The sequence below is a fragment of the Meleagris gallopavo genome, chromosome 21 (genome assembly GCF_000146605.3).
Source record: "Meleagris gallopavo isolate NT-WF06-2002-E0010 breed Aviagen turkey brand Nicholas breeding stock chromosome 21, Turkey_5.1, whole genome shotgun sequence".
NCBI lineage: Eukaryota > Metazoa > Chordata > Aves > Galliformes > Phasianidae > Meleagris > Meleagris gallopavo.
The window spans coordinates 5851358-5907914 of NC_015031.2; the positions used below are offsets into that span (position 1 = coordinate 5851358).

At 44.3% G+C, this 56557-nt stretch overlaps 1 long non-coding RNA gene across 2 annotated transcripts; it reads right to left on the minus strand.

Annotated features, from left to right (window-relative positions):
* Nucleotides 1-15307: 15307 nt before the first annotated feature.
* LOC109370657 lies at nucleotides 15308-41355 on the minus strand. 2 transcript variants are annotated; one of them, XR_002120970.1, is made up of 4 exons: nucleotides 41110-41342; nucleotides 37892-38016; nucleotides 31886-32181; nucleotides 15308-15452 (listed from the first exon to the last, which is right to left on the minus strand). It is a non-coding gene; the product is annotated as an uncharacterized LOC109370657 (long non-coding RNA). The 2 variants fall into 2 exon arrangements; XR_002120969.2 differs by lacking the exon at nucleotides 15308-15452 and having other exon boundaries at nucleotides 30459-32181; nucleotides 41110-41355.
* Nucleotides 41356-56557: the final 15202 nt, after the last annotated feature.

Below are 56557 nucleotides of genomic sequence, written 5' to 3' on the forward strand. Positions count from 1 at the left end.
TTTTTGTTTTTAAACAAAGACAGGGTACAAGTTTTATTTACATCTCTGCTTGATACACAGACTCTGGTCAGACACAGAAGCAGAAAAACCAAACATGTGGTTAGTGCTGTCCAGGCCATGGACTATCACAGAATGCTTAGAGTTGGAAGGGACTTTTAAAGGTCATCTAATCCAACTCCCCTGCAATGAACAGGACATCTACAGCTAGATCAGGTTACCCAAAACATGATTATAGAGGTCTAACTTGATTACATAGGACTTCTGGCAGAAGACCCACAAAGCCTGACTCATATACCTATATTTGAACTACTTTCCCCACAACTTGTTTAGAGATTCTTCATCCTTCCCAAGGGATTATCTGTAAACAGAGGTTATCTAACAGTTCCTTGTATGCTGCAGGTGGACCTCTGTATCCAGATGGCAGAAGGCTCTGAAGAAGCAGATTGTCAGAGCTAGTACAGACTGCAGAACAAATCTTAGTGGGACTCCCTTTCTTCAGCCAGGTCACAGAACGACACTTAACAATGAAATTCTAGAACCAGTCAAATTAAGTTGTATCTTAGGCTGTCATGAGTAAAAGCCAAGTAGTGAATGTTAGGTTTTATTGAATTATTTCTCCTACTGCATCCGTTGCATGCACACATCCTGCTGATATGTGGGAGTGATGAAGGAAATTAAAAGAAAAGCAATTTCCCTGCAAGGCAGGTTTTCCTATACTCAACAAGCTACATGCTCATCATACTGAGCTTTAATTAACCAGGATGTTTTAGTCAGAAAAAATAAGCTACCATGCCATTAAAAGCCATGTTGATGTTCACATATATTCTTCTCCTTATTTTATATTCAGCAGTAGGATAGCAGAGATAGAAGCATGCATGCAATTCCCTCGAGCCTTCAGCTTCCTTCAGAAAGTTAAGGCTGTGATGAGTCATAAGCAGGCAGTTAGAACAAAACAGAGATGCTATATTTCAAAAAACAAGAGTTTAACCCTTGAACTTTTCAAGCAATCTTGTCACAACACACAAGCAGAGTGAAGACCCTCAATCCGCTCATAGCTGCACACCAGGGCTTGGCCCACCCCGTCTGCTCACTCAGGAGCTCAATGCCGACCTCCAGCTGCCCCACAACCTCAACCTACTTCTCTGTTAAAGGCAGAAGTTGCTGATGCTCGCATTCCTCCTCTCCTTCCAGAGCAGTGAGTGCTGGGACCCGCAAAAGGAGACATCTGCAGATCCACCACTGCAGCCTTGCAAGGTTCATCGTGCCCATGAGCCATATTCCCCAGGTGCTCTGATGCTGATCCTCCAGCCACTGAAGCTAAAATCCCCCCAGACAACAGGCAGTAGAGACATAAGGTCACATTCCCTACCAAACTGACCTGACCCGAAGCCTGCACAAGGCATAAGCACAAAGCCACAAATAATTTTGGCCAGGCCCAGCCTGAAGACACGAGCAGCAATCACCCCTTCACCCCCTGCCATAGCAGAGGTCCTGGAAAACTCTTATATGGAGGGAGGAGAGAATCTCTCTAGGGAAAGACACTGGCTGGTATCTCTGCTTGCAATCTGCTTACCTCATGTTCACTTGAGCTCTTCTAGAGAGGGGGAAAGAAAGAAAGAAAAAAGGAAAGAAAAAACAGTAAAGGTAAACTTCCCAGCACAGAGGACAAAACAATAGGAGAAAAAATGGCTTTGCTTCCTGGAAACTGGCTGCAAAACAAAACCTCTAAAGCAACAGTAAAAATCACGAACATTATCACCAGCCCTTATGCAACTCAGCCATTCTGAGTTGCTTTATTAATTTTTCATTAAACTCGTTTCGACTGAAACCTATTATTCACTGCTAAGACCAAGCTACTACTCTACTACAGCAACATTAACCTCCATAAAATAATTAAAGGATGGGTTTTCAGCAAGAGACCTTGTGTGTCACCTCTTTGGAGCTTAATGTGTCTTTCAATGGCCTTGAATATAATGAGATGTTCAAATATAGAAAGTTGAGTTACTGCATTTTCCACTGTGACATCTATGCAGCCAGAAAGATCCAACTCCTCAACTGTGTTACTTATCATTTACTTCTGACCCTGGGTAGTTGAGAGCAATCTTTAAGGAAGCTATCCTTTTAGTCTGCTTTTTATATTAGCCTTTAATTACTCTAACAAAATTGCAGATGTACAAATTAAAGGACCATAAGTCAGCTCTTCTCCTTTGAACCACAACATCTCACAGGAAGGCATTTTTAGCCTTCTTCATACTCAAATGAGAAGAGATCCTTGTCCCAGCACTGTCCTTTTCTCCTTGTAACATCTCTTTATTTTCAATTAACTGCTCTAAGCTCACAAGTTTTTCCTATTGCAATACTTGATCCACCACCTGACCACCACAGTCCAGGTTCTCAAGCAGTAACATAGTGTTTACTTTCTTACAGCAACTCACACAAGCGCTCAAGTTATACCAGGAAATGCACCATTTCTTTGCCTTGGGCACGAGCACTGTTAACAGACCCACAGTTTCAGCTCCGCTGTCTGTAAGAGCAGCAAAGAAACGAATGCTGGCTCACATGGCATCGAGCACTCCCATAACTGAAAAGAGATACAATTTCAGTGCATTATTAAAATGAAATGTTTTATGCAACAGTTAAGACTGCATGATAAGCCCACAGACCATTAAATGAAATCAATCCTAATTAATGCTACCTCATTCCATGGAGCCACCGCTCCCCCACCATTCCTGCCGAGCTCCATCCCTCAGTCTGGGCCATCTCTCGGACCGCAGCCCAGCACTGCACTTCCTGAGAAGCAGAGGGGCACAGAGGCAGCGTGGGACAGAGCTGTGGGACAGCTGCTGGCAGAAGGCTGGCACACGAGGTGTTTTAAAGCTAAGGGACGTGCTGATGGAACGCATCATGCCTGCTTGTTCCTGCCCACTGCCCTGCGTGGCGGTGGGTGGTGACAGAGATAGGGAGCGTAGCTGCAAGCCTGTGAGAGGATGCCTCACACCCTGGGGCCTCTGCACAACTCCGCTCCTACTGAGAGAATTTGTCTAGAAGCTCCATTGCCGGGAGCAGGCAGGGATGGAGGGCGCAGCAACGCCTGGCTGAGTGGCGCCCAGCTCCTCCTCTCCTGGCCTTGGCCACAGCTCCTTCGAGTCCTGCCCTGCTCAGAGCAGGGCCCGGCCACCCGCTGCCTTCCGGCATCACCAAGCACAGAGCGCTGACACTCCCAGGCCAGCAGCACTGGGTCATCACACGCTCCTAAGATCACTGAAAAGGAGAACGATTTCCTTGCGTGGACCACAGTGGAGAGATCTTTAAGGTCAGTTCTACATCAGCAGAGCGTGTTGGGAGAAATACCGCGTAATTGGAGCGCTTCCTGCAGACCTGCAGTGACTGGATTACAAGCAATTATCATAAAACCGCTGCAGAGGTAGAACAAACGATTGTAGCCTTTGGTTCTTTAAGATATGTTGAAAGCCTGCATTAACCTGTAATGCTTCTAAAATAAAGCACTTAGCGCTGCCTTAGCAAAATTATACAGCTCATTTCATAGAAGAAAATTCATGTCGCAGCAGATAAGCAGCACAGATAGAAAAATGATTTAAAAGAAATACCTTGCTAATGACAAGAAATTTTTTTGACGAGCGGCCTTATAAAGGAGCAGTCTGAAGTAAAACTGCATCCTTCATGAAGCATCAAATACACTGGAAAATAAACCAAATCTTCCATGCTGCCATGCCCTATTAAAATGATGTTCTGGAAAATTGTTGGCAGGTAGACGCAGAGGGCTGCAGGCACTGCCGGCACCCACCGCCAGGAAGGCACCACAGGGGGGGTTGGCTTCGCCTCTCCCCACACGGAGGAGCCCCAGGGAGCACAGGGCTGGGACCCCCCCACAGGGCCCCACCTCCACGCCTGCCCAAAACAATAGTTTTGTTAAACTATTATGCAGAACGTTTGTTTTCTTCAGAACTGTATTTCTTCTGCAGCCATTCATTTCAGTGGATTCCACTGCGCCTGTTCTATACCTCTCTTCATTCCAGCAGAGACTGAATTAAGCTTTGAAGTTTAGTGGGAAATCCTATTGGTGTAAGGCTTCAACTCTATCTCCTGAATTCTGGGGGATTAAAGAAGGGAAAGTGCGAGAGAAAAGAAACCACTCTTCTCTTTGTTTTCTGCAGCTTGATCCTGAAATGACTGACTTTGAGAATAAACTTAATGCACGACTTTATGCATTATTCATATATTCTAAAGCATGTAAATAGAGTTTTCAAAGGTTAATTAAAACTCCTTTCCTACGCAGGTCACGATTACTTAGTATTTTGACACAATACCTTCCATCATTAATATTAAATAGCACAGAGGAGAAAAAGAGACCTAAAATGAGCACGTGCTCTTCTCAAACATACATCTCCCAGAGATCCGGCAGCCTACAAACACACCACAGGTTTTCCAGAAAGAAGGGGACTTCACATAAAGTCACATCGCTGCCAGGCTGCCATTGATTAAGTACGTAGTCTGTCAGAATTTCTACTTGCAGGGATTTTCCTAGCATAGCAACACTCCAAGGGGTCAAACAGGAGTAGTATTTTAGTTCTCAAGAATAATGACGTACAAGGTAACTGCACACCTACTTTCCTTCCCAGCCTAGATACTTCACGTAGCCAGATGCACAGGACTTGCTTTGCCCCCACAGCTTTTCAGAGTGGCCTCCCTCCATAGCTTCTACCTTGAGGCTGCAAGAGCCAGCTTCTGCCTGCAGCAGGACCGGACCCAGCACCTCCAGCAGTGCTGAGCAGAGCACTGTGGCTGGCTGCACTCACTGAGGGCAGCCTGCTTTGCCTGCAGGGAGTTACTTATCCCAGAGCCTGCTCTTCTCCTGTAAGCCTCTCATCTTTAAGCCAAAGGTCCCTGTAGCAACTCACATAGCAGAAAACACCTTGGAGCATTAGCGGTGCGACATGCTGGGAGGAAGATTCTGTAAAGGTCCCTGCTTGTAATCGCCTTGGCTAGAAGAGTTCTCTGGGAGATTACATAAAATTAAAATTAAGCATGACTAATTTTCAGCTTCCACTGTGAAATTTAATGGGCATTTTCTAATTCATTCTATCTACAGCAGCTTGGATCTCACCAGCTGTCTCTGATATGTGTAAAAGAAAACCATGCCAAGTACGTAAGAGAGAGGGCAACAACTTGCTAGTAAAATCTCACCAACCTGCATCCTGTTTGATGAACACTGAACACAAGAGCGTTTCCTGCTGCATGCAGGCAAGCCAGTAGCAAGAAGAGAAGCAGGGTAGTAACAGTGGGCTGCACGACTTACCAGGTCCCTACAGACCCTGACACGGGTGGGGCAGTTCCCAATACTGAATATGCTTCTACAATAGAGAAAAAAGCCAGTAGATTCTCACAGAAACTAAAATAAGTTGCTTTCTCAAAAGGGATTGCAACAAATGAACCAAAGAGAAATTAACCCCAAATAACTCATCAGGATAATTCAGTCTTTTTCACACCTTGATATACAAATTCAAAACTATTCTCAACACATAACACCCTGCAAACTCTATGCTCTTTAGTCAAAATACCATATTACCCACCACTACTGTGACTAAATTTCCTTACCAGAAGTAGAAACAGGCCTGGGCTTTAAGGAAACATTCATTTCTTCCTACGTCCATTCAGAAAGGAGAAGGACGAGGAGTTCTGCATTTGACAACTATTTACTAGTGGTGAGCAAGATTAATTCTAATTGTTAGGGACAGAAATCCCACGAGGCTATCCATGGCAGCACTTTGGTAGCGCTGGATATTCCCCTGACTTCCAGGTTATTATCGAGTGCTGTGTTAAGGCCATCACTGAGCTTTGTGTTGATGCAGCACCTCAAGCTAATCGTATTGCTAAAGAATGCTGATCCATCCCATGGCCCGGAGCTGCAAATACTGAGGAGGCACCACAGGAAACCTCATCTCCAAGAAGCTTTTACAAGAAGCAGTTTGATTGTGGAACGCTTGAACTAGAGCAACCAGAACAGTTACTGCAAGTTGGATCTGTTCTGCAACAGATGTGAAGAACTGCTGCCCAAAGAACAGCAAAGGCAACCGATCCTGCCTGCCCTATGACCAGCTCCATATCCTTCCAGGGAAGCAGGAAGGGGAAGATGAATAATTCTGCATGGTATTCTCTGGGATGCATGAGAAAGATCGTTGGCTTACACCATAACCCAGCACCAGTGCACTTCTGCCAAGTCAGAAGAACCGAAATGCTTCATTTTGTCACACTGAGATATACTGAGCATAAATACAGCAAAGAGGAAATTGCAGTCATTGGCAAATATGCAAATTACCTTTTATCAATCCATGCAGAGGGGAATTTCAGAACAACTTGTTTCCACAACATTTTATGAAAACCAATATTGGATTTGTACTTAATCAACTTCCAAAAATAACACAGGCCTACATCAGTGCTGAGAAATACACTGAAAAGTTACACAGTATCAGAAAATAAAAATTTGGCTGATCCCAGAAATAGAAGCATAATAAAACCTGTTGTTTTTTTTTTTTTTTAAAAAGTAATGAAAAATGAGACTGGCTTTTGTTTAACTAATCTAAGAATTAAAATAAAGATTAGCTGTCAGTTGCAAGCATCAACAAACACATTATACTAATTAAGGGCTTATTACATTATTTTTCTGCTAGAATGCAATATTGATTATAAATCCTTGGAATGGAACAAACCGAATATTTGAGCAAATTCTGTAACAACTGTTTTCTTACAAATGCAGCCACTACTGCTCAAGCCAAAGGGGATCTGTGGGTGAGCTCCAGGTGCAGGCAGGCCCGGCGCTGCCAGCAGCCCAGCCACCCCCTGGCACTGCGGCTCCAATCGGCGACTCCTGCACGTGGAGCAGCAGCGAGCTGAGCCGGGTCAAGGGACCGTGCACAGATAACAGCAGCACCCAGAGATCCGCTCTTATGTTTCTGGGTTCCACAGCCACAACTTGGAGCCGAGGCCCTGGAGCTCTGCATTTATAACTCAATAAGGCACTTTCCAACCAGCTCGCTGAAAGCCGCACCAAGCAAAAGAAGTAAATTCCACTTGTTTTGCAGCATGTGGCAGGAAACCTCTCCATGCCAATCCTGGACAACTCTCCTGTGCCACAGCAGTTGATTCGGGCTGTCTGTCCAGGAGGATCAGCACTGCTGACAGCACAGAGCAGCATCCCTCTCCCAGCGGGTCTGGCTCCAGGTCCTAAAGCAGTCAATGCACTTTAAATTAAGGACAGTAGTACACACATCTATAAATAATTTTCAGTGCAGCAGCAACACACAAAACTCAGAAGGCAGCTAAAGCATTTGATAGTGCCTACATCTCAAAACATTCCTATTTTCTTTAGTTTCAGTTTCTGCATTATTTATGCCGATTTAAAATCCTACTACATTTACCAACCCTCATTACAGGCTTTTAAATTAAGCAAGTACCTGTAAGGGGGAAATAGATGGAAATTAATAGAACAATACTACCAAGCACTAGATGGATTGGCCTGTTCCACCTGAGCTATGCTTGAAATACACGTGTACTTTTAAGCACACCCCAAAGACCTTAGGAGTGAATTTTTTGGATCCAGTCCCACAGCAGGCACACACACTGCCTCCCAGCTTCAGCCTAGCAGCTGCACACACACCCAATCTCACAGCAGGGTCCTGCAGGGTCGCAGCCCCACCGTGCTGTGTGCAGCGAGGGCACGGCGCCATGCTGCAATAAGGGCTGCAGCGCGACCGCCCCTGTGCAGCCACGGGTTACAGAAGGCACCAGGGAAAAGAGGGAACCTGAGGAGGGATTGCAAGAAGAGGCAGTCAAAGGGTGCCAAAGAACCTGCTTTCAAGTTACAGAAACAGACATCAATGCACACAATTGAAAGCCCGGCCACCAGGTCACATCCACAAAGCTGAAATTCCAGCTGAGTTTACAACAAACAGCTCTGCTGTGTTACTGTGTACTTGTTCTTATAAGAAGTCACAAAAAGAGAGCAAGCAGGTTTTTAGTAATTTGTCTCAACGTAGGCTTTAGACTCTCAATTTATCTCTGTCGTTGCCAACATTTAGCTTGATCTGTTGCTCTGTATCTTTCTTACTGCTAAAAATCCGAAAAGGAACTAATATACATAAAGAACCAAATTTCAATTAATGCAGGCTCTTAATAATTTTTCCAGCACATAAGAAATATTATAACTTGCTGCTTTCTCATTGCTAAGCCTCTGGAGAAAACGCTTCTACGTATTTATTTTTTAAACCAGTCAATATTCATCACCCAGCATGGCTGTGTCAATGCCATGAAGGCTTGCAAGCACTACCTGTACTTTTTACCTTCCCAGAAGTAAATATTTCAATTAAAACGAGATGCAATTTAAATGTTAGCATAAGGTTTCCAAGCAGATTTTGAAGAAGAACATCCATCATCAACCAGACAAACACATTTCACATTCCTTCAGCGCAACACTACTGACATGGCCAACACCAGGATACACATGAAAAATGCAGATTTTCCTCTACACCAAAGGAGGAGAAAACAACACCTCTAGAACACCTATGAGGTACGCTGCGTTCCTGGCAGTGCTGGGGCAGCGCCGGCTCCAGGAGGGCAGCAAAGAGCTCAGAATGCGGACGCAGAACGAAGCCTCCCAGCTGGGGGGCACTCAGCAGCCAGAAACACCTGGCAGCATAGGCAGCACCAGCAAGACGTACTTTTATCAGGTTTTTAAGCACTGATTCTTATTTTTATATTTATTTTTACAAACCCGTTAGAAAGTTTGTTATGCTCTCCTTCCGAATCTTAACATCTGCTCTGGTCAAAGGCTTTCCCAGAACCAAGATCCAAATGAGTGAGGATGCTTTACTTACCAGGTGGAGGCTTGATAAACCTGTAGGAGCTGGCAGTCCTGCAGCTGCTGATCGTTCCTATCCAGCCAGGGACCCCTCCATCACCAGCTGCCCTTAGGCAAGCTGACAAAGCATAGCAGAAGCCCCTCTATGATCCCTCCACACCAGGGCCCAGCACTGCTTTCCCTCAGCAGCACAGCAGCAGTGAGCAGGGCAGAGCCAGGCCTACTGAGAGGAGGGGATCAGCCCACCCCCTCCTCACCTGCTCCTAACTACTGACTGGGAACAGGTGAGGGGCTTCTGAGACACAGCTGGGATCTCTCTAAACTAATTTGGTTAACACTGGTGAGAAAGAGAAGAGTAAGTACTCCCTCCTTTGATAACTGATGAGCAGCAGAGTGTGTCAGTTTTTTTGGCAAGTTCTTGGTAGCAGTAACTCATGCTGACACAGTGCTTCATGAAGGCTCCCTGATCTTCCTGGGAAAGATCAGGCACCAAGCCTGTTATGGCAAGGGGTGAGGAGCCTTCAGGCTAGAAGGAAAGCCATGACAGGAAGCTCGCCCAAAGCACAGCAACTGGTCTGTGGCCCTCAGCACAAAATGGGAGGCAGTGCCCAACAGGGCGAGGGGTTGAGCACGGCCCGCTGGGCTCTACCTGGCCTGAACCACCACACAGCGGGGCACTGGGACCTGGCAGCTCCCAGCACCAGCCTGCTTCTAGCAGCAATGTAAACAGATGTACCCTGGCTGAGGGAAAGAAAACATGCCAATTTCGTTAATAAGACCAGGCAGAGCTTTCTCGTATTGCCTCATTTTCTCCCAAATTAAAAAGTGCCTTTTGAATATTCTCATCATTGAACAATGTTTTCTGAGAAATCAGTCTAGAAATAACTGTGCTGCTATCTGACAGGCTGACAGATAAGGGACCATTCAGACTCTTTCCAGCACTGGTACGTGCTTTGCATTTCTCTTTTGTGCTGTTAATTCACTAATCCCCTATATATGTGCTCCAGTCAGATTTCTTCCCTGCTGTTTTCCTCATAAGTGATGCTTTGTATCTTTAATCTGTTTATTGCCCAAAATGAAGAAAACAAGACTAAAAAAAAGGTCATGCTTGTCCTCTTCAGCTTTCAGAAATAATTTTTTTTTTTAATCTTTAAAATGCAATTCAAACTACGTTTGAGGAAGCTGCTTTACAATATTACATTCTTCCTCTATTGAACCTTTATTTTTAGGCTTTTTGATTTTGATGTGGAGACGGGCAAAAATTATTTTCCTCATCAGCTGACATTTTTAGAGGAATACGATGTTTTCTCCTGGTAGGAATGGGACTCCAAACTGTGCTGGTGCTTGCAGAGGGGATGGGAATGGTACCACTGCAAGCTGCTGCCCCAGGTGTCTGAGAGCATTTGCGGCACCTGGTAGTGCTGGGACAAGGTGCAGGGCTGTCTCCTGAGAAGAATCAAGAGATTTTTAATCTTTTCCATTCTTCTGCTGAATTTTTATCATCATCCTCACCACAGCCAATGGACCTCCTTGCAGTGTGTGAGTTATACACAAATGTAAACGTTAGGCAGAGAGCTGGGGCTGTTGAGAAGGCCCTCAGGTGACCTGATAGCAGCCTTTCAGTATCTAAAGGGGAGCTACAGGAAAAAAAAGGGGACAGACTGTTCAGCAGGGTCTGTGGTGACAGAACAAGGGGAAATGGTTTCAAGCTTTAAGAGAGTAGATTTAGGTGGGATACAAGGACATGGGTGAGGGTGGTGAGGCCCTGAACAGGTCGCCCAGAGATGTGGCTGATGCCCCATCCCTGGAAACTTTCCAGGCCAGGCTGGGTCAGGCCCTGGGCAACCTGATCTAGCTGTGCATGTCCCTGCTCATTGCAGGGGGCTGGACTAGATGACCTTTAAAGGTCCCTTCCAATTCTAAGGATTCTCTGATTATATGATTACCAGAATGCTTTTCATTACCATAGCGCCCATTATCCCCTTAGACTTGGGGTAATACAGCCAGCAGTCATCCTGTCAACACCTGAATGAAATAACTTTTAATGAAAGCCATAAATGGATTTTAAAAGTCATGAGTGTCTCTGGCAATCAATAAAGCAAGCTTGTTGGAACTGTGGAAAGACTCCAACCACAGGAGATGATCGGGCTGGATTTCCTACAAGTCAGGCACGTGCACTTTGAATATCCTGTTCTCTGTAAATAGATTCTGGGAAGAAGCCAGAAAGCTTACAAAAGGATGACTCCATTAGTCCAAAGGTGCCATGAAACTCCATTTTCACCATGGTTAAGTGCAAAGGTGCAGCCTGTGATCATTAAAGGGTAGAAGAAGTATTTGGAAACACATCTGAAGAATACTCCAGAGAAAGAAATCTCCTGCTTGAGAGCTGTACCAAGACATTAATGGAACTAAACGAATGTAACAGTCACTAAGAGGCAACATCAAAGAAGCAAGAACACAGCCTGACCTTCTTGGGACTGAAAATGGTCTATTTTTTTTTCTTCTGAATTTGACTTTAAACAAAAAGCCCATTGATAGCTCTGTTTTGGCTTCTATCAGCTTTTCATTCTCCAGATGCTTCATCTGGCAATTTTAAACTTTACTCGGTGCTACTGTACATCTTAGCACAGTTTTCGTAATGAAGTTTCTGCAAAGGAAGTCTGATACAGATATTGAAAGGCTGCAGAACCTGGGCAGGAGTCTCACTCTGAGAAGACAAACCCTCCCTTGGAGTGCTGTGCTGCACAGGATGCCTGGCTGTCCACGATCATTGGGCCTCTGCTCCAGCCCTGGTGAACGCCTGCACAGCACCAAGCTCTGGGGTGGCAGCTGGGGGGCGTGGGCAGGGGCTCTGCTGGATGCAAAAAGGGTAAATGGAGGGGAAGGTTCTGTACTGGAGCAGCATGGATTTCAGGAAATGGTTCCTGATAATTAGATTAGGAAGAGACAGTATCACAGGCAGTGTAGTTGATACCTCTTTCAAAAGTGTCACACAGAAGGACAAAACACAGGAGGATTTACAAGAAATTTAGCATGTTGGTTCAGTTTCTATTTTTGAAGATGTTAATCAACTAAGAATCATTAATCATTTTTGTGTTAATATACCTGTCTCTTGAAATTAGAAATCCGTGATGGACCCTTGTGATCAAGCTGTAACTTTAATTTACTGCTCTTGACCTTGCCCAGAGTCTGTTGCCTAGAGACAAAGCTCTGCTGTCCCCCAACCAGCAACCCCTGCGTGGGGCAGCCCTGCTTACTTATCACACCATCTACTTACATTTCTCTCCTGGATCCCAGTCCATGTCTTGTTTTGGCACTGGGAAGGAAAGCAAACTATTTATAAATGTTAATCCCAATTGCAGATGCTCAGCCTTTTAAGATCTGCTCCCAAAGACTTCCCTTGTAAACATTTTCCCATGTTTCACTTGTGTATAAACAAAATTTACATTTTTACTTATATACACACAAGGCTGTTTAAGCATCGTGTGTTTTTAGTTTTGATACTGTCCGTGGTGCAAAGTGTTTAATTACTAGTTTGAAATTAACATTAAGTAATAGTATAAGGCACTGTCCTTTGTTGGCTCTGTGTGAAACAGAAATGAGAATTAAAAAGGCTGTGATAAATTATTATATATGCCATATGTCATACATAATGATGCTACAGAGAGGCAGAAAACAAATATTCATGGAAAGGACGTGTGCTCATGTACTTTGTCCAATATCCCATCCAAGTCCACCAGAGCAATTAGACCCAGCTGCCAGAGGACAGATAGTAATTTTCATTTTGCAAGGATTAGTGTATTGGCCATGGGGCAAGGTTCAAAGACCTTGTTTTCCTTGAGTTTTAGAACAAGATCCATAAGCAGTGAAACATTAGACAACTTTCTGTGTGACAAAGATGCCTTAGAATATTTATTTATTTATTTATTTGCGCTGCACAGTACCTAATTTACTGCAAAATAGTCTTGGTACTGTGAGCTGACTTTTGCATCAATCCAAAAGCTACCTGTGCTTCTATTAAGGTCCTCTGTGGACATGTCAAGGGACTGTGCAAGATCAGCTGTTTGTTCCTCTGCTCTGAATGAGGACAGTCCCAGTTTTCTGCCAGCAGACCTGGGCTGTGTTTGCACCCCTACCAACATTTGCAGCACTCAGGCCTGCTGTCAGCCCCACAGCTGCTTCTGCAGTCAGCTGAGACCAGAGAGCACCATTAGTGCACGATTGCTGTGATGCATGTTAACCATCTTCTCCAGTCTTTGCTTATTCAGTGTAACAGCTATTCAGAATGAACATTAGATGTTCCCATCTAGTGTTTCGTAGTGCAGGAATAAGTTTATGTTAACATACTCCCTGAACCACTTGCTCCTTCCAGCCAATGCATCAGCACCAAGCCTGAAACCAATAGCAGCAATGGAAGAATACCACAGAGAACATCTTTATCTTTAAACAGTTTGTCATAAAACAAGGTCCTCAAGCACATAGCATTTGGTCTCTGATGTGCTAGCTCTCCATTAAACAGAGGCCATGCCTGCACCACAAGGCAGCTCTGATACAGGCACCAGCTTGTTTGGCACCAGCCTCAGGAGATGCAGTACTTGCAGAGACAGACTTGTGTTTGAGCAGGGTTGTCTAAATATTGGCAAAAAAATAGGGATGCAATTTTACATGAAAAAGCCTTACATAGTAGAACAGAGGTCTATTAATATCCACTTGCTGCTAAGCTCTGTGGGCAGTAATAGTGCAACAACTGCTAAAACAATAACTAGCAGAATTTGTAACCACCTTGAAGAAGGGATTATCAATATTTTGACTGTTTTAAGATGCAGTACAGACCAGGTCACCCTCCTATTTGTATTTTGCTCAGTCACTGATGGGGGAGAGAATATCTCAGTACTTGAAACAATGAAACAGTTCAGCACCATCAGCTTAACAGAGGTTAGCTGGGTTGCCACAAGCATATACAATATATACAAATATTGCAATGCTTTGGGCTGAGTGTGAGCCCGGAGGATTTCTGAGTAATAGAAGCAGGAGAGGCAGCAGCTGTAAAAAAGCTCCTCAGAGCCATGGGTGTCACCACCCTGCAGACAGCTCAGGCTGCCAAGGTGATCCCAGGGCACACACATCCAAAGGCTGTCAGAGATCTCAGCCTCAAGGCAAACAACACACACTGCTGAACTCAGCCAAATGCAGTGGTCGTGGCCAAACTCTCAGTTACTCTAGATCAGCCGTGAATTTGGCAGAAGCGCATTAACTCCTGGGAACCACTTCATACAAATGATGCCAAGGAGACTAAGAATATTGTCACTAGGCCGCGAAACAATTTTGGCCAGACAAAGTCAGGTTTTAGCAGCACAAATGACTGTCACAGGCATTCTGCAGAACTGGTCCTTCCAGAACCATCAAAGGCAATTGCAATGCAAGAACAAAGCCTTTGAGGCTTGAAGGAAACTTTACTTAAACCAATGAAACTCCTCTTAAATTCAGCCCTTTTTCAGGTCTGCAAATTACAATAATTGGGAGAAAAAAGATCAAAGCTATTAAATATTCATTTCAGTGAGTAACAGTTTCTGGCTTCTTGCAGCCCAAGGGAAAGAAGGAAAAAGCAGGGACCTATCTTTATATTGCCCTCCGGAAGCATAATTTCTGTGTGTGGTCCTTTTAACATTCCACATCAGTATAACTCCTAATTTACCCCCTCAGTGGGGTGGAGGGAAAGAAAAAAGAAAAAAAAGAAAAGCTTATTCTTGCTTTGGCAGAGTCTAACAGTTGTCTAGTTGTCTAGCAATTGGTCCCGAATCTCCTCTGCCCTGCAAACAGGCAATATCAGGCTACACACTTAATTAGGTGAAGTGGTGGTGTCTCATGAATCAAGACCACCAGCAATAGAAAAGCAACCCAGTAGCCATCATTTTACTCTTTATTGAGAATATTTTGCCTTCCACTACTTCCGTACAATTAAATTTATTATGGTGAATTGGAGTGCAAAATTGCCCTCTTCATATACATTGTTGTTAAATTAGTTTATAATTAACACTAACATATTGTGCTTATAGCATTTACTATGCTTGATGGTTCCATCAGCATAACCTTATTGTGATCTATAGCAATAAGTCTAAAAATTAAAATGGTATTACTCACTTTTAAAGAGCCACTGACAAGTTCTACCACATTTACAAGCATCTCGTCAATCACATTTAGCCACATCCATTAACTCCATTAATGTTTCCACAGAGCCTCTCTGTGCTGTTTTCCCTGTGTACAGAGAGAAGCAGAAGAGCCTGCTGGCAAGAATGGGGGCAAGAAGGACCATGACTAGTAGCCAACCCCCCCAGGGAAAAGCTCTGCTGCGAGCACAGGAGAACTTCTGCCAACAGCATCCTCGGCTCTGGAGCTCCCCTGTGCAGCTGCAGGACAGGGGCCACATCTCCTTCTGGTCCTTATGCATGCCTGGGTTTACTGCCCATGGGGATGCATCAGCTGCTGCCCTGCACAAGGGGCTGCTTCTCCTCTCGGCTCCCAAGAATACTCTCCTTCACAAGTTCTCAGAAGTTGGGGATCTCATAGCACAGCAGTTCTGAAAATGGAAGCACCATTATTCTGATGAGTTCTGACCACTATGCCTTTTCTGCTAGTTACCAGAAAAGAGTGAGGATTTAAAAGACAGATGTTGAGGAAAATTCCTGGGCTCTGAGTGTAAGAAGCATTTTTTTGTGGCTAGCCAGTTGCTAAGAGGTGAAATGAAGGTCTGTCTTATAAATGGACATCGAGTTCCTCAAAGTGCTCTGAAAGCAGTCACACATAGCCTCAGTGTCTAGATGAATGTATTACTATGGGCTGCCATATTTACTGAATTCAGGGGTTAAAAAACACAGAAAGGCTTTGCAATGCCTCCTAGGCTCACATTAGTCACAAAAAAAGTCTAGAGAAGGTGCAAACCAAAAATCAGCCAAGTTTCCCCCACGAATGTCAGGAAATAACCTTCCCTCCCATATCTGACTGTTCAAGCATACAGGATGGCAGGGGAAAATAGTTTTGGCAGTTGTATATCAGCTGCATGGAGCAACGCATGCCTTAAACAACTACAAAAGATGATTTTGCACTTCCTCAGACCCAACAAAACAGAGAAATAATTCCTCTGTTGGAATTATACCCAGGGCCTATTCCCACTGCACAGCCTTAGAGCCAGAGCCACGATTTTGCCCTTGGTTAGAGAGAATATTTATACTTCTGCTTCACACAGGCTGAGTGCAGTATCCACCATGAATAGGTAGCTTAACAGTAAAATTACTTTTAGAAGTGAAGTCTCCCATTTTTCATATGGAAAAGGAAATCCATTTGAATACTAATAGCATTCATCTTCCCGTACAAGCAGCATGTCAGATTTGCAGTGTGGTACAGAAAAGCAGTGTGGGAGGAGGCAGAACTCCTGAGAGCAAATACTGTATGCTCTCCCTGAACAAGTTTTGTTGTCATACGTTGCACAACCTCGGTGACTTCGCTGCACAAAGCCGTAGCTTCAGAACACTTCTGTTAGTCCAAAATGGAAGAAGGAGAAGCTCAGGGGAGGTTCTCATTGGTGTTCTCAGCCACATGGGCCGGGTGGTGACCGGGATGAGGACAGCACTTGGCTGCACTGCAGCGCTGCGTAGGCAGCATGCGGCCACTGCTCCTGCGGCTGAGACAGCTCCAGAGGGGCCGAGCAGTCCCATGCCCAACCATGGCTGCTCTCAGAGCCCCCATCTGTGCCAAGCACCAGGAGTGAAAAAGTTGAGTGACTGAAAGCTTTGTTGATCACGCCCAATGCAGCCCTCTTGTCATTCAAAACCTTTGCAGGCAGGAAACATGTAATTTTCCACTTCTCGAGCATAAAACTAGGAGGTAGGCTCTCCCAATACCTGCATCTTTGCTATTAGCTTGCTGCTTTTACGCAGCCCCTCCGCACACCGAAGGATTCAGGCTGTGCATTCCTCATGCCTAGATCCTAACTGCCACTCATTAATAGCAGAGATGGGAATGAAAACATTACTCAATTCACCACGATTGATGCCTCTCCACCAATGGAGAAAACGCGTGGAAGCATCCTTGGCTCGCACATGTAGACGTGCGAATGGTTCTGACCAACAGCGTGACCCTGTCCTTGAAGAGCCTCAGTGTAGGCTGAGGTTAGTTGGTGGCCAGAGGTGTTTAAGTGGATTCTGGTTACTTGAGCAGAGTTTGATCAGCATTGCTGAAAAAAAAATGTGCTCTGACATCTGCATAAGGATTTCTGGGAAAGGAAAAAAAATGAACAAAATGAAATGTGATTTGAACACAGACATACAAAGATTTAGGACTGCTACTGAACACATGATGGTGTATGACTGCTCTAAACGAGTCTCTTTTTCTTGGTGCCCAAAACATGCTAGAGCATCCTTGTTCCCCGTAAATCAAAGCTGCACAATGCCTGCTCTGCCACATGATTAAGACTTTTTGCCAAGAGAAGGCACTAGCGACATATCTAAATAATTAGATAGCATCACAGGGTGGCTGCTGCCTCACTGTCCTTGCAGTTGAGAGGTTCAGAAGTGCAGGAGATAGCCAGGAAAAATATTAGAGACAAGTACACCTCACTGGGGGTTAGGAAATAAAGATTAGGATTTTATTTGTGCCATTAATAAAGAGTAGTTTTCAGCATTTTGCTGTGTGCACAGTGTCAGGTAGATTTTAAAAAGTGGGATTTCAGCTGTGATATGCTTGCAGGCAGTGGAAAACAGAACGAACTCATAACTCAAACAAGCCTAAATATTAAATTACAACTTCACTTAATCACAGAATCATAGAGTCATAGAATGGCTTACATTAAGGCTTCGGTTGGAAGGGACCCCAGGGACCACCAAGTTCCAACCCCTGCCACAGGCAGGGCCACCAACCTCCATATCTGGTACACTCAATGTTATTTCAGAAAAATAGATGGACGTACAGAAGGGAGTTTTGCAAAGAATGCACATCCTGTTGAAAAGGGCTTGCTTAACACAGCACAAATTGTGTATCAGCCTACTGACTTCTTAAATCCCCCTGCTTGCGGGTTCCAAGTTTTGCAAGGCCGCAGATGGGCAGCGACTTGGCGCCCTCGCTCCCCAGGCCCTGCGGACATCAGCAGCACCTCGGCACAGCCGTAGAACCGGGCCCACACTGATAGTCCCGCCCTGCTAAGCAGCCCGCAGCCTGACAGCTTCTTGTCCTTGGCCCTGCTGGTGTCCCCTGGGGATGCTGGCTTCATGCTGCAGGCCAGTTTGGCTCTGGAGCAATTGAAGGGTTTGCAGGAAGTGCCGCGCTAAGGCACCCTCCTCGGAGCCAGTTAGATTAACGTGCCCTGGAAGCGGCCACTTACATCCCATACACCGCGGCTGCCTTTTATCCCTTTTCCCTCCAGTTCTTGACTTTTTTAGATATATGTCCTGATGAAGCCCTGACTCAGCAGACTCTGCAAGATTAAGCATACAAACAATCCTAATGGCTGATGCTAAATTCAGGCACGTATCAGTGGGGAGCAGGGACAGATTTACTCATAGGGTGGCAGTGAGGGGGAGACCAGGTCCTTGTCACGGAGTGTTAAATTGGTTCAATAAAAGGAGAGTCATTAGCTCATATATTTGCACTGCTCAGCGTCAGCCCTCATTGATCCTTGGCTACTTGCAAGGTTGGAGTTTTACATATTCAATCGTTAGGGGAGAACATTTAAACAGAAGCTGGAAATAGAGTAAGGACAAGAAAACAGCTGAGTATGTTAAATTGGGGCTGATCCAAAAGCCACGTGCTATCTGTACTCCCAGATGTTTATTATGTGTATAGAGATAGCATTTAAATGTGAAAAGTTGCACTCCAGTTAGGAAACAGCCACCAAAATCTTAGAAGTTTCATAGCCTGCCAAGTTGAACAAAAGAACACATATATCTGTCCAATATGGAAGAAGCCAGAGCAGGCAAGAGCTGTATCTAGACACTGAGAATAATCTTCCTTCATAACTTACTACTGCAAATGTGCACCCTTTCTTGGAGGGCAGCTTTATTCTTTCACTGCTTGCTAAATTATCAGAAATGATCTTGCCTGGTGTTAAGTACCAAAGCTTCCTTTCCAAGCCTTACCCAGCGCGAAAAATGTTTTAAATGTGCACATTTTAAAAAGGGAAGAAACAAAGACAGAGGAACATTGGCGAGGTATTACTGTAAAAAGCAACTGCAAGGAGAATCAAAAACAAACAAATTATTTTTACTTCTAGACAGTAAGCCTTGAAGCAACAAAAACAGTTCGATTCATTTCTGCTTGGAGAGATCAATACCACCAACTCCAAGTAAAGCAGATCCTTTTCTCTCATGATCCATCGCAGGGCTGAACACAACTGTGCCGAGCAGATCCAAGCACTGCTCCCATCTGCTGCGGTGGCTGCCGCAGGGCCAACACGCAGCCAGGACCTGTTAGCACCTTCCTGCCTGTCTTCTTCTTGCTTCTGCTTTGCCTTAGCTCACCACTCACAAACACAGCAGTGTTTCTGCAAAAGCAGCTGGTTTGGTCTTTCTGGATTCTTTTTTTCCCCCCTCACAATACACAAAAAAAATCTTCTTCCCTTTCTGAACTCATCATCTACAAATCCCAGTTTTGCTCATGCCATGTAAAGAATTTACACATACTTGCTGAACATGTCTTGCAGTCACCTGACAGATTAAGCTCTGTCCCACTCTGGCTGCTCATGGATGCCTTCCACAGCCACAGCAGACACTTGTACATGTCCAGGTCTGTGCCAGACTTAATACATTAATTGGAACTGATGGGGTGGAGGTTACAGGAGGTGATTTCATTGCTCTCTGCATGAAGGCTGCTGCTCAAATGAGAACTGATCTGACTTCAAAGTGTCTGGCTTTAAAGTGGTTAGCAACCTTTTGTTAAAGGAAGAGACATCTCATATTTAATGCTATCCATCTTTCAAAAATGAGCAAATACTTGTAATTAAATTAATTATGATAATCATACAGGTTTCAGAACAGGCCTCGTGTGTCATAAATTGGGTTTTGATTTTCAATACATTGCCTAATAAAGAGTATATTTCTTTGTTCTGCACTGCTTTGGACTGGAAGGACAGTGAATAATTAATTATAGCAATGTTACAGGCCTGTAAATTACTCTAAGAAAATGACAGGTTCTCCCTGTGGCTCCCTTCCTGCTCCCCTGCAAGGCCAGCACTGGCCTGGGCCAAGGAGGGGCTCCACTGCCACAAGAGGAGGAGGGAGTGGGAATGGTCTCATCAGTAAGGTCTCCTTAAACCACACAAGAAACACCAAGCAGCACTGGTTCCAGTGTACCAGTACCTGGGGGTGGAAGCTGCAACTTCCATTGCAAAAGCCCTTCCACAGCTTCAGTGCAGATTCTTCCAGTTAAGAGTAAAGCATTGCATTCCCTTTGAATTTAACTTAGACAAATTCAGGCTGTTCTTCACATCTAAGCCTTACTGAGCAGTGAAAGCCATGTGTTCATCGTGTATTAAAGTATTCCACATGCATCTGTGAAAGACAAGGTATAAAAGCTCTCTGTGCCCACCTTCTCAGTGCAGACACTTTATGGATTTCTGCAAATAGGACACTGACTGTTGCTTTTTCTTTAATGAGAATTTTGTCTAAACCAGGACAGCTGTTGAAGTCCCTGCCAAAGAGAACTTCTGCAAGAGTGGATAAAACACAAAGGAATCCAAATCGGAGCTGTGTGCAGACATTCCCAGAAATAAAACCTTAGAAGTCAGTGCTGAACCTGTTACCCTACAGAAGGATGATGGAGGATGCTTTTCAAAGCCTTTTGGAAGAAGCCGTTAGAGCAAGGCAACTGGAAAATAAGCAGAATGTTAACATGCTACAACTTCAACATAGATGTGAGGGGGTCTCCCTTCAGCCGCTCATTCTGTGGCCCAGCAGAGCTCCTGCTGCCCACCCAGCTCTCTCACTCTGCCAGGGCCAGCTTCCAGGAGCAGCAGCGGCATAAGAAAGCAGGCCAGCAATGCTGGAGGGCTTCCTGTAGAGTTTCTGCTGCCTTTTCCTAAGAAAGTTAAAGCTACATCAGTAGCTTGAGAAAGTGTGAGAAGCAACAAAAAGGACCTTCAGTTAAGACACCCCAGATCTGAAGCAATTACCTGAGCTATGAAAGAAAATAAGTTGCTTTTAATTGATGCTGGAATTGCACAGTGTCCTTACATTGCTCAGCTTTAATTTCCAAATTAAGAAGTCTTTCTTCTTAATAGTCACTCACAGCGCCTGTCACCTTCTGTTAGTCCCAGAACTGCCCTGTAGCCATGTTATCACTTATTGATTTGTCAGTAATAGCTGGACTCCTTCAAAGAAAGATCTCAGTTCAGGAGAAGCTCATGAAAAAGTTTAACGGTACACTCAGGGATGATGACTTACACTAGGATTTACATTTTGCATTTATATTAATGCCAGATGAATTCATTATGATTCATCTAACAAGAATGGATGCCAAGGAGTAAGTAATGATCACACTATCACAAATGTACCATAGTCCTGTTTCTGCAGTTTTGGTGTCTTTCCTACTTCCTACAAAAGGGAAGAAGTGGTCACTACCACAGGCAATGTGGTACTGTTGTCCTGTTACCATCCTGACTGAAGTACAATTTTTGTGAGTCCTTTGTAAGTTTTCTGTGAACACACAGCTTAAATTCTTTCCAATTTGTATCTCTCCATAAATCAAAATATCATTCCAGGTCCTTTTCCATTTGTTGATTTTGCTGAAGTACAACTATTTGGAGGGGAAGGGGGGGAGGAAGGGAAAGTGTTTAATAGCAAAAAAATATATTATGGAGATGTAAATGTTGGGTACAGATGGAATTGAACCAGACTTCTTTTTTCCTCATTCACACTGGGAAATTCCTCTGATATTGATTGTCTTTCCTAGAATACAAACAAGTCTTCTGACAGTACAGGGGTGACAACCCACCGTCAGTGACTGATGCCAATGACTCCTGTGAAGTTAAAGAATGTGGCCTCAAATTGTCTCATGGATGAGCACATTTTCAAAAATACCTGAAAAAAATCCTCTCCTCATAATACCTGTAACCGTGATTCTGTTTCCCATCAAGCTACATTATTTTGATTTTTTAATGCTGCTTTAAACCCTGTTGGCAGGAAGAGCTAATATCATCTTGGAAAAATTAATATGTATGTTCAATGGAAACATTCTATTGTTTCCATGGATACCAGTGCAGAATCCCTTTTGTGATATGCGCTCCTTCAAAACGTTTAATCAGCAGCAGGAACAAAAAATCCCACAAAATACCTGTAAAGCAGAGAATGAGCTTAAAAAAATCTTATTAGATCACCCAATGTTTCTCAGGTTCCTGTAATAATCCAGCATGTGACAGTGGTGCTGCTGCTTTTTTGGGGGGGTTTCTTGTTTGCTTCACAATACTCAATGCTGCACTGTCTTCGAATGAACTTGGGAAGGCGCGGTTACTTCCCTGCTGCCGGCCCTTTGGGGTTGCTCATGGTTGAGCAGGTTTCCAAGCTGACATTGCCGCGGGTTCCCATCAGGCTGGCTGTGCTGCACGTCGCTCTGCGGGTGGGAGCCAGGAGAGACGCGGAGCCCCGTGGGGCTGTTCCCACTGGGGCAGTGTCTCAGGGGCTGACGTCAGGAGCCACCTCTTCACAGACTGGAGAATAACAAGAAGCCATCCAGGAGCATACTGCCCTGACTGTGATGTACAAGAGGCCTCACGAGGCAGAGCTGAATTGCATTCCTGGGAAGAACGGGTCACTCTCAGCTTTGTTTAATGCTGGCAGAAAGTCCCATTCTGTGAGCAGGAGTGGCAGAGCAGAAACATTCACCCCACGAAAGCATGAAACTGAAAGACACTTGAAGAGGAAGGTTTTGCTCTCCCATTGTTTCAATCAGATTCGACACTGTCCCTTCCCTCATAGGCCATGGTGCTGAGTGCTGCTAACACTGCTGTCTTCTTTCCAGATGGAGCTTGCACTGCGAGCCGAGAAGGGATAGTTTCTGGCACAAAGCAAGCACAAAGAGACATGGCAGCCACTGCCCAGCGGCAGAGCACTGCCCGGGAGGGGGGAGTGTGGAAGAGATCTGCACTGTGCCCTGCCTCCCAGCACCAGCCTCCCCGCTCCAGCACTGCCCTGTGCCTGTAAAACATCCTGTCGGTGACAGGAACTGTAAGAGTTAAGTGTTATCTAAGAGAAAATCTTGTTATTCAGTTACAGTTATCTCAATTAAATTGGGTCCTGGAGTGCACTCAGTTATTCTGACAGTGGTGAATTTCAAAATTAATTTGATTTCCTTCTGCTGGGCAATGTTTCCCCACAGGCTCAGGGCCTGCAGCTCCCTGCTCCTGGCTGGCATTTCCCACTCGCACTGGGACACACAGCACGGCCCAGCACCCACACAGCCCCACTGCCTCCTGCGCTGCCTTCCTGTGGAGGGACACACACCTCCCAGCACACGGCCCTTGGTGCCACCTCAGCACAGCCCCTTCAGCTGGGTGGGCTGCACACAGCCAGCAGCATGAGACAGGTGGCTGACTGACAGTGAAACACTACTCCAGACGGCCAGGTACTGCAGCTCTTAGCTCCCCACTGAGGTGAAGATGGTTAGTAAAATTTAGTGATACGAAAGCCATTACTGTATCCAGCAGAAACAATCCTTCTGAGACACTCAGAGTAGCAAAAGGTTAAATTAAAACTTCCCTGCTACCAGATAATCAGCTGATGGCCAGTCACGGCTCTGTTATCACGCTGTGCATGTTTAAATTAGAACAGCAGAGCAGACTTTATATACATAGCATAAAGATATTATAACGCATGCACTCTTCCCTTTCCAAATGGCCTTCTTTTCCACTTCTGACTATCTCTGAAACTGTTAGAGCTTGATTCAAAGCTCATTGAGGAAAACGTGTTTTTCATATCAGAAAATGGGTTTCAGATGGCCGTGTGGCGCTTATCTGTGACTGCTGGCCAAGCACTGGCTAATGCCCAATGATCAGGTGGAAAGTGACACAGCTGTTAGTTACAGAGGACAGGTACCATTTGTGGCACAGATACGACACCATCAACCAATGCAATGAGCAAAGGCTTTGAAAACTTGAGAAGGGCCAACTCTGCAGAAACATTTCTGCTCCACACCGATAAGTGCAGCTCAGTGTGACAAACTAAAGCTATGCCACCAAAAACATGATCCAGGGAGACAAGCAGGGCTGCACAGCTGCTGAGTGGCTGAAGTAGAGGCTGCAGTGAGCATCCTGCAGGGACAACCCTGCCTTCCCCCTCTTTACTGCACAGCTGCTGAGTGGCTGAAGTAGAGGCTGCAGTGAGCATTCTGCAGGGACAACCCTGCCTTCCCTCTCTTTACTGCACAGCCATCAGCTTCTGCAGCCCATGGCTGAGTCAGAATCAGCACCAGCATCTGCACTGAATGCGCATTGTAGCTCTTGTGCAGATTTCACAGGCCCAACACGAGAACAAAAGCCAAGAAATGCAGATATTTGCATACTGATGATGCAGACCAGCCATGTGCATTGCTACTTGGACTGGTGCAGCTGAGTGGGCAGACCCAGCACTATGGGGCAGCACAGCCCAGCGCCGGCGGCCCATAGCAGCAGGAACAGCCACCTCACTGCTCACCGAGCACCAACTTGGCTGAGATTCCAGCCCATGGCACAGCTCTGTCTGAAGATTTTCTAACCCCAGCATGGGAGCTAAACAGTGTCAATAAACAATTAACATGCTCCCAACCAAGCAATTAAATCAATGGCAAGCAGGGAATTCAGGCAGACAAAACAAACACTGTATTAACTACAAAAATTGCTGTATATAAGTACTACAAGAAAAAAAAAACAGCAAAGAAAAAGATGAGGCTGTTTGCTTCCTTGTTTCTGGACTGGTCCCAGCCAACCCAACACTGAGGAATACCTGGAGCAAACCCTCTGAGCCCCGCACTGCCCTGAGGGTCCACACTCAGCACTCCAGCTGAAGTGATCCCCGCTGAGCAGCTGCTGTGTGCACCTCCTGACCACTGTCCCCTGGCCCTGAGCACCATGAGCACAGCTACATCTCACAATGGGTCAACCCTGCAACTGCCACTGGATTACCACAGGGGTTGGCTGCTTGGGAGCACTGGAAACCTCCCCAGGTAACACTAAAGGGAAGGGGCCCTGCCTCACCCCTGGAGCTCTGCCATCATTTTCTGCCCTCAGCAAAGAAGAGAATTTACATATGGGCACAAGTGAGTCTTTGTGAATCTGGGTTGGCATCTCGCTGCTTTCTATGTGTCTCATGTTTAATCACAAGTAATACTGCACATCCTGCCTGAACTAGTGAGAACAGCTGCTTAGCTTGGAAAATTCAGAATCCATACACTCAGAATGCAAGATAAAATAAGTTTCATTTTGACTGGAGCTGGCATGGAGCGTAGAGAAAAAGCGGATCCATGAAATGGGCTGTTTGATCCCTGATTTGCTGGCTGTTGTATCAAGTCCTCTCAGGAGATGAGAAGAAATATTTGTCAGAAAATTAATTCCCAGTTAGTCTGAGTTGTCTTTTGTGATGCTGACTAAGGTGGAAGGTGATAAAAGCAATTGCTGAATATCAATAATATTATGTACACAATTAAAATGCAGCCAAGAATCTTTTAACACAAAGCAAAATGAGGTTGAGAGCCTGTGAAGGGATTCATTGACATTTGCTGGTTAAGTCTTCAACTTTGTGGAATATTTGAAAACGTCATTCTTGCCTCCTCCTCCAAATCCCTTTTAATAGTCACAATTGGTCTCTCTGTGAGAGACCTCCAGTTCTGGAATGTTACTTGAGCTGAGGATCTAAGGATTATTTCTAATAAAGTACTGTTCTTCAGGACAAATCTATCCCCAAACATATGTTTACTAAGTAACTGATAATTTACAAATTAAATTACATGAATTACAAACAATAGCAATAACAGCAGCAACAAAAATAGGTGGTAAAGTCCTTCAGTCACAGCCATCATATAGATAAACAAATAACAAAAGTCATGTGGAACATTCTCTAAGAATGAACACTTGAAGCCCCAGATAAACTTCCGTTGTGCTTTGAGCCCAAATCTGGCTGCACCAAGGGAGCAGAGAACTTCCAGCGGGCCAGAAGATCCCGCTCAAGCCAATGGCTTCCACAAGTCTTGTGTATCTCCTGTCCCCTGGGTCTCTGCAAACATCAGCGTCCAGGAGGAAATGGTGCTGAGTGCTCCTCAGTTCCTGTGACCAGTGACAGGACAAGCGACAAGCGACCAGGACAGTTCTTTGACCAAGCTACTGCTTGGCATTGTTCTACCAGGAACATGAACTTCACGCTACAAGAGGATGTTCTTGTTGATGTTGAAGGAGACAGTTTTCCCCACAGACATATTTGTCCACTACATCTGTTCCTACTTGTCAATGGTCCAGTGGCTGACTTTGAACAATGTCATTTTCCCTCTCCGTACATCTGTTTTTCTGCAGGTACCAATTTTTGACTCCTTTATAGGGCAGTTAGAACTACAGATGAGAACATCTGGTTTTGCTCTTATGCAGTAGTAAGCCCTGGCAGGTCTCTCCAAGCAGAAGAGACTGCTGTGTATGTCTGGGACAACTGCATACTTGAATCAGTGCCTTGGCAATGCAGGCTTTTTGTAACACTGAGACGTTAAGTTTTTAGTGATGAGCGTGGAAGCCTGAATCAAGTCTTTTGAAAACCTTGGTCTGTGTGTGCTCCTGTAAAAGGGTAAGGAGAAACCTTTGTATTGGCTGGATCTTTCTGACACTTTGAGTGCCAGAAATAAATCTGAATACATGAGCTGTGAAAGAATAGGAAAGATGTTATTTCTAAAATGTACTTGCTGCTATTGGATATGATAAAACACCAAATGATTCAGTAAGTGTAGCAGTTTAGTAACTCTTACAAAATCAATGATCATGCAGCAATGCCTGCAGTACTGGAACAGAGAAATATAACAAAGCCAGACTGGGAACATTAACCCTTGCCTCTGCATTCACCCCCAGTGGGGTTAGGATGGCAGACCCCGGCTGACAAATGCACACACTGAGAAAGGCCAGGTTTTGGTGCATTTTTATGCACACACGTGTGCATTCTATGACCCACACCACTCATTCCTAAACCTGCTGCAAATTGCCCCCTCTGTGAGTGAGGTATGCCAGAAGAGCATAAGGATGACATCCTGCCCCAGGCAGCCACAGCCCTGTCACCTGCTCTTTCTGTCAAACTTGGTCTGACAGGCTGGCCTGCAGGTCCAGTGCTCCTCATTGACTTGCAGAAAAGAGAACTGTGAATGGAGAAATCTAAGGGATCGCATGGCTCACTGCAGCAAAGGAAAAGCAAACAGCTATAATGACAAGTTACCTCAGGATGCTCTGACTCAGAGCTGGGCTTCTGAGCTTCTGAAGTTATTTCCATAGCAGATGTTTCCTGTGCATGATTTTTATACTGGTAAGTATAAAATAAACTAGGAAAGGCAGATGTTATCTTGACCTCTACTTCAAGCACTATAGATGATTTTTAAAAAAATTTCTTGCACATAATCTGAATATATTCATCAAGAGGAAGATGATGAAAAAAAAGATAGCAGCAGTGATAGCAGCTGCACCTAGAAAATGCTTCTTTTTGCTTGCCTGAGTAATGAAGACAGGAAAACAAGAAAGTGACCTTGAGGTGCTTCCATCTGCTTTTGCATTTCCTTGCTTTATTTCAGTGTCTCCTGTTTTCTTGTGATGGGTGAGGACGTGGGGATGGGGCAGCTGCAGCCCAACCCTGAGGCTCTGTTGGGGAGGACTCCAAAACCTGGAGTTGCCGTGGCTTATCCCAGAGACCCCGTGGCACCACCACAGCTAGAGGAACTTGCACAGAAAGGTGCTGCTGGAAAAGGCAATGTAAGAACAAGACTGTCTGGCATTCGTGTAGCATCCAGCAGGAACTGATCTGCAACTGAATAAGATACAAAAAAACTGTTTGTTTCTTTATTTGTTTGTTTGCTTGTTTGTTTTGTATTAAAAATAATATATAAAAAAACCAACAACCAGCCAGCACAAGGTCAACTAATTCAGCATTCCTGTCAAAGCAATGAAGATGGAGAGGGGCAGGTTTAGATACGAGAGAGAAGAGTTAAAAGCAAACTGCTCAGAGCAAAGATGCTTCCAAGCTCCCTGGCACTGAGACTCCAGTAGAGGTCTAAATCAGGAAAAGTGAGAGCTGCCACTCAGGCCAGTAAGAGGAGCGAGTCTGTCCTCATTCGCATTGCAGAGGAGTGATGTGGCCGCCAGGACTCAGGGCAAATACAGCTTTCCGGGGATGTCCATGGTGCTCCCTGGTGCCAGCCCTGCAGGCACTGCCCACCCGCAGTCGTTCCTGCAGGTGAGGAAGCCATGTGCAAAGCACTTGATACAGCAGCAACAAACCACAAGTGGTACTCAAAAGTGGAACGATTCAATACGAACTACTGGTTTGGTTTCAGGGTGAGAGAGACGCCAGCCAAGCAGCAGCTGACGGCAGGCACGTCCACCCCGTGCCGAGCAGAGCAGCCTGGCCCAGCGCTGCAGCACCGATGGAATGGCAGAGCGCTGCGAAGCCCATCTGGGCACCTGAGCCCAGGGTGCGGTGCGCGCCAGCTCGGATGAAGGCAAAGAACTTCAGGGATTTCGAGGCACTGGCTAAATATAATCCTATGAACAGCAAAGAATATGATGCTGTGCTTCCCATTTTGACAAAGGAATTTGAAAATACGTTTCAAGATTGATGAAAAAAGCATCAATTATTTGGCTTATCTGTGACACAGTTTTCAGTTAATACAAATGCAAAACTCATGAATTTTCAAATGGAATGTACAGAGCTACAATTAAAAATATGATCATGTCTCTTTACCAGACTTGCATTAGACCACTGTTAACAGAGAGCAACATCCCTCACTTCACAGTCACACCTTATTTGTGTCATTGCTTTTTGGTGAATAATTGTTTTGAAGGATGAAGTACAGGAGGAGTAAAATTTCATCAAAAATCTCTGATGAACACCTTGGGAACTCACTAAGAATTGCAGGCAGTGCCACTGAACCAGACCGACGCATTAGTTTCACAAAAGCAAGGTTATGTACCCACTAGTTTTAGTTTTTTCTTGTGCTCTTCTGTGTATGTTTCAACAAAAACCATTACAACGTAAAACAAGTTACATATGCATTAACTATATTATATATTTACTGAGGGCTCTCCAAAACTAATGCCTCCCACTTCACGACGTTGGCCAGTGACATCAGAGGCGGATGTCGGTGCGATGGAAGCAGAGCTGAACCTTCCCACCGATATCCCGTTACATTTTGTTGCCGTGCGACAGGCGGCAGCAGAGCGGCTGTCTGACACCATGGCGTGACATGGAAGTGCACATGGAGCAAAGACGTGCGACTGAATTCCCCCACGCACCCACTGACATTCATCAGCACTTACTGAATGTTTGTAGAGCCCAACCAGCGGCTGTCAGAACTGCGAGGCTGCGGGTGGTGCATTTCAGCAGTAACAACAGCAACAGTGGTCACTTCTGCTGGTACAGATTTTTACAAGCGCAGCATGCAGGCTCTTATTCATTGCTGGCAAAAATGCATAGCTTACAGTGGTGATTGTGTGGAAAAATAGTATTTTGTAGCTAGGAATTTGCTCCACCAAACAGTGTTATTTTACTCTTTGTATCTATCGTTGTTTCCATGGGAATAAATAGGAGGCATTATTTTGGAGTGACCTATGTTTATGCAGCCCAAGACAATTCCTCCCAATGCAGCCCAGACACACGCACAGGTTGGACACCTAAAGGTTTTTCCCTTTCCAGGTCTGATGCATTTAGTGAGTGAGCAATTGCAATTACTGTCACAGGAAGAGGCCCTTAGTAACATCTGCAATTAAAATTTCAATTGTCTGGAGTAAGCTCTCTAATATGGACTGAGTAAGACTGTCCGTGTTAATTATATATTAATTTATTGTTAAAAGAGCACTAAGGATTTAATGAGACAAATTTAAAAGTCTTCTCATTAGCTGAAAGCTACATGAAGTTAGGCTGAACTCATGCCTGTGCCGCTCAGTATTATGCTGACGCACAGTTTCACTCAGACCCTGGAGGCACAAATACTGCTTTCGTCTTCATTTGACCTCACTGCACAGAAGCAGACTTCACTACAAATTCATAACAACCTTTTCATCAATACTAGAAACTTCCAAAGGTTTTTTTTTTCTAAATCAATTTAATGCTTCACCTGCAATCCAATACCAATGTAATTAGACCAAAATTATGCACATTCATTTATTTCTCACTTTGCTGCTACTCAACTACATGATATTTGAACAGCAGAACACAAAACAAAACTCCCCTTCAAAATATGAAGACAAGTGTGAATTTTTATGGGCATTTATAATGCTGGAAGATCAATTTTAAGCAATTCAAAGTTGTGTGTCCATCTTCAAGCAGATAATCGGACACTGTAAGGCACTTTGCTCAAAGTCCCAGAAAACAGGAACAGGAGCTGGCAAATTCATTTTTGAAAGTAACAAATCTTATTTAAGTTATTTAATCGTATTATTAAGCCCACTGTGTGGACCCCAGCCCATGCTGGGGCAACTTGCTTTCTCTTGTGGCAAATTATCTGCAAATGTAGGAGCGGGTCTGAAGTGCTTTGGAAGAAATGCATTGAAGAGTTTAGATTGCTTACATGATTGTAAAGCTTTCAGATCATGTCCTTGGGAAGGATTGTTGTTTTTTGAAATAGTGTGCCTGTCTCCAGCACAGAAAAGTGTGGGTTGTCTCTCTGTAAAGCACAGCAACTTTGTTTAGACCTCATGCAAGTGAAATTGAGTCACATTACTGCAAACAAGCAGGTATTAGAGAACAGAGTTTTGACTTCAGTATCCAAAGAAAACAATGTTCATCATACGAAAAAAGAATCATTCGGAATAAGACTAGTCCATGTTATCATAAGAACAAGCAGGGAAAAGAAAAAAAGAAACATGATATGAATCAAGTCTAAGAACTCCACCAATCATCGGTTCTCTAAATCAAGAAATCTGGCAGATTTTCCAAGTGAGAATCAATCTTCCTGTCTCTGCAGTAAATACTGTAATCCTTTTTCCCACATGGTATAGAAAATGTAACTGCCACATTCAAGATTTACTGAAAAATATTCTACCAGAATGCTTGAGCCCTGCAATTCAAATCGCTTTTAAACAAATGGTCAGAACATGTAGCACCACTCTACCTTCCCCTGTCCAAAAATGTTTTGACAAAGAGGCAGCTCTCTGACCAACATACGCATCATGCAGACCTGATTTGTGGTTACCCTGTGCACTCCTCCATGCCTAAAGCTCCCTGTGCAGCTGCAACCACACCATGTACAGGTCCCAGCCAATCCTCTCTGCCGCACTGCATCACCACGAGGCACTGCTCTGGCTGCAGAGCTCTGCCTGCATCAGGGGATGGGACACACAAAGGCACAAACATCTTCTAGAACTGTGCTGGGAAACTGCAGGGAAGCAGCTCCACACTGAGGAGTTTTTAGGAGCTGAGAGAACAGGCAAAGTTCAGTCTATGCCACCATCACAGCATTTATGAAGAGAGAACATCAAAAGGGGCAGATAAGGTATCTCAGCCACACAGGAAGCCTGTGTCAGTTCCCAAAGGAATGTTTATATGGCACCCAGCAGAATGACAGCAAACCAAAACCATTCACCAATGCAGATTTGTCACTAACATTCACTATTCAGGACACATAACCAATATCTTGCATTTTCTCCAGCAGTAGAGGGATTGAAATTCCTGACACTTCAAAGGTTTGAGCAGAAAGGTAGCAGCTGCAAGTACAATTTACATACATAAGTAAATAAAACTCAGAAACTAAGCTACCAAACTTGGCCCAAATTGGCTTCACTATAAATTTTCCAAAGCTCACTACAGATTTATTTGTGCTTACCCCATCTCCACCTGCATCCGGCACCTCAGACAGCAGGAGCGCTTCCCCAGGCAGGGTAGAGACAGCCTTATGAAGGAAGCAGAAGCTGCTGCAGCAACCAGGGCTTGCAGCCTTCAGGAACTTTTTCCCCTCTTCATCAAACAGAGCTCCAACATGGAAGTAAGCTTAGTGGAGTCCTCCAGAAGCTGTAAATGGACATGCAGTGCTCCTGCAGCAGGAGATATGTGTTTCCAGAGCCTGAGGAGATGCATCTCCAAGCTGAAGTCCTCTCACCTTGCAGTGCAGCAGAGAAGTTGCTGAAAGAACAGAAATGTCAGAGTAAGGAAAGGTATCCAAAACAGCACATGCAGTAAAACAGCACATGCAGGAAATCCAGGCTAAAGTCAACTCCCATCCATGCACTGTTCCCAACCTCCCCCTGCCATGTCAGAGCTGGAAATTGACAGCTCAACCCTCAGACTTATACTTACTGCAGTGGGCATTATTGGACAAGGACCTGTTACTTCTCAGTAAAATAGAGTAAATAAATGCTGCTTGCATTACAATACATTCATGCCCCAAGACGTTCTAGTGATTTTGTAGAAATAACCCTGAAGTAACAGGTGAAGGTAGAGAGAAAATCTTATCAGATTAAGAAACTAAATTAATAAATCACTTGAACAACTGAGAGAGCTGAGGTTTCCCTAGAATTTTCCCTAAGTATTTCAGGAAGAGCTATTTCTAAAGTATAACTGTAAATCACAAGCAGTGTTCTTCCCTTCTGCCACTGTTCCAGGGGACCTCAGCACATGCTAGTAATGAGGCCAACCTGCAGGTATGTCACCAGCTTGAAGCTCACACTGGTGCTATACAGATGTTTTAGGGCTGTTTGTGTCATTTATTAAGCTGTAAAGTTGTCAGAATCACAGTGAATTGGGACCTCTGGTAACACCGGAGTTTTTGACACCTTTAGTGCTGGTGTCCTGGCTTAACTCCAATTTGCTTAATTGTATCCTTGTATTCCCAAATACCCACATTGTAGCTGGGAGGACGAGCTGCTGTAGCTGTTCCTCCCTCAATCTCTGCATCACTGAGCAGCTGCAGTTTCTAGTCCCAGGAGAGGCTGCACTTCACCAGCAGGTGAAACAGTACTATATTTCACTCCTGTACTCATAAGAGATAGCTTAAAGTGCATGCTTCCGGATGAAAGATTGTATAGATGGAAGAATTGTATATCCGCTACATACAAGAGAAGGATCCTACTGTTAAGGAGAGACTGCATTAAGAGCACAGAATTCAGTCCTGAAGATCCTGTCTGGTGAACCTTTTGAACTGGCTCGTAAGGTACCAGGTGAGTAATCAGTGAACTGCCTCACTCGACCTTCGGGGAAGCGAACTGATCTAAGTAAAAATTCCAGAAACACACTATGTTTACCACTGGTGAGGATAAAGGAGGATAGGTGACTTCCTTCCTATTTATCCTGGAGTACTCTATAGACTGATGAGAGCTGCGTTCTGTTTGGTTGTTAACAAGAAGCAGTTTGTATGCCAGCCAGAAGAGCTGAGGCTTTATCTGGCTTCAAAGTACCTATGATCCAAGAGCAATGGTTTTTGTAAAGTAGCAGAAGGGGATTTTGCAAATTATTTTCTATTTTGGTAAATACAGTGATTTTTTGTTTGCTTTTCCAAAGGAATACACATCTCTATCTCAGTTATTTGCATGTGTTTTCACTTTTTTGAGGCCAAAGGAGCATACTTCACTTGGGCACTCTGTGAGATCTCCCAGAGCTGCGGTGCAGATGCATCTCCTTTCCACCCCTTGCCCTGCTGGGCCGAGCTGCACCCATCGCAGAGCTACACAAGGTTCCTCTGATGAATATGCAGCAATGAGGGGAACAGACCTGGTGCTCAAAAATCAGCAAGAACAATTTCCTATAGAAATTAATTACTGTTGACATCTAATACAACCGTAGCATGCAGGCAGACACCAGCAATTAATTAATCAGCAGTTTTCAAAAAAGAGTATTGATTTGTTGTTCTTCATAAACTTGGAATATTAGATTGGCAACATGACAGTTACATCAAGCAGGGGAAGAAAATTGGCCTTCATGAATAGGACAGATGAAAGGGAGTCCCAGTTTCCCTAGTTTTCCTGCACCATTCCTGCATTCTTGTCAGACCAGCACCACTGCCCCAAAAAAGCACTTTCAAAACAGCTAACTCGTTCTTCTGAAAAATTACTCCAAAAATTAAATATCTGCAGTGCCACTGAGCTGAAGCCCCCTATGGATCCGAGAGACACGGCCCAGGCCTTGAGGCTCCCCTCAGCTCTTGACTGCCATTGGCCCTAGCCACTAGCAGGGCGGCTGCCACAACCCCACTGCGCAGGGCACGGTGCCTCCAGCAGAAAGCACAGCATCTGAGCAGCAAACACTGACTGATTACACAGCATTTGATGACTACGTGGTCATAAAAATCGTGGTGAAACACAAATGCTGGCAAATCTCAGGCAGGCTGTTTCCATGGATGCAAAGCAGAACTGCCTGGCTAAGCTGGGCCAGAATTCCACACTCCCTTTTTTCCTGCAACTATATGAGCTGTTTTTAAGTCATCAGTTTCCACTTCTGTTCAAAAAGCATTTTTGCCTGTGCAGATGAAAGCAGTGATATATGTATGTTTGAGTGCTGATGTGTTGTCGCAACACCCTGCTACATGATGGTTCTTCTAAAGTGCACCTGCAACTCGCTGCCGGGTGCTGCTCACTGCTGGGAGCACTGGCTGCTCTTGGGCTGCAGCAGGAGCATCTTTGCCACTCTTGGCAAGGTGCTTTTTCCCATTGGCTGGTGGTTTATAGGGCATATTGTGCCTTGATGGAACACTGAGTGTGTGCAGAGAAGTAACAGATGCAGCCTGTGGAAATGGCTGCGTTTGGGCTGATGCAGCTTGTGGACCATCTGAGCAGAACAAAACCTCTTCCGCTCTGGGAACATAATGAAATTTTCTCTTCAGCTGACATGGATGTCATGCCTGCATTAATGCTCAGTGCTGCAGTGCTGGCTGCTCTGCAGGGCAGGCAGAATGCTGAGCTGTGAGCTGCATATTGCAGAGGTGAGCATGGTTTCACAGCTGGCTCTTGGCTGGGAAAGCCCTGTCAGGTATGGGACAGCCCCATCCCCTCTGTCACACAGCACTTCAGCGCAGATGTGAAGGTACTGAAACAGGTGCAGGTATCTCACCAATCTGAAACCTACCCTGAAGTGTACAGGACCACCTAAGCAACTGTGGGTTTTAGATTTTATTTTCCAGTCTAATTCTTATGGTATTTCTAATCTATAGCCATGACTTCATTGTATGCAAAGTATCAGCAGGCAGTGCATGACACTTTTAAAATATCAGACAGTCCTATACAGTGGCTTTAGACCTTTAGAAATGTGTCTTTTAGGAGCCTCAGTGAAGTAGCATTCTCCAGATCCATGTTTCTAAACTGTCATTTTTGATCCTAAATCACTGGGACACTCACAGTTGCACAATCACTCAATCTCTGGGTCAACATCCAACTTAATACGGGGGAGATTTTCAAATGAGTCTTTCAATGTCATCTGTACTCTGCAACCTCCATCTGTTCTACAAACTATACCCTGGAGATGGAAAACATGTCACCTCCCTGATTTACAAGGCAGGCCAGGGAACAAGGACGTGATCACTTTGCCCATTCTGTGTTCAGCATGCTGACAAACAACCCAAGATTGCATTTACAAGGAATTAAAGCCTGACAAGACTTCATTAGCAGAAGCCATTTGTTTGCCACCAGGATGGCAGTGGCTGCCCACCCCGTAAGGTGTGCTGGGGTTTTGTCAGGGAGGTGTTCAGGCCAGGGAGTTGAGTGGGTGCTTGTCAGCATGGAACAGCTTGGTTTGATGAGTGTGAGAGGGATGTGCAAATCCTCATTTGTTTTAAGTAAACTTGAGTAGGTTGCCCAGGACCAAGTCCAGACAGGCTCTGGGCATCACCAACGATGGAGACCACACAATTCCTCAGGGCAACAGTGCCAGGATTTAACCACCCTCATAGTAAAGTTGTTTCTCATATTAAATGGAATTTTCTGGAATTGAATTTGTTCCCATTCCAGCTGTAAAGCTGGAAAATAAATTTTGGAGTGCTTGATGTGCACTCAGCCTGCTGCAGAGACAGCACAGCTATCCACAGGACTGCTATACAGGAGCAATCCAATCAAGAGGAGTGCTTGTTTTCTCATCACCAACAGAGAGAACCACTCTTCATTTACCCCAGATAAGCCCTGCTTTGGAAGATATGTTGTGATTGAAGCTCATGAGCTCAAGGGCTGAAGAAATCAACCTGCCTTTGATTGCATCAAAAGAAGATCTTCGCTTCTCTTAGGAGAGGGAACAGGCTCTTTGCAATGAACAGCACTCTCCTTCAGCCTGGCACTTTCTGTAAAGCTCTGTGTTGGTGAGGAGCTGGCACTGCTACCCATGCCTGTGTCCCGGCCCGTCACCAGGAGCAACCTCTCTACAGGGAGCTGCTCAGTTTGAGAGCTCTGAAACTTAGAACTCTGAAAAGTAAGAGAAGTGCTTGTTTTGACCTCAATCTGCTTGCTCATAAATATTTAGCAGATTGCTAACATTTTTACATGGAGCACCTGCTCTGAATCGTGGAATCACAGAATCATAGAATGGTTTGAGTTGAAAGGGACCTTTAAGATTATCTAGTTCCAACCCCCTGCTATATGTAGGGATACCACTCTCTAGACCAGGTGGCTCACAGCCCCATCCAGCCTGGCCTTGAATACTTTAAGGGAGGGAACATTCACAGCCTCACTGGGCAACCTGTTCCAGTGTCTCACCATCCTCACAGTGAAGAATTTCTTCCTGATATCCAGTCTAAATCTACCCTCTTCTAGTTTATAACCACTTCCCTTCATCCTGTTGCTACCTGCCCTTATAAAAAGCCACTCCCCAGCTTTCCTTCAGTCCCCCTTCAGGTGCTGGAAGGCCACTATAAGGTCTCTTCGGAGCCTTCTTCAGACTGAGTCTCTCAGCCTGTCTTCATAGGCAAGGTGCTTCGGACCTCTGATCATCTTCGTGCCCCTCCTCTGGACCTGCTCCAACAGCTCCATGTCCTTCTTGGGCTGGGGGCTCCAGAACTGGATGCAGTGCTCCAGGTGGTGTCTCATAAGAACAGAGTAGAGGGTCAGAATCACCTCCCTCAACCTGCTGGTCACACATCTCTTGATGTAACCCAGGATATGGCTGGCCTTCTGGGCTGCAAGTGAACACTGCTGGCTCATATTGAATCTCTCATCAACTGACACTTCCAAATCCTTCTCCTCAGAGCTGCTCTCAAGCTATTCTCTGCCCAACATGTATCTGTGCTTGACTGCCCCAGCCGAGATGTAGGACCTTGCACTTAGCCTTGTTGAACTTCATGAGGTTGACATGGGCCCATCTCTCAAGCCTGTCCAGGTCCCTCTGGATAGCATCCCTTCATTGAGCATGCCAAACTCAGCCTGGTGCAGTTTAAATACTACTTAGGAGTCATATTCTTCCTCTGGTAGAGGTCAGCAGAAGGTTCCAGAAAAAAATCCTCAAGATAGAGCCAACTGTAAGTAAGTTGAAATTAATGGTTCTTAAAAGAGATGAATTTCATTTTAAGGCACATTCCTGGTTTCCTATTCAGCCAAAGCAAATGTACTGAATGTTTGCTCTGATGGGCCTCTCCTCATCTTTTGATAATCTTCATTTTTATATACACAAGTTAAGACTTACAGATTTTCTCCAATTGGATTTTACAAAGGAAAAATATGGTTTCTAACAAATGCAACTTCAGGAAGCCAACTGACCTACTTCTGTACCTGAAAGTCGGGCATATGTTTAAATATCCTATTGGATCACAGCTTTAATTTCTGTAAAATGTATTTTCTTCATAATTAACAAACAGATTGATGGAAAGAAAAAAAGAAAGAAAGAAAGTAGGATGCAGAAACAAAATAAGAATGACTCTTCTTACCCTATATTGCAATCACACAGCAGTGATGATGCGATGCTCCCACAGATCCTTACACACTGTGACAAGACAATTTCCTCCAGGGGCCCGATTCACCATTCAGTTCACATCTTATTGACTGTATAAATCTAAAGTGAAAATAATTCCTTATTTCCCCTAAGAAAGAAACATAATAAGAAAATAGCACACCCTGTACAGCAGCTAGTCCTAGCAGAAGTTTTTAGTGATATTTTCTATGTGCGTCTTCAGAAAAGCAGTGCATTCATCCACACGCCTTCCTGAGAGGCCTCATGCAGCGGCAGCAGCTCCAGCCTTCCTGGGAGAAGCACAAGGAGGGCTCCTCGAGCTCCACGCAGCTTCCAGCTGCCAGCATCTCTGCAGGTCGGGTCGGAGCCAACAGGGGCTGAGGCTCATCAGCCGGGCCTGGTGCAGGCCCAGCACTCTGCAGCCCAGCCTCGTGCAGCTCCGGGACACGCAGCCTGTCCCTGTGCCCTCCCTGTGACCTGCACTTCCTGCTTCGCATCACTCTCGGGGTCAGCACGTGTTTGCGGCTGCCCTCATGCTGACAAGGAACGTTCACTATTCCCACGGGCTTACCTCACAGCTCCCAGTGGCTGTGACTGCCAGCAGGTCCTGCTGTGCTCCAGCACAGTTTCTGGTGGTGAAGGGCAGAGCAGCAGGAAGAGCCTTCCACTGCTTTTAGAAGCTGGCTGTTCAGTATGAGACTTTTAAGCAGCCGAAGGGAATTGAATGGGTTTTCCTATCAATCCCCTAGGCCCATCCCTATCAATTCCCGTAGGTCCATTGGTCTTGTAGGTCTCTGTCTACAACTGCTAGAGGCAGGCTGTGCCAGACCTGAGGAACAGGCCCAGCACATGCTGAGCTGGGGCCCTGCCTCGGGCAGCCATCTGGGCTGAGGCACGACTCCCTGCCTGCAGCACCGCCCTGCGACACTGCTCCTCCGTGGAGCGCAGTCAGATAGGGAGGGAGGGAGGAGACAGGGAGAAACATTGCTGGTTTCAGCTCACTGTTACCGTTGCTTATCACATGCTCAAATAGGCTTCACAAGTGCAGTAAATCATGGAGAAAAAGGGGGCATGCAGAAGGAAAAGGAGGAAAATGGGTACAGAATGAGCTGCTAAAAAGATGGGCGATCCAACCCACCCCAACATACTTACGTGATTTGTGCAGTATGCCCAAAACTGCCCCTGCCCTGCGCTGAGCTCTTCTCCTGCCACGCAGTGTCCAGCACTGCCACCAGCTGCAGGCCCCTACTCCTCTCCTATTACTGAGATTTCCAGGGTCAGCTTATAAGGCAACACTCCAATTCTCAATATTTAATACACTACAGATCATTGTTTAAAGATCAAGAGCATACTGTGGACTTCCCATAGAAAAATCAGGTTATACAGTACTGAGATGTGATGATTAGCGATCGCAATTATTGTGGTTTGCTCCTTCAGAGGTCCTTCTCTCCAGGCACCAAAACTCACTGCCTCTTGGGCAGTTGTAGACACTTCCCTCAAAAGTTTCTCCCTCCCCACACCTCAAGTCCAACAGCATCAAAATGCACAAAGCCAAAGCGTGGCTGTGTTCTTTGCACCTGGCACACACCTGGCTCTGGCTCTTGGCTGAGCAGGGCAGAATGAGTGCTGTGGGATGGCAGAACCCTGGTTCACTGCCATCAGGCACAAACTGCAGTGTATACATGCAAAGAAAATAAGAAGAGTCAGGTTTTATGAAGAAGCTGCCTTGGGGATTACATTCAAAACGATCGTCTTCAATTTTATTAAAATCAATAGGAGATTTTATTACAGTATAAATTAAATGAGAGGCTATTTGCTCCTCAGATCCCAGAAGCAATAGTATGAAAATTGCTTCAAGCACCAATATTCATCCAGACGTCTTAGCTAATGTTATCTATGCACAAGTGCAGGATTTCATTTCTTTTTCTCTCTCATTCTTTCGTCACTTATACACCAGGTGTACTTCATGAAAGGGGGTTGAGGTGTACACATGGTAGACATTTTTTAAAGGCTCAGGCATAGTAATGGGTTAAACACTTGAGGGAGTTTAGCAAGGACTGAAAAGTTATTGAGGTCTGCAGGAAATGCTCTACAGTGAGCAATTAAAGAGCTCAACCTGCTTGGTTTATTAAAAAGAAGGCTAAAGGTGACTTGATTACAGAGTATTACTGTGTCCTCATGGAGAAAAACATCAGGGACTAAATGGCTTTTAATCTAGCAGTGAAAACAGCAGCAAGGATCAGTAACACACCCACACAGATCCCATCCTTCAGCATGGAGGGCTGAGGCACAACTTCCTGCCAGTCTGAAGCCTGTTTCTTATACCTCTACACAGCTTGCAGTCGGAAGGAATCACAGCATCTCTCAGCCACAATGCTGAAGGCAAATATCTCTGAGCCTCTGTCACAGATTTCCACAGATGTGCTGCAAGTGCTGCCAGGGGTACACCCACAGCATTGACCAGAAGAGGGTGGGGAGTGCACTGGGAGGCGAGTACTGCAACTGAATTTAGCAGCTTACATGAAGAGGTTTAGAGTCTAGCAGGCAGCACCTGTAATCTTCTAGAGATAAAAAGCTCTTGAGTACATTCAAGCAACAGCCTGGTAACAGTGTTCTGAGAGCAGAAATTTGTGAAGCCAGAGTGAGACGATGAGGTTTTGGTGGACGTGCTAGTGTTGGTGGTGTTCTGAGAAAAAACTGAAATGCTGTCTTACAGTACATGTGAGATAAGCTGTGCTAATAGCCAATATTCTGTCATAGCTGATCTAATAATCACTTAAGCTGGACTTAAGTGCTTGAAAGGTTAATATGGTAACAACTCATTCTACCAAGCTGCCATGTATCAGACATGATATAGACAAATCATTTAAACAAATATATATACACTGGAAAGAGGGTCAGTAGGGCCCTGTAAAGGCAGGTCATATTCTGATATGCTGCCAGGTACTGTCACTCTGCAGGGAGAAACTGACGATTTGCATGTGGAGAAGCTGGCCCTAAATGCCAAAGCCAATGAAATCTAACACATACAGCAACGAGTTCTGTGATATTTCAAGTTCATCCCATCTCTATACACAACTCATAGGCTCTCCCAGCATGTCTCAGGCTGGTGGGACTGTCACCTGTACAGGATCTATGCACATGCAGACTCTCAGAGCCATCCTGACCCACCTGGTTGGTAGCCCAGGCTCTTACCGTCATCTCCAAATGGTCACACCATAGCCTGTGTGTTAAACTCCTTGGACAAACACTGCAAAGGCAGTAACTTGAAGTTAGTGGAGCTCAGGAACACTGCAGACCACTACACAGTCTCAGCACCAGCTGGAAATGGGCAGACAGGGGAGGGCAGGCGCACAGCACACTCATCTCCAGAGCTGCAAACCATAAGGAGAGTTTGTGAGCTGAGACTCTTAGCAGAAGGTTGCAAGGGACTATTTGCTAAATGGGGAAAAAAAGGAGACAGAAAGGAAAGGAAAGGGAGGGGAAAGGAGAAACTGAAATAAGGCCATTTGTTTGTTTTTACCAATTGCATTGAATTGGGGTGGGAGAGCACAATGTAGTGCAAAATATAGGTTTGAAAAAGAGCATAGGAACTATGCACCCCTGTAGATTCCCGTGCCATTACTGCGCTGGCAGCTTCTAGCAAGCCACAGGCTACAACCAGTCCCTTGCTGCTCTGCACTGAAACACTCAGTGAGGTGTCAGAATGACAAAAACTGAGTAGTAGCACCTTTGGTCTTTTTCAGCACAGCGGGTTTTAAAGCAATTCCTTTTTCACTTTAAATCAGACCTTTAATTTCATTGGAAATGGGAGAAGAAAAGGATGAAAATTGAATAGTGATTTAAAAGTGCAAAAATAAATCTTAGGCATGACAAATCTAAGAGCTTTCAGTGGCCTTTGCACTCTGCTGTGCCTGATCTTATTTTAGCACTCGTGATCCCCTCCTGAGAAAGTGCTGCATATTCCCTGCACTCCAATGCAGACCTGTCTCCTTCCAAATGGCATCTCATATTAATGATGGAGATAGCCCTTGACAACTAGCTTAGAGTAACGGCTTCACCTTCAGATACCTAAAGTTTAATGAGATAAATTTCACCCTACATGCGACTATACAGCACTTCAGGAGCTGCTGCAGTCCAGAGTTAATGCCATCAAGTCTCTGCATGGCAGGAGCCGGCACTGCTTCTATTCAGAGTTTTACGTCACCAACATCACCTGTAAACTATCAACTCTATCAACATCACCATAGCAATTGTACACAGCAATTAGTATCACTAGGACTCCAGTGAAGGCCCAGTAAATCACTCAGATAACCGGTAGAAATTAGACAGCATATGCACTTGTTCCTTGTATGTGCTTGATGCTGATGAAAGCTAAGGTCTGGCATATTTATTAGACAGACCTGATGCGGGCAGCAGCTGGGCCAGCTTCCCACACACAGATTTCTCATCGTTTCTATTTAAGCTCTTGCAGCTTTGATAGACACGTTTCCAACTCATGGCAGTGTTGCTGCCAGTTCCACTACCACCATGAATACATCACTGCCTGCTTGCTCAGCTCAAAAGGGCTGCATGTCCTGTGGGGCTCTGAGACCTGCTGGTACCGCAGGGAGAGGTCAGAAAGAAATGGCCTCTCTAAAAGCAATTCTGCTTGCTAGAGTTTATTCCCTGCAGATGCCATGTTCTGTTCTTTCTTTAATTAGATATGTGCATCTAAAATGTATCTGTTCTAGCTGAGCTTTTTTATGTTTTTCTTTTCCCCCTCTTCCAAAACATCATTGGTCTGGGGACATAATCTCTGTTTCATCAATTGTGGTGTCAAAAACAAAGGATCAGGTATTCTGCAAAAAATACGCACAGTGAGGGGCAACTGCACAGCATCCCTATTGTCAGGGAGAAGCCACTGGCATGAATGAAAAATACAGAAGCGGTAAGGTCCAAATACTGCCCAGTGTTTGCAGGTACAGAAAAGAGCAGAACTGGACATGGTTGTGCTGCTCTTAGACTGACTGCAGACAGATCCTGCCCTCTCCTCTGTAGTGCCCTTTCCTGCTCTGCATGCAGCACAGTTCTGCACACCACTCACAGAGGTGTTCAGAATCTTTCAGCCTCACTGTTGGCTGAAAGCATTCACAAGCAGTGGGACAACACCACTGGCACTCATGTACCTGCAAGCACAGCAGAGAAGAACTGAGGACTCTGGAAGCTGAGAGCAGAAGTATATTCAGCCATGTATTCAGTGACATTGACAGCAGAAGAAGAACAAGCACATAAACGAAATCCACTTCCCCCTCTTGTAATGCTTACATTAATGATCTTTTATTCATAATATTCACCCTGGATTTTTACATAATGGATCTACAAGCCATTCCCAGAAGGATTAACAAATTTGAAAGGTGTGACTGTACTAAATGATCTGGATGTTATTTATTTCATAAAAGTTACTTTGCATGTAAGTACATCATCCACTAGTACAGAAGGATAACAGCTCAGTCAAATGTTCACTTTCACGCTCCCCCTGCTTCAGCAGCTTTCTGACTCACCTGCGCACATTTTTAAATGAGAGCAAATGCAGCATAAAACCAGCCTCTTGCACATGTTTTTGCTGTCCATTCCAGAATCATGTATTCAGGATGAACATACCCACTTCCCCACCTGCCCCTCTGCCCCACCAGGCCCATTACTGGTGAGGACTGCTGCCCCATGGTGGGGTGCTCCCTCACTTCCTGCTCTGCTCCAGTGCCAATGGGAAGCCAGGTTCTGCCCTGCACGTCCAGCTCAGCTGTATGGAACAAGGACAAGCAGCACAGATTCTGTTTTTAGCTCTGTATTTCCTATTTTTAAATTGTTGAAAGCCAGCTTTCAACAATAAAAAAAAAGACAAGCTCTTTGTTAGAAATTTGACAAGGCATCCACAGGACACTGGGGACAGAGAATTATTTCTTAGAGATATTATTAACACGGTATTTAACACTTTTAAAGCCGTGATGGAGGGATAATGAGCATGGTAAACCAATGAACACGGCCAAGAGCCTGACTTGCCAGCGCAGGGCAGGCGCCAGGGATGTGGTGGGGGCTCATGCCAGGCTGGGCCCAGCCACCTGCCCAGGGACAGGCCAGGGCTTACCTGGGGGGATTCCAAAATTGTCTGCTAGCACTGGCAGCGTGCCACAAAAAGCCATGCGTTCTCATTGATTCCAGTACTTCTGAGAGAGCAGAATTTCCCCCCAGAGAGCGACAGAGTGGAGCTGTGCCAGTAATTGATTTCTTGGCTCAGTGACCAAACAGTAACAATAAACATTTTTTTCCAGCTAATATGAAAAGTTGGAAAATGTATGGTTTAAATATTGAATGAAAATTCTTGCTTACCAGCTAAGATATGAGTGTTTGTTTTTCTTCAAGTAAAATCAAAATCATCTTAACCCTTGAGACAGGGATTTTTAAAATAAGGTGTGGAAATAAACAATCCAACTTTTTAAAAATGTGAAGTGTTTCTGTCACAATCATGTAATATTGTCCAGATGAGTTTGAGTAAATTTGAGTTTGATTTTTTGAGAGAGAGAAAACACTGATTTAAAGGAAAAACTGTGAATCAATCTAAACACTTGAAGGAAAAACCAAAAACTGAATACAAATTAGATGATGTTTAAGACAGTGAAAGTAATTTGTTATCCTTGTTCTAGCTATCTCAGTGCAGTAATTCCCAGAACAAAGCACAAAATATTTAGACAAATTCTTTAAGACAAACTTCAGCAGTTGAAGTTTTGAGAGATATTTAAGAGAAGCAGCTACTGAATGGATGCTGTGATTGCCTCCAAGGACCTGAGTTAGGCAGGTATCAGTCCCACACGTACAGCAGATGCTGTCAGAACTCACAGAATCATAGAATCACCAAGGTTGGAAAAGACTTCCAAGCCTACTCAGTCCAACTGTCCACCTATCACTAACATTTCCCCACTAAACCACATCCCTTAGTACAACATCCAAACATTTCTTGAATGCCTCCAGGGACAGCGACTCAACCACTTCCCTGGGGAGCCCATTCCCTGACCACTCTTTCCTGGAAGGAATTTTTCCTAATATCCAACATGAACCTCCCCTGGTACAACTTGAGGCCACCCCCTCTTGTCCTACCACTAGTTTCAAGGGAGGTTCATCTCTAGCAAGCCTTGTTTCAACCCCTTCCCCTTTCACATCCAGTTTAAAGCCCTCTCAAGGAGCCCTGCCAACTTCTGGGCTAGGATCCACTTCCCACTTTGAGACAGGTGAGATCCATCTGCAGCCATCAGGCCAGGTACCAAGTAAACTCATCAAGAGATGTCTGGAAATAGTATTTGTCCAGGTGGCCAAGAGGGCCAACGGCATCCTGGCCTGCATCAGAAATGGTGCGGCCAGCAGGAGCAGGGAGGTGATCATCCCCTGTACTCAGCTCTGGTGAGGCCGCACCTCGAGTGCTGTGTTCAGTTTTGGGCCCCTCACTACAAGAAAGACACTGAGGCCATGGAACGTCAATTTGTCCAGAGAAGGGCAACAAAGCTGGTGAGGGGTCTGGAGCACAGGTCTTATGAGGAGCGGCTGAGGGAGATGGGATTGTTCAGTCTGGAAAAGAGGAGGCTCAGGGCAGACCTGACTGCACTCTATGACTTCCTGAAGGGAGGTTGTGGTGAAAAGGGGTTTGGCCTCTTCTCCCAGGCAACAAACAGAACCCGAGGAAATGGCCACAAGTTGTACCAGAGGAGGTTTAGGTTAGACATAAGGAAGAACTTTTTCTCTCAGAGAGTGGTCAGGCTCTGGAATGGCTGCCCAGAGAGGTGGTGGAGTCATTGTCCCTGGCAGCGTTCAAGAGGCGTCTGGATGAGGAGCTGTGAGATCTGGTTTAGTGCTTGTGGTAGCAGTGGCGATGGGAGGATGGCTGCACTGGATCATCTTGCAGTTCTTTTCCAACCTTGCGATTCTATGACTCTAATATACATAAATGATTTACAAATGTAAATGAAAATGAACAGAATTTTATCCTTGTGTAGTTTATTGCTTGACTCTCAGTTCAGCTGCTTAACAGAGCAGAGGAAGGTAAAATACCTACAGTGGAAGCACTGAAAAGAGCAATACAGACTCTTTCAAGCCAGGGGAGATGAAATGTGAGATGGTAATTTGCTTTTTAAAATGTAGGACAAATGACCAAAATAGAAGATGCCGCAAAATTAGTAGAGCAGAAAAGTTCAAATGATGTAGTAATAATCCATTCTGTTAAAATCAAGTGACTGGTGACACACAGTGCAATTCAATACAGCTATTGTCATCACTTCATAGCGACATAGCAGGGAAGGAACACATGTCAAAGAAAAGAAATGCACACTTCATGGCAGAGTGTGCTGTTGCCTTTCTTCCTTTTTGCTTTTCAAACATATTTTTGTCTTTATTTATTTATTGTAATACTGGCAGGAATTCAGATCATACAATGCTTGAAATGAAATGAAAACCAGCTTCCTCAGTGGGCTTCAGTAATCTGCTTTGTACAGTAAAATCTGTTCTTCAGAAACACAGGCATGAAATTAAAAAAAAAAGAGAGAGAAAGAGAGAGAATGTTTATGATCTGGCTTTCAAAACTACTGTACACTCCAAGCTCCTACTAACTAATACTTCTTGTTTTGCAGAGCACATACGAGAGTCACGACATTGCCACAAAGATGTGTTATTTACTTGAGGCATTTGATAGGAAGAGAGAGTGAGCGGCTGCATTTTTTGCAAGGAGGTGATTAGTCAGATTTGTTTGATTTTAAGCTACAGAAAAAGCTGATCAGGAATCTGGGCACAAATGCATTTCTTCACTGTCCTCAGTCAAATGTGTAGTTCACCAGTTGATTACTATTTCATGTTGTCTTCGTACTGTTATAGAAGTAACCACAGTTTCATACCAGTAGGGAGGATCTGATAAAGCACCCCAATAGAACACATCTCAGTTGCCAAGGGACTGGGAATCCCTTTCCCACAGTTCTGGGAAGTGAAAATCTGAAGATGTTTAAGCCCTAGGAGGAAATCTGTCATAATAGGGCGATCTGGACTGACACATAGGAGCTTAAATGAGGAAATCCCCGCTATGAGAAAACTTAAGTGCAGAAGAATCCCCAGGCATTCATTTCAGAATATGCGGTGCTGTTTCAGGTATGTGCCATGTGCAAGCTGGTGCAAGGCAGAAATGTCACCCACCATCAGGAGCTCTCTTCACAGCACTGCCACAGGATTCCTGGGTTATGAGCGCCGGCTTCTGACCCTAGGAGGTGCTGAGACCGCAGGTGAGCCAATGGAGCAGGAAGTGGGCTGCCCAAGGACAGGGATGGCAGAGTTCCGGGGTCTGCTCGAGCTGAGCTCTTCTCTGCCCAGTTGTGTGTACAGACCCAGACCAGGAGCAGCTCTGACAGAAGGAGGTAATACTGCGATCACTGCATCGTACAGTGGGAAAGTGCTGTGAGCACCCCAGGCAGTAAAATTTGTATGGGTTTATTTCTTACCAACAATCCACATTTCTAATTAATTTGAACATTTAGCCACTTTAATTAATAGGCAAACATTATTTGAAAAACAGTGTTTAAATACTTTAGATTTAATTAAATTAAATATTTAATAGTGCTGTAATAAATCCTCCAACTGTTAATAAATTAAATCATACTCCTCCTGCAGCTTGATTTATAGTGTTGACTTAAGTTCAGAAAACAAGCTACCCAGCACTTGATCCTTTGCAGCTGCATTATGAACTGAAATTTAAACCAATATCTCCACTGTATGGGCCAAGGGCTGTAATAAACTGATGAACATTACCAGCTTTCAGCTTAAGCACACACTCTCATATGCTGCTAATATTTACCACTTATCGTATGGAACGCTTTCCACATATTTGAAATATTTGCTTGGTTTATGGTTCTTTGCTTGTACAACTCTCTTCACAACTAACAAAATGTACTGAAACAAGAAATTGTTTCTAAACAAAATGACCACAAGTTCTTGCAGTAAAAATGTCAAAATGGAACGTGTCACCATTTAAAAATGCCAGTTTTCCCAGGTTTTCTTACAAATATTGAAATAACAGGATCACATACATTGAGACAAAAAACATCCGGTGGTCTTTTTGAAAACGCAAATGTATTTTCAAGGTAACTAATCTCAGTGCCATGCTTTCTCTAAGAGAGGGCACCTGCTTAGCCGAAGCGTACAAACCACTGCATGCAGTGCCCTTTGAAGTGATTCATACAGAATTCTAATGAACATCTAAACCTGAAGGAGACCCTGATTCCCACGGACGGACCACGACCAGAGGTGAAATGACTCTTTCCTGAGCAAGGGGCCTTGTTAGAAATTCGAGGTTCCAGGGCCATTCCAATTATCATAGGTGAGTTTTAAATCTATTATTATGGCACTGATAATCTGAATAAAGGGATCATCCACTTTAACAGAAAGAAATGAAAATAAATTTTGCACCAGCTGTCAAAGCCTAATTACTTATCAAAGCATGAAAGAAAATCCAAGAGTATTGCTACTAGCGTGAGAAATTCTGTACTGAAATGCAGTCATTCCCATCGCAAGCCATTAACCAAACAGCAATGCTCCCACCAGTGCAGCTGTGTCAGTAGGAGACACACACACCTGGCTCGCAATCCACTGGGAGTCCAGGGTAAAATGCTTTTCTAGAAGCAAGCTGGAAAGAGCATTTCTGCCTCAGGGTAGGCGTAGGTCAGAGAATTTTAAATGTTCCTCTGCATTCTCACATCAGGAAACATGACTTGCTTTATCACGGCACAGAATTGCTTGGTACACTGTGACTGATGGCTGTAAACAGCACCTCCCACCCTCAGACAAAACAAGGTCCAGGCCATTTCCTAAGTACAGTTGGAAGAATTGGCAATGAAAAACCCAATTTTCATTTTATTCAAAATGTTAGTGAATGTCTTCAAATTATCACTACAAAGTTAAAATTGCATGAACTTCATCCTGAAACATACCAATAAAATTAAATAACATTTGCCAACAGAATATCTATTGTGTGGCAGTGTTTAAACTCAGACAAACTGACAAATCAGTTAAAACAGAGGAATGGAATATTCCTCCCTCCCACATCTCTACTGCCCTTCATATTCTTTTATCTCCTTTCACTCTTCCTCCTCTTCCACCTCTTTTAACTGCTGGGATCGTGATGACACCACGATGCTGTGCCATTTCCCTGCCTGCCACACGTGTGCTGGGTGCATTGCTCACCCTGCCCACCGTGCTGTCAGGAGATGGCTGTTCTCTGCCTGTGTTCTTCATGACTCACATGTTTATCTCTCTGTTACCAACATTATCACGGCTAATAATAACAAGTTTTGCTGTATGCTGATACGCCCCAGGGAAGAAATGTCTGAATTTCTGAATGAATAACTTTTAATCCCACTTAAATAAGTCATCTTGACAAGCTGACGTACAAGATTATTTGTCATGCACTGCAGTGCTTTGCAATGAGCTTATACTTGAACAGTGTACAATTCTCAGCACAAAGTATTAATAACATGAAGAAAACCCATTCACACAACCTCAGCTGGTGTAAGGGAACAGTGTTTCACTGAAATGCAGACACCCATCCTGAAGAGCTGAGAATTAGCCCCTGATTTCAGCAGATAACCTGTCTACAATCTCAGTCCCCGCATGGCTTTATTCATTTACCAAACCAATACTCATACAACATACTGACCTTCAAGAAATCCCAGAGAGTTCTCGGACACACCTGTTGCCTGGCTTTCACTTGCCTACTGTTTGCCATGGTGATTTTTTCTGTTATGATTCATGATGTGGAGAAGGCAAATAATTACTACAACGAGCAATAAATTGCGAATTTAATTGACTTGTACACAGATGCATTAAAATTGTTGTAAAACAGAAAAATTTAACACTCTAAAGGTAAATTCCATCACGTATTATTTTATCCCTAACCATTAGCTCATTAAATTAGGAATGCATAAATTAGTCAGTGCTCAGTAACTAAGTCAAATTAATACACAATTAAAGTACAAAATGAGCCTTAAGCAATTTCTTGCAACCAACATACTGAGTGCATCCTGCAAGGATCTCTGGATTTCACCTGCTTCGGCAAATGGCTGAAAGTAGCATTTTCTTTGCATATCAGAGGCATTCCCTCCATGTCTGCCATCCCTGCATGGCAACTGCCTGACCTGGAGATCAGCTGAAAATTTACGGCAACTTTTCAGTTTGTTCCAGCTCTTTTTAATGAAATGACATTGAGGAAAAGAGAGCAAGCAGGGATTATGATAATACTGCATTTTAAACAGAATGATTTAAGGCTCCCAGGAGAGAGCTATTTTGACAGCACGGTGAGGGGAAGCCGTGCTTGCTGACAAGCAGACTCACAGCACTGCGCCTGGCAAAGGGAGCAGTGCAGCACAGAGGCTCCACGCCAGGCTGCTGTGCTGCTGGATGTGACCCACACTGCAGGAGTGCAGGGAACAAGGAGCTGCAGAGCTGAGACCAGCAAGGTCTGAGCGTGCCATCAGGGGCAGATGCGGCACTTGGTGCAAGCCCACCCATCACAGACATCAGGAGCAAGCTGGGACCAGGAGGCATCTGGCAATGAAGAGGGATCTCCATCAGCTAGGCCGCTAGAATATCCCACAGAGCTGCAGACCAAATACCCCATCCCACGTTTGTAAAACAGCAAGGACGGTTCTGGCTGCCGCACAGGAGCACTGTGACTATTGGCATACTTGATCTTAAAACGTTATGACAGTCAAGAAAGTGCACAGCAATGCACAGGATATGGCTACCTCTCACTAGCGTAGTACAACATGTCCATTAGATCTGGGTGATGAGACATAGGAGCAAGTCCTCCTGTGAATAAAAACAGCTGATAAGTTTAAGCCTCAGGATGGTATCTTTTCCTACCTTGAGTGCTCAGCTGTTTGTTTGTGTTTCCTTCCTTACAGTGTATTTTCTTAGTGAGCAAGTGCTTTTTCCAGTGATTATAAGGTGGAGGACGTGGAATTCTTTTTTCCAGGCATTTTTTGCTATGTTGCTCTACATTGTTTACGACACAACAGTATCTCTTTGCCGCAGTCTTAGCTTCATCTTGTCAATGGCTCTGCTCTCCAGAAGGCAAGATGCTTTTCAGTGAGCAAACTCTCATTGTAATGGATGAAAAACATTATAAATAACTAATAGTGCTGCAAACACAGAAAGACTATCCATCTTTCAGCAAACTGCACATGCTTTTTGGGTCTTGTGACTTCTTCTCCAGGTCTCCTGAAGGGAGTGTATAAATATAAAATATTTCAGCTGCCACCTTTTATTTCAGCAATCAATTTTATTCTTATGTGATATTCATGTTTTGCAAAAACAGCTCTTTAGAAGAAGTTCACTGAGCTATTTGTGAGCTAAGATATACTGCTACAAATGGAGGAGTAAGCTAGGCCAGCGGTGAAGGCGTTTTACAAATTAATAAAGAATGTGGTCTTCCGAGAAATAAGGAGAGAAGAGATCGTTTAAACCCTCGTCTCAAACAGCGCTGCCTGTTAGGTGTGCAACAGAGCTCCAGGATGATCACCCAGAAGGTGCATTTTTTCTCTTGTAAATCAACACCAGGAGTGTTTCTTGGTTCTTTTCCATCTATTCTGGCTGCTCTGGCAGACGCTGAGCACACCGGCACCGCGCAGCTGCCCATGTGCTCAGTGGGATGTGGTGCAGGACAGCTGCCAGCTGGAGCTCACACCTCCCAAACACGGGCTCCCATTGCTCTTTCCCATCCCCTCCTTTGAGGGTAGCTGCTGTGACAAAGATTTTTACATCTCCTTCAGAGCTGCAAACACACTTAGTCTGTAACAGCCACTGCGGAACTGTGATCGCGGCAATCTGAAGAAAGCAAATTAACTATTTTGGCCGACTTTATAATCACAGACATTCAGCGGAGAAAAGGAAGGGGAAATTTTCAGTGGGGACAAATATTGTTTGCTGAGTCAGAAAGTAAAGATTTTGAAAACCCACCATCGCATTCTCCCAGCTATACCACACTGATATTTGCAGTTCATTCCTGCTCCACTATCACTTACAGCACTTATGGCATTGAGCTTTCTGTTCATCTCCACTACATTCAGGGGTGGAATTGGGGCAGGAAGGGAGAAGAGTGAAATGTGGGAGAACTGGTACATTAAATCACATTTGTTGCCGAAGTTTGGATCGCTGTAAATTTAAATGTACTTACAGTACACCTCCTTGAATGGGATCATTTTCTACCAAACTGCCTCTTAAGCTGCAATCCTACATAAACACATCTACATCAGACCCTCGTACTACATTCATCTGCTGCATTGGTCTTCACTCTGCTTATCCACTTATATCTTAATTTTCTCTTTTGTTTGCAAATAAGACTCTTACAGAAATCACCAAAACACTGAAGCAGCTGGCTGCTAAATTTCTTTGCTCCGAGCTATTAATGCTACAATGAGGGTACAAAAACACCATTTATATTTCTCTCTCAAAAGTTTATTACTGAGTAAGAAGGGTCTGAAGCTCTGCATTGCTCACCAAACATCTGAAAAATTTCCTCATAAATGGAGAAGAACCTGAAGTGCAGTCTCAGTAATATATATTTGCTGGACTCTGAACATACGCATCCGCTCGTAGCAAGCACTCTTTCGCCAGGGTTTTGGGCTTCACCCAACAGAGCCTACCTTCTGTCATTATACACAGTACTGAGGGCCACAGCTGAGCTGCGTGAGCGTGTACTTGAGACTGCAGAGGAGGAGAATTTCAATAATGTTTCCACATAGGTCAGAAGAGGGCAAAAAGCTGCAGAGATGAATTGAGTGCTATGTTTCTAAAAGGAAATGAAATGATGGTAAATTAATTTATCCTCTGATATAATTTCTTCTTTCAATGTAAGAAGTACAGGCACTTAAACGAGTATCACCAGAGGGGAAGACTGGGAATGCAGCCATCTCACAGCACATGCCATGCAGATCATTTTGTGCCCATTACTGTTGACAGCTTAAAAGTTTGATCTGCTTTTTAGAAGGTAGTGCCCCAAACCATTTTGATCTACAATTCCATGCTGGCATCCATTAGAGGAGGGAAATATCATCTGAGCCTTCCCATATAGTTTTCACAGGGAAAATAAATGAACTTTTCTGCCAATATTGTGTCACCTTGTAAATTCCCTTCACAGCAGAGTGAATAGTCACACGAAGCAGACACTGGATACTTATCCATTTCAGTGAATTACAGCCTGGTCCTGAAAACCATTTCCTATTAATACCAGCGGGCTTTGGCTCAAGTGTTATTTAGCTGTCTTTGGCAGCTGCCTGAGAGCACTGATGAGAGAACTGCTCTCTGCTATATGTTAAGCACAAGAAGCTGCCATCTGGGTATGCAGCCCCATTGTGAAAAGAGGGATGAGAACTCAATATCTGGCATTCTGTCATTTGGGTGGTGCGTAGGACTTACGATAGCATATTAGAAAGCAAACCCTAACCTTGAATGCCAGGTAGCAGGAAAACAGAAGATAGGTTTAGCCTGGGACTTCGGCACTGAGGCAAAACTAACGCAATGATTTGGTTGGATGGAAACATCATGCTGAGTACCCCACCATGAAGATTATACCTGGCAGATATCATCTCAGTGCGCTGAGTCCATCAGTACAATTGACAAGCAAGGAAAATAAATAAACAAATAAATAAAAAGGTTCATTTGTATAATCAGCTAATCCAAGTGTCAGCAGGTGCCAGCTAAAAAGATGTGTTCGTGGTGTGACAGGGATGAAACAAGGCAAGTGCATTACATATTGAAATTAAAAAAAAAAAAAAAGACAATCACTTTTCATACTTACTTCCATGGCTCCTGTTAGTCAACTGCAGAGCACCAGCTAGAGTTTTGAGCAAGAAATTTGGCAGATGAAGAATGTTTTAAAGCTCTCGCTGCAGGGACTTGAAATCAGTAGATATAGAAATAGAAATTACTGTAAAAACCTATAAAGTCGCAGCCTTTTTAAAATCTACTTGCAGAACTCTACTGCAAAGGCAGGGGTGAGGGAAAAGAAAATCACAGTGCCTTCAGGACATGAGGAAAACAAAACCAGATCTTAAACTGAAATAAATCAAAGCAAGTTTACTGGTATCAGTGGAGATACAACATGCAAAGTATGTGTTCCACTACTGACAATTAATTCCTTCAGGGCACTTCCAACACTGGGTATACTGAAATAAAGAATCAGTCACTTGTAAACAAACAGAAAGCATAAGCTTGCAGGGGGCTAGAAATAATTCAGCCCTTCAAATAGCCTGTACAAGAACAAGAGCCTTCTGAGTAAGCTGCTGCAGTGACTGAGTTGTGATAATGGGAATAAATGTGTAATGAGAAGCATAGGAGTGGCTGTAACTTTACATTGCAGATTTCTTATCTTGTTGTTCTCCTCAGCCTGAATATTACAGAACAACTGAAAACAGAGAGAAACAGTGTGGTTATTCCCCCTCACTACAAAAATTGCAGTTCTAGTGCCATAAATTATGGTCTCTGTAGGGACGGAACGAGCCTGCTTTTCTGAGAATAATTCTTGGGCTTTGTAAAAGCCACACTCTGCAATACATTTAATATAATATTTTTATAACACAGCACTGAGAGACTTTCAGCATTTAGCAATAAATGTTAAGTGCTGATTTGCCATTGCCAGAGCTGTTCCTGCAATAACATTTAAAGTACCACATTTAATAAAGGCATTTCTTTACTATGCATTGATTTGTATTATCTTCAAAGAAACCTGGCTGGCATCTCTGTGAGTCAGAACCCAGCACACCAACAACCTGCACATTGCTTGTTCTCACTTCACCTTGCAGGTGTTGTCTGAGCATTCACCAACTCTACCTCGCAAAGCAGGAGAACACTCACTGCACAAAAAGAGTTCTTTCATTGCTATCACTTCATTCAACTCTCATTGCTTGGAATGCTGTCATTTTGAACTTGATTTCTACCTAAAGGTAATTTTTCCCGCAAGGCAATGGAGCAACTCAACAAATAAAATTAAAGCCAGTTCTCCCCAGGGTCAGTTTGTCATGTGGACTAATCTGATGCTCCCAGTGACTTTCTGGGATTAATTCAAGATCTTAGCTTACAATAATTAGAAGTAACCACTGTATAATTGCCAATTTTATATCGCCAAATGCTACAAATTTTCGTCCAGATCTAGTTTTAAATCACTTAACTGATGAAAATAAGACACACCTAAATGTCACATAGTCTCAGTCTGCAGAAGAGCATCACCTCTTCTTCCTTGAAGAGCTGCCCACTTCTTTTTTCTTCTGTCAGAGAACCGTGTCTAGGCATGCATTTCTTGTCTGTGCATATAAACACCACCAGTGAGCTGGATACACAGCTGTGGCAATTGCCCTTTATTTTAAATTTGAGGGAGCCCATCTCCCTAAGCATCAGTTGGAGCAAACACAGATACCTCAGGACTGCCAGTGAATAAACAACCTGTGCAAAACTGGATGTTTCAAACAGGTGGATACACATTCCCTTCAAGTTCGCAGCACTGAGTGAAGATTTTGATTGCTGCTGTATCTGCACTGGAGTAACCCAAGTTCTTGAATTGGGATTTCAAGGCAGGCCTGATTTCTGCCTGTTGCAGGCTATCTTGACTAAGCCTGTTGGATGTGTATCCATTTTTCAGATCCAAGCTTGTTAGTGACTGGCATGCTTTGTTCTGCTCTGTTCAGGAGGGACACGTGAAGCACCCTGACAGCTTCGGCCACATCTAGAAGTGGTTACTGGCAGGTACTCATAGATAGGGCTCCTCCAATATCATCCAGCTTGTCAGCTGCCGGAAATGGATTGACAAATACCTGCTAATAACCAAAACGAGTGGAAGAAAAAAAGGTGGACTGCAATTTCATGGGTTCATCAGAAAAAGTCATTCCTTCACAACCTGAAACTTGGTAAATTTCTACAGAACATACAGCACCTCAGGAAGCATGGAAACAGGACGGTCCTAGTGGTTAATTATAGATGTCAGAACTTGACCTGATCTGACCAGGTCACAACGCTCTGACCTCGCTTTTCTTTTCCAGCTTCACAGGCCTGGCTCCCTCCTGGGGGAAGGTTACACACTCCATGCAAAGCAGCTCTGCCTCTTATGGAACAAAGGCATCCCAAAAAATCAGCTGCACAACCTCACTTCATATTCTTTAGACTAGATGATTATAACTGTCTGAACCAGAAATCAGAAATACTTTCTTCCTGATGACATGTCAAATTTCTAATTGATACTGCAACTGCTGTGTTTATTAGTTATTGATTAAAGGCATCTAGCAATATTTCAACTTAATATGGACTATAGCTCAAAGTATTTCTGTGTATCACCTGTGTACTGCTTTCTATAGTATCAAAGAATCATCATCACCATCTCAAGTGCTTCATTTTTTTGCTATAATTAAGGACAGTATGATGTGCTGCCTGATAACTGACCACAGTGTTAAAAATCTGCGAGGAGATGCATTGTCATGAACAGAGCTTCACACAGAAATTTCTGCATGTAGCCAATGTAGTGGCACACATCTTTTTGAGATGATCAATTAAGCATTCAGAATAGACAAAGATTGTGGGTTGTGGGTTGTTGTTT